General features: G+C 34.9%; 5 protein-coding genes and 1 pseudogene across 7 annotated transcripts in view; 3 read left to right on the top strand and 3 right to left on the bottom strand.

Moving 5' to 3' along the window:
• The first annotated feature begins 29,438 nt into the window (after nucleotides 1–29,438).
• Nucleotides 29,439–40,863, top strand: LOC132055366 (uncharacterized). Its single transcript, XM_059447146.1, has 12 exons — nucleotides 29,439–29,913; nucleotides 31,746–31,972; nucleotides 33,316–33,383; nucleotides 34,713–34,787; nucleotides 34,950–35,299; nucleotides 35,508–35,576; nucleotides 35,686–35,774; nucleotides 36,847–38,973; nucleotides 39,371–39,448; nucleotides 39,591–39,702; nucleotides 40,154–40,204; nucleotides 40,339–40,863. Exons 1-12 carry the CDS (start codon nucleotides 29,575–29,577, stop codon nucleotides 40,390–40,392), a joined length of 3,639 nt encoding a protein of 1,212 aa, XP_059303129.1. The 5' UTR covers nucleotides 29,439–29,574; the 3' UTR covers nucleotides 40,393–40,863.
• A 3,412-nt stretch (nucleotides 40,864–44,275) lies between these two features.
• On the top strand, nucleotides 44,276–52,265 carry LOC132055368 (small ribosomal subunit protein uS8my-like). Its single transcript, XM_059447148.1, has 3 exons — nucleotides 44,276–44,436; nucleotides 45,767–45,927; nucleotides 51,798–52,265. The coding sequence occupies exons 1-3, from the start codon at nucleotides 44,307–44,309 to the stop codon at nucleotides 51,894–51,896; spliced, it is 390 nt and encodes a 129-aa protein (XP_059303131.1). The 5' UTR covers nucleotides 44,276–44,306; the 3' UTR covers nucleotides 51,897–52,265.
• Nucleotides 52,266–55,824: 3,559 nt separating this feature from the next.
• LOC132055367 (ESCRT-related protein CHMP1A) lies at nucleotides 55,825–57,227 on the bottom strand. Its single transcript, XM_059447147.1, has 2 exons — nucleotides 56,746–57,227; nucleotides 55,825–56,382 (listed from the first exon to the last, which is right to left on the bottom strand). The coding sequence occupies exons 1-2, from the start codon at nucleotides 57,068–57,070 to the stop codon at nucleotides 56,096–56,098; spliced, it is 612 nt and encodes a 203-aa protein (XP_059303130.1). The 5' UTR covers nucleotides 57,071–57,227; the 3' UTR covers nucleotides 55,825–56,095.
• Nucleotides 57,228–58,116: 889 nt separating this feature from the next.
• LOC132058608 (septum site-determining protein minD homolog, chloroplastic-like) lies at nucleotides 58,117–59,525 on the bottom strand (annotated as a pseudogene).
• Nucleotides 59,526–63,226: 3,701 nt separating this feature from the next.
• LOC132055369 (anoctamin-like protein At1g73020) lies at nucleotides 63,227–69,186 on the top strand. 3 transcript variants are annotated; one of them, XM_059447149.1, is made up of 16 exons: nucleotides 63,237–63,744; nucleotides 64,975–65,044; nucleotides 65,201–65,316; nucleotides 65,670–65,796; nucleotides 65,869–65,969; nucleotides 66,096–66,187; nucleotides 66,279–66,383; nucleotides 66,496–66,774; nucleotides 67,513–67,645; nucleotides 67,724–67,837; nucleotides 67,914–67,984; nucleotides 68,100–68,230; nucleotides 68,384–68,466; nucleotides 68,559–68,666; nucleotides 68,754–68,912; nucleotides 69,006–69,186. In XM_059447149.1, exons 1-16 carry the CDS (start codon nucleotides 63,550–63,552, stop codon nucleotides 69,129–69,131), a joined length of 2,010 nt encoding a protein of 669 aa, XP_059303132.1. In that variant the 5' UTR covers nucleotides 63,237–63,549; the 3' UTR covers nucleotides 69,132–69,186. The 3 variants fall into 3 exon arrangements, 2 of the variants coding, with proteins under 2 accessions (XP_059303132.1, XP_059303133.1); XM_059447150.1 differs by lacking the exon at nucleotides 63,237–63,744 and adding an exon at nucleotides 64,385–64,426; XR_009414563.1 differs by lacking the exon at nucleotides 69,006–69,186 and having other exon boundaries at nucleotides 63,227–63,744; nucleotides 68,572–68,666; nucleotides 68,754–68,889.
• A 2,215-nt stretch (nucleotides 69,187–71,401) lies between these two features.
• The window catches only part of LOC132055371 (large ribosomal subunit protein eL28z-like), a 2,485-nt gene continuing 2,144 nt past the window's right edge, over nucleotides 71,402–71,742 (bottom strand). Inside the window, exon 3 of the mRNA XM_059447151.1 lies at nucleotides 71,402–71,732. Within this exon, the coding sequence (XP_059303134.1) occupies nucleotides 71,613–71,732 (120 nt within the window). The 3' untranslated portion in view covers nucleotides 71,402–71,612. The remainder of the gene's footprint in view (nucleotides 71,733–71,742) is intronic.

The following is a 71,742-nucleotide window of genomic DNA, read 5'->3' on the forward strand; positions in this document are numbered from 1 at the left end:
TTACACCTACACAGGTGCAACTTTGAAATTGATAATAACACCACCAACAACAAATTGCAAAGATTAATTAGTGCGTGCCCATTGCTCAAGGATCTAAGTTTATGGCATTGCATGGGGTTCCAAAATATCCATGTCTCGGGCCTAGTAAGTTTGGAGAAATTGGAGCTAATTTCGTGTAAAGGACCCGTAAAGGTGGAAATTCGAGCTCCAAAACTTTGAAAATTTGAATATGTTGGTGTGCCTTTGGAAAAGTGCCAAAGGACACGCGAACCAGAATCGCTGCCTTGCACAATTGATATTTTAGATGCTTATAACACTTTAGAATTTCTCCACTTGGAAGCTATCACCATGACAGACCAGCAACTTGAATATCAGTTATCTAAATTGCCAGCCCTTGAATTTTTAAAACTCAGTGGATGTTATGTTAGTACAATATATATATATATATATATATATATATATATATATATATATATATATATATATATATATATACTTTTTCTCTTTATGTAGTGTGTGTGTATCTACTTTTAGGGATCTCTTAAGATTTTTATGTGCAAATATCTGTGTATATATATGGCACCCTTAATATATACTATGTAAGTTCTTTGTTAGTGGAGCCCCCAGTTCGATTCCCTACAGAAGGTTCGGAATCTTTTTATCCCCTACACCCTCGCCTCTCTTTCCTCCTCCCTTTTCCTCTTTTTTCTTCTTTTTATTCTTGATTGTTGCTAAACAAGGTCTCTCATCCTTCTCCTTCTTCATCATCTTTTTCTTTTTCTTCAGTTTTACTTCCATTGAAGATTTTATTTAATTAACATATAATTTTTCTCTTTTTTGACGTGATATTGATCTATATTAATTACTTGATTTTATATCAAAAGGGTTTGTTTTGCTAGATGGATTGATTCGTATCTATTGAAAGTTTGAATCTTTTGTTTTTCTATAAACAAATATATATATATAACGCTTGAAGATTGAGACGGAAAAAAACTAACTCAAAATATTGAAGGTAAGTTAATGTAGACAAATAAAGAATATGTAAAAATTAAGCCAAATTCTAATTGGATGCGCTCGTTCTAGTCTTATTTGTTTATTTATGAATAAAAGAGATAATATACTAATCGAATTAACCCAAAATTAACTTAACCGGCCTACCCTTTCTTTGTGGTTAGTTTAGCCTATATATATATATATATATATATATAACCTTCAAATTTGATGGTATATATATATCTATGTAATTGCCGTCCCCCACCCCTTCAGTTTTCTCCTTTAGTTGCGCTTTAATTACTTGATTTTATATATGTAGTGTGCTTACAACTATGAAAATAAAAACAGCCTAAACAACAAAATCCGTCACTAATTCTATTTAGTGATGGATTATCATAAAATTCCGTTAGCTACGAGCAATTTAACGACAAGTCTATAGTTAATTCCAGTTTTATTTTTTAATAGTGGCTACTTATTTACCGTGGCTAACTTGGGCTTTGTACAATATGCAGGATAAGAGTATTCTTATCAATGAAGATACACGAGAATTTCTTGTTCCACCAACCCGAGATTTACTGCTATGCATTGAGAATCCTTCGATGTGTCTTGAATCATTCGTATGTAGTCAAATCACCTGGAGCCCCAAGACAATATCCATAGCGCCATGCACTGACAGCAAACTACTCCAGGTATAAACATATAGTATCATATTAAGGCAGAATACTTAAAACTCTTTTAAACTTGACGCGTTAAATATAAAACAAAATGGTATTTTAGAATATTTTTTTTCACATCATATTAATATCTCTCTACTTGGATTATAGAAAAGCCAAGTATATGGAGGTAATTAGGACCAATTATTATTTGAGGGGGGTACCGATTGTAAAATTCAAAGTACATGATGATAATTAGGACCAGGAATTATTTAAGAGAGATTTGAATAACAAGTTTAGAAGGGTTTTTAGGTATTTTGCCATAATATATTGTATGAAAAGAACAGTTAAATGCTTCGCTTATATTCATACACTAATCAAAAGAATTATTTTTTATGTTTTCTGTACAATATTTATATCTAAACTTTTTATAACAGGTCTTCCATGAGACAACAACAGCGTACACAAAGAAGCAATACAGAGGACTAAAAGAAGTCACTAATCACAAAGGCGCAGCTGAGATTGAGTATGGCGGTGGTTTGTACACTTGGCTGAAATCCAAGTCTCGAATTGAGCGGATTACCACTTTTAATTTTGAATGGGAGTAACCTCCTTTCCTGTAGATCTCTAATCTATCTTTTACATAATAATAATTGTGCTTTGAGTTTGTATATGGAATTCTGGAATGAAATACTGTTGTTTGGCCAAATCGTATCTGATATTTTCAACTTAGCGGAGATCAAGATTTGTCAATTTTTGTAGCACTACTGATTTGGATACAAACTTATACTCCAACCGCCATCCCCACCCCAAATTATTTGTCATGATTACGAAAAATAGTTTCTCAAATAATTTATTATTTTTTAAGTTCGGGACCAGATTAAATACTTTCTTTTTTCATTTTACCTTTAGTAGTAATTGTCCTTGAAAACTACAAACACCTCAATTATGAGGTGATGTTATGATTGTTCAAATACCAATAAAGGGTAAAATATTTAACAACCTCTCATAAAATAGTACTTCTTAAGGAGCGTATAAAAGATAATTGAGATAAATAATTTGAGACTCAGGGATTATTGATCAAGCATTATCATCGATATTTAGTTTAACTTGATTAAACTTATTTCCTTAATCAAATAATTTAGTCCATTAGATTATTAAGAGGACATGTTTCAAAATTATAAAGCTACACTTGAGGAAATAGCCTTCTACTGGAGGGGAGCCAAATCCTTGATTGACTAGCTACCTGAGGCGCAAGACCTTGCAGTTTTCTATTGTATTCAAGTTGAAGGTCAGCAAACTTTTTTATTAGACTTCCCATCGAAAAAGAGAGGTTGATGTCGTTAATATTCTTTTCTATATTTGTCCATCAACAAAAACAACCGAGACAACAAGCTCTGATGACCATATTTACTCAACGATAATTCTTCACTAGCTAGTGCTAGAAGTGAATTACATCATCCTCACAGCAACTACGGTCACCACAGCCTCTATGCACAAAGCAAATATCCAATGCAGGAGACAATAAATAGAATGTCGTTAACAACACACCATCTTGAGCACGTGAACTAACAACATAAAATACAACACCACAGACTATCTGGAGAGCTGTATTGCAAGTAACTATGTGAGCTATTCCACCAAGATGTAGATAAATCCGCCAATTTTGGAAGTTGACTAGTCCATGCATCAACATTACAGAACTGTAGGTATCTTTCTCTAACAACATGCAATTGCGTTTTAATAGGCATAAATCTAGCTCCTTCCAATAGGATGCTCGTAATTTATACATACCCTGTGATGGAAAGGACAATAGGGTCATAAGGTAGAAAAAAGTATCAAAAGATTTTCCTTGGCTATGTATTAAGGTTAAAGAGTGACCCAAATGTCCCAGACAAACCTCATTAATGTTGGATGGTCTAGAATACTCGGCTAGAAGTTAATAATAATAACAAACTTTTGATTTTTATATTATTGAAACTTTTATGATATTAAAGACGTAATTCGCAGTCTAACTTATTCCTACTTAAGAAGTACATTATTGGAAGTTGATACATTATTTTATAATGATATCATTTAGTGAAGGACTAATATTTTAAATGGATCAACATATTCAACTAACAAATTTTAAAAAAATGAACCAAAAAAAGAATAACTACAAAATGTAGAATAAAGGCATTCATTTAAAACACGAAATATGGCATTGGAATGAAGTTTGGAATATATACAAGATATATTGTCTAGATCAAAGCTTGGAATTAGATTTGTGTCTTACTTATAAATGGGTGCAAAAACATTTTTTTATAACATTGATTATTTCTTACTATTATAAAATATACTAGGTAATTTGCCCGTGCTTCGCGCGATCATGACTGACCTCATTAAGCTTACGAATGAATAATAAAAATAATGTAAAGACAGATTCTTGTGAAAATTAAAGATATTTAAAATAATATTTTTGAACATAAGTTAGAAGATTTGGTATTGTAATGTCTCCTGAAGCTTTAATGAATGATTACAAAAAATTTACTCGTTGATTAATTTTATCTTCTACTACATATTTAATTTTGTAAAGTAATAGTAATGTTTGTCCCTTCATGTAATTGATTTCTCAGTATTGAATAATCTGTGGTAAAATACTCCAGTATTACTTACTATATTTTTGTATGCACAAAAATGTATTGATTATTTAACTTCACAGCGAACAATATTTTCGCTATCAAAGATTAAAGATTCGTGGAAATTAAAGATTTGTCGAGCCATTTTGATATATAAATTGGCGACACATAAAGTATTTTGTTTCCTAAAGTCATCCATTATTTCGAATCATTGAATTTGTACGAACGCCCTGGTTCACTCTGACATAAGATTAATATTCTGATAGGAACTTCCCATACAAATTGAACACTCGAGAGCTCTATACACTAAAATAAATTCAGACAGAGAGAACGGGAAGAAATCAAAAAATGATACTCTGCGCAGATCCTAATAATGTCTTTCTTGTTCAACAAAATCGAACCTGTATTAATCATGCTAATAGACCATATAGCATTTTATCAAATAAAATAATAGTTGTAAATCTTCAAATTGTACCTAAAGTCGTAATGCACTCTAAAATCTAAACGCATCGCAATGGAGATTACAAATATGAATAAAGTTAATTAGAAGACTGCGAAGCATTTTATCAAATAAAATAATAGTTGTAAATTGTCAAAGTGTACCCAAAGTCATAAAACACTCTAAAGTCTAAACATATCAGAGTGGAGATATTAAGTATGAATACAGTCATAGTAACCACACCTTAAGAGAGGGCAAGTATTCTGCAAAAGTGGATATAAAGCGCATATCGATAACCTTGAAAAGCCGAATGGATCCCATTTTCCTTACCAATTTGCAAAGAACAAAGCATCCAACACTCCATGAAGCTCTTAAAGTGCTTGTGAGTTTGAAAACATATGGTAGTCGAACTATAAGTAAACGAAAGAAAGTGTAGGAAACGACATGGAAATAATTGATGCCACAGTATTAAAACAAAGTGGTTGAGAAACGGAAAACAGCATACCTGGCGGCCTGGAGGGTTTTTCTGCGCCGTGAAGAAGAATTTCAAACTCAGGAGGGATCTGGGCGGGCTGGAGGTTGTTTTTGGGCCGGCAAAGAAAGATTAAGTGATCCAGAATTTTGAATGCCGCGAAGACGAGTTTCAAATTTCTCTGCGGAATGATGGTGGCAAGAACAGGGAGAATAGGAAGAAGAATCGGCGTTCCATAAGGGAGATTTGGTAATTAAAGGGTGGGTTTTATGGCCGTGGCTTTTACGATACATTGGCGAAACGGCCTTTTAGTTTGGTGGGGTTAAGTGTTTAGACGTGGGGAAATCTGATTAATTGTCAAAAAATAGTTAAAAAAAAAAAAAAAAAAAAAGATAAATACAATTATTTATTTTTCTCTCTTTTTCAAGCCTTGAAAAAAAAATCAGTTCCTTAATTATATTATAGCTTTCACTCTGTCAGAACAATTTAAGTTGAACTTAGAATTGCGTAAAAAGGACTTGTTTTCAATAGAGCTAGCTTTCTGTGGAGAATGAAAGCTTAATTTACCCGTATTACTATGTAATCTAAAAGACGAGTAGATTCAAGATTTGGATCATTGAAAATTCACAATAAAGGGATGTTTCGGTGTGAGAGGACATGAGATTGCATCTTTAATTGACCTGGCTCGCAAAATTGAACACATTTATCCATGCAGATAAAATAGTACTCCCTCCGTTCATTTTTACTTGACACGCCTATTAGGCTATTATGGAGCCAAAAATAAAATCATAATTTTATCTCTATCACCATTTGAATATAATAAATACAATATTTTGGGAAATGAATTGATAAGTGATTATAGTAAATATGAAGGATAAAACTGAAACTAAGTGTTAAATTCTGTCTAGGTTTTCTAAACTGGACAACTAAAAGTAGACATCTATTTTTAATATAGAGAAAAAGTAAAAAATGAGAGATGGAGTATCAATTGTGTTTTCCTGTTTTGCCCTTTGTGAATTATAGGAAAATTTGACTTTTATCATTTTGTACTCCCCCCATTCCAAAATTTGACTTTCACTATGATTATATGTCTTTGATTTATAAAAACTTAAGCTGGTCATCTTTGCAAGAAAATTCATGGTTCTTTTTATCGTCTGATATGTCAAAATGATCTCATTAATATCACACCAATATGTCACAACCAGCGGCAGATTCAGAATTTGAAGGTTGCGGGTGCCACTATTTCAAGTATGAAATATATCTATCACTAGTGACAAAGATTGAATAGGAATGATGGTTTAGTCGATTAATTTTTATTTAATTTAGTTAAGTCTTTATTCACAAATACACATATAAGTTTGATTTTAGCTGTGTTTACGCTTGATTTAAATTATATTCTAGAATAAAATGGTTAAAAAATCATAAAAGAGCACCCCGAATTAGAAAATTTGCTTAAAAAGTAGCTTAATTAATAATTACTACATATTCTTTTTTTATTACATTAATTTACCTTATAATTCTTGAATTAATTTTTCAATATTAATTTTTGAGTTGTATGACAATTATTTTCAAAGAAAAAGGTTCAATTTTTTCAATATATAAGAATTCTAACGTTTATTACACTAAAGTCATTAATTTTTTTTCAAAAGTCAACAGAAGATACGGATCAAGATTCAAGTATACTCCAATACAATAAATTAATAGCGTGTCCGGGAAATTGCTGTTTTAATTAAAATCAATTCAAATTAATTATCCAAGAAACTGCTTAGGAAGTAAGGGAGCCTGAAATAAATAAAATTTAAAAAGTCAAAGAAAATAGATTATACATACAAATAAAAGAGGGAGGAAGGGGAGGTGGAGGCCTAGGGGCCTAACGGGAAATACAAGAAAGACTAAAGAGTAGCAAAAAGTAAAAAACAAAGAAAATGCTAAAGGGTAATACTCCCGTGGGATATTGAACTCGGGATCATAACGCGAAAAACACTTCAACCTCAACGTTAAACCTCGGCACCGGCACATCTTTGTACTTCGGGTGGCACAATAATTATATAACATAGTTTTCACAGAAATGTATTTACATAGTTTTTAATCGAAGCGTGCGCGTCGCGTGGCACTCCTACCTCATACGGACTACAGTAGATCCACCCCTGGACTTACAATGTACAATATGAATTTACAATCGCATCCCAAAATAAGTCAAAGTGAATCCACCCCTACTTGCAGATACTGTCACAATTGTACAAGCTATATAAAGCGCCAATGTGTAATTAATATGTGGTACTAAATATTCAAACAGCATTAGTAATGCTTTCTCCGATCACTTTTATTTATCCATTAATATTCCTCTACTTGGATTATAGAAAAGTCAAGTACATGGAGTTAAGTAGGATCAATTATTGTTTGAAGGGGTAATGCTTATAAAATTCAAGCATTGATAATTAGGACAAGATATTATTTAAGAGAGATTTAAATAAAACGCATCAAATTTAGGAGGGTCTTTAAGTATTCTGCCATAATATAATGTATGAAAAGAATAGCTAAATGTTTCCCTTATATACATACACATAACAAAAAAAAAAAAATTATGTTTTCAGCACAATATTTATATCTAAACTTTTTATAACAGGTCTTCCATGAGACAACACAGCGTACACAGAAGCAATACAAGGGACTAAAAGAAGTCAATAATCACAAAGGGGCTGCTGAGATTGAGAATGGTGGTGGTTTGCATACTTGGTTGGAATCCAAGTCTCTAATTGAGCGGATTACCACTTTTACTTTTGAAGAGTAACCTTCTTTCCCGTAGACATCTAATTTATCTTTTACATAATAATAGTGATAATTTTTTGAGTTTGTATATGGAATTATGGAACGAAACATTTATTTGGCCAAATAGCATCTGATTTTCAACTTATGCGGAGATCAAGATTTTGTATAAAGAGCTTTTCTGTTTTGGATAAAAAAAAAAACTAAAAGTAATCAAGCACTTCATCATGTTTGGTAATTCTTTTCCTTTTCCATAACATAATATTGTTAAAATAAATTTTGGTTCATATTTTAAATTTTTTGAGATAATTTCGAAAGCTCTTCCACATTTGGCTTCGTAACAACAACCTAATATTACGCTGCACCTTTCTTATTTGAGAAAAAGGCTCAAATATGTCATCGAACTATCGGAAATGGCTCATTTATGTCATTCGTCAATAAATGAAAAATGGCATGGATGAGCCATTTTGGTAACGGATATGGCATAAATGAGTCAAACTATTAAGGCGATGGCATAATGAGCCAAACTATTGACGAGTGGCATAAATGAGTCATTTCCGATAGTTCGATGGCATATTTGAGCTTTTTCGGTTCTTATTTTGACTTTTTTGAAATTATTATACTAACTTATTTATTATTAAAGCAAGAAAGTAATCTTACTAATTTGCCCTTAAAGATGCTTGGAACCGCTTGGCTTTGAGGTTATGGTTTAAGCTGTTTTTTCCTACATAGATTTAAAAAAAAATAAAAAAAAATTGCAACAGATATTGTGGGGTTCGGGTTACAACGCATACGTCGAAAAGAGCTGAATTTGCACCCAAAGGAACAACATACCAATTAACGTAGTAGGTGAGAATTATAGAGAATTCGCTTTCTACAGTAGAAACAGACAGAAAATGTACAGGGATGTCTCGATCTGTCTAAGTCCTGGCAAGCAACTTAATAACAAGTATCTCGTATAATTATCGAAATGTGCACAAATTGGTCCATCTAATTTGAATATTAAAGGATAACCTGGTATTAACGTACAATTTCTCCACCTATTCCTTCTAGCCGAGCCCTCTCGATCTGTCATTATACCTCGAGAAGTAGAAAGTATTACAATCCCCATTCCATATAAAATTCGCGGAATTCGTTTATCATTAGAACAGATTCGTAGACTAGGTCACGAAACGTGAGAAGCAGGTAATTAATCATTTGTTTCCAAAAAAAAAAAATTTGATAATTTCTTGGAATTCCTGCAAGATTCACTACAGATAAAAAATTATTGAAGAAAAAACAAAATCTTTCTTTTATCTCTTCCACACTAAAACTTAGTAATAATGATGATACAGAAGGACAAAATCTATCCTCTCACAGGGCAATGGTGTCAACACCACTTATCCTTTTGTTGTCTAATACTTCTCCCTATTTCAATTTTGACGCCTTGTAAGCCACGGACGCCTTTCTCCTTTCTGCTTAATTGTATGACTACTACCTTCTCTAAAAGTTTAAACTATTATACCTCATCTAAAAAAATTAAATTATTAGAAAAAATATTTCTATCTTTTTTATTGATTCTGTATGGACTCCACATTCCTTTTTCTTTGGCAAGCACATTAAATACTAGTAATCTATTAACAATGAGACTTAGAATCCAAAGTTTATGCCTACTCAGATACCGTATTAGAATTGTGCGAGCATAGCATATAAAAGCTCAAACTACTGGAGAAAGTAATTTTTTATTTATTTAATTGTTTTAACACTTCTAATTTACTGAATTCCTCTATGAAGAGACACCATTCAAACAAAGGTTTGCATAAATTTTGGGGAAGCAAAAAAATAGCATTCTTGTTTCACTATTCACTCGGACAACTATCTGGAAGTTCTAGAACACCATCCATACATGACCTCCAGAAAGTAAGGCTAAGACAAAAATGAATACATTGTTCAATTGATTCAGGCAGATCATCTCACCAAATTAACACTCTTGAAACACACTGGTACCATGATCTCAAGTTTTGTCAGTTTAACTTGGAAAAACATCTTATCATACCCAATGCACCCCCACTCAAACATCTTATTTAATTGTTTTAACACTTCTAATTTACTGAATTCCCACTATGAAGAGACACCATTCAAACAAAGGTTTGCATCAACTTTAGGGAAGCAAAAAAATAGCATTCTTGTTTCACTATTCAATCGAAGAACTATCCGGAAGTTCTAGAACATCATCCATCCATGCAGGAGTAAGCCTAAGACAAAAATGAATACATTGTTCAACTGATTCAAGCAGTTCATCTCACCAAATTAACACTCTTGAAACACACAGATCATGGTACTCACAAATTATTGAAATCATTTCCACAACCCAAAAAAAAAAATAGACTGTCAGCCTTCACTTCATCTCCTCCCACTCTTTGGCTCCAACCACCAGAAACCTTGCCTTCACCTCTTTAATAATGGGGATTTTCTTACCAAACTTTGCAGCTTCGCCTTTGAACACTTTTCCACCCAAGTCTGCACCAACAAACTTGTGGCAAGGTTGTGCAAAAATCACAATACATTAGAATTGGAATTGTTTATCAAATAATATCTAAGTATGGAGTAAACTATTTCAAACTTACTCTTTCAACTGTCCATCCTCCATTGAAAACGTACTCATCAGGGACAAGACCCTCAAAGTCAAAAAGCATCAACGGAGCCCAAACGTTCCTCTGGGCATGGAAATCAGTGAAGGCGGACCCAAAACCAGGAATTGGTTTGACCTTGCCAATGCGGCTACACACCTTACACTATTTTTGTTGGGGGGGAAATTGTAATTATGGGTTAAACAAGTTTAAATGAAACTATTAATTAGGAAAACTGGGAAATAAAAATGAACTACTTTAATTCTTTCACTTTAACCACAAGGTTGTACTCTTTTTTCTCAAACAAAACTATGTGACTCAGGTCCACACACTGCTCAACGGTAATTTCTCCACACTGTTCACATTTCATCTGATAATAAACAGTTAGTATTGGAGTTTGAAAATCAGAAAGAAATCATAGCCTTCATTTTTTTATGTGTCACTGATAAAAAAAATAGTAGATAAAATTTTATGTAGAAATTTGAAGGCTATGTGAACAGTAGATAATTTTACCACTGATTTTCTACAAATCATTATTTCTTGTGAAGGCTATGATTTCTTTCTGTTTTTCAAACTCACATTTCATAGCCTTCAAAATTATTTTTTATGTGTAATATTGAGAAAAATGCAATAAATGGAACTAGTGTTAAAAACTAGTCACAAATCAAAATGAAAACTCATATTATTCTAAATCCCAACGTTAAACCCATAAAAAATTAAGAAACAAAGTAGCTAATGTACTGAAAAACTCATAATACTTGAAAATGTAAAAAAAAAAAAAAAATACAAATGTTGAAGAAGAACAGAAGGAGGAAAAAAACGAGACAGATGCACTTAGAATTTTTTAACTTAGGAAGATTGAAACATGTAAAAAAAAAAATAGTACACACGATTGAAGAAGAAAGGGGAATAAAAAGAGAGAGAGAGAGAGAGAAGAACTCAGAGTTTCTTAACTTGAGAAGATAAAACAAGTATATAATGACTATCAAAGCATAACAAGGAGTATATAATAATGATTTATAGAAAATCGGTGTAATATTGAGAAAAATGCAATATATAGAACTAGTGTTAAAAACTAGTCACAAATCAAAATGAAAACTCACATTATTCTAAATCCCAACGTTAAACCCATAAAAAAATTAAGAAACAAAGTAGCTAACATACTGAAAAACTCATAATACTTTAAAATGTAAAAGAAAAAAACACAAATGTTGAAGAAGAACAGAAGGAGGATAGTGACTTGCATCAAGTGTTTCTAGGTTTACACTGGTTTCGTCGTTTTTTTTTTAGTTGGATAGTGACTTTCCTTTTTTGTTTTTGTTAATGGATACTGACTTCCATTTGGTGTGTGGGAACTTGATAACTTAGAAAAAAGGTTTCTCATGTTGGAATTGGCATACCTTTCTTCATGTTATTTCCTCTACTTTTTTATTTTGTGTTTAACTAAACTTGAAATTTACTAAACGACTTGATTGAGGAAACTCCCAATTTATTTTAATGATACAAAAACCTTGTCATGAATACATAGAATATGAAGAGTAGAATTCTAGTTAGCATTCACATTCATTCTCTTCTATTGTTATTCCCTGTTTTCTTCTTTTCAAGATAAGATGATTTCTTTCTGATGTTCGAACTCCAATTTTATCTGTTTATTTTCAGATAAGATGTGAAAAATGCTAAGAGATCATGGTAAGCAGTCTGTGTCTATGAGTGAGACGGTTGTGTTCGACAAAAAAGAATACAACCATGTGTTGAAGGTTAATGAATTAATTTATTAGTTTCATTTTGATTTCCCAGTTTTTCAAAATTAATAGTTTCATTTAAACATGTTTAGCCCATACTTACAATCTCTTTCCCCCTCCTCGAGTACAATGTAAAGTTTGCTTCAGTGTCGGCAAGGTAAAGCTAATTCCTAGATTTGAGACTGCCTTTACCTATCCCCACGCCTAGAGAAAGGCGTGGGCTCCATTGATGTTGTTCGACTGTGAAGGTCTTGTTCCGGAATAATACATCTTCAATTGTGGCTGGAAAGTTCATACTGTAACTCTTTTATCTCTTTTGAAATATTTTACTCCATATTTAGATAGTATTTAGCAAATAATTTTAATTCTAACATATTGTAATTATTGCACAACTTTGTGACAAGTATGCAGACCTGGGTGGAAAAGAGTTTAAAGACGAAGCTGGGGTGTTTGGCCACAAAATCCCTACTGTTAGTGGGGTCAAGGGAAGGTTTATGGTGATTGGGTTGAAGGAATGGGAAGAGATGAACAAGTGATGTGGGTTCAGAGAAAGACAAGTTCCTTTTTTTTTTCTTTTTTTTTTAAGAATGATGTGAATTGAGTCATTCTATGAACTCCATTTTGTATACTGTTTGCTTTGAATTTTGCTTTTGATTATCATGATTAACACTACCTCTATGCTGTTTGAATCAGTTTCTTTGATCAACCATTAAACTTTTGCTTATAAAACATTTCTTTGTTTAAACAAAGTTAAAGTTAACTTTCAAAATAGTTAATGTATAAGTTATGGTTTTAACATTCAGTCAGTCCTCAGTAAATCGTAGTTGTTCATAACTTTTTGATATGTAACAGCCTAGTAAGGGAAGACAAACACTGCTCTACTGTCTATCACTTCCAAGAGCATTGACTAAAATATATGAAGCCCGAACTTTCAAAATGTAGCACTAGTAAAATTCATTTCAGAGTGTGTTTTTAAGACTTTAAGTGATGCACAAAGTGCAATCAAATTCGAAAATAACAGATCTAGAAGTTGAGAACTTGAAGAACTGTAAGCTAAGTTCAGGGTTCAACCGAGATATTTAGCTAGAGAGAGAAATATAGAGAGAGAAAGAGTTAATCTGTATATTCATGAATGATTGACTGAAAATGTAGTTACAAGTACTTATAGATTCATGTGAATGCTTAACTCCTAATCTACAAAGCAACAGCTGTCAATAACCACTTCTCACAATTGGACAGCCTGTACTAACAACTAACGATAGGAGTTGTAACTAACTTTTGAATTCTAACTAACTTTCAAACCTCCTAACTAACTACTGGACACTGCTATGACTTTTCACTAGGACCCCCATTTAATAATCTGTAACATTGTAACAATAATACCCCCCACAAAACTACAGACTTGTCCTCAAGTCTGAAAAGAAGGAAATCTGTGGTGTAACTCAGAGACAAATTCCCAAGTAGCATCAGCTGCATCTAAGTCTGACCACTTCACTAGAACTTGAGCCACAGCCTTATTACCTCTTTTGACAAGTCTTCTATCAATGACAGCTTCAGGATTAGGACAATAAGGACTAGAAAGTTGAACCACAGGAGGATGAGTAAATGTAGAGGGAATTTCATGGCATTTCTTCAGTTGCGAGACATGAACTGTAGGATGAATGAGCACCTCAGCAGGCAACAACAACTTGTAGGCTACAGCCCCCACCTTAGCTTCAACCATATAGGGCCCAAAATACTTAGCAGCTAGCTTGTTGTAGGGTCTGACAGCAGCAGAAACCTGCCTATAAGGCTGGATTTTCAAATAAACCCAATCACCAACTTCAAAATATCTATCGGACCTGTGCTTGTCAGCCAGATCCTTCATCCTCTGTTGAGCTCTTGAAATATGAAACTTCAAGAGAAGTATAATAGCTTCCCTAGCAGTCAAGGATCTGTCCACCATCTCACAAGATGACTCCCCAGCCAAATAAGGAAGGTGAATAGGAGGCTTTTGACCATACAAAACCTCATAGGGAGTGCACCTTATAGCTGTGTGATATGTGGTATTATACCACCATTCAGCTAAAGGTAAATACTTGGACCAATCAGTAGGACAATCAGAGCAAAAACACCTCAAGTAAGTTTCAAGTGTCCTATTCAAAACCTCGGTCGACCGTCCTCCGAGGGTGATACAGAGAACATGCGGTTGGACACCTTGCAACGTGAACAATTCTTGCCAAAAAAATCGAGGAATATAGGATCCCTATCACTAGTAATAGTAGCAGGCAACCCATGCAGTTTAAAGACATGATCAAGAAAGGATTGTGCCACAGACTGAGCTGTATATGGGTGATGCAAGCATATAAAGTGACCATACTTACTCAACCTGTCAACTACAACCAGAATGACATCTTTATCTTTAGACTTAGGTAAGCCTTCAATAAAATCCATGCAGATATCAGTCCACACCCCATCAGGTATAGGTAGAGGTTGCAGCAAACCTGGATAAGCGTACCACATCATATTTGTGTCTTTGGCACACATCACATCTCTGAATGAAATCTCTGATGTCAGCAGCAAGAGACTTCCAATAAAAAAGAGATTGAACCCTTCTGATAGTAGCGTCCATTCCAGAGTGCCCACCTTGTGTAGAATTATGCCATAGCCCAATAATAGTCTGCTTTAACTGTGGATCATTGCCCACAACAAGTCTGCCCTTACACCTAAGTTGTTCATTGGACCAGGTGAAGGACTTAAAAGGTTGAGCTTGTAGCTTGATAATTAAGTCCTGCAACACTGAGTCATTTGTCCAAGTTGCTTGAATTTTCTCAAATAGGGAATCATGAGGCACTAGTAGTGAGATTGCCAATAACTCAGAATCAGGTCTTCTTGACAAGGCATCAGCAGCTTTGTTTTCTGCCCCCTTCTTATATTCAATGGAGAAATCAAATGCCATGAGTTTAGAAATACCAGCGACCTGGAAATCAGTGTGAATATGTTGTTCTAACAAGTGCTTTAGTGCCTTCTGATCAGTTTTGACAGTAAATGGTCTTCCTAGCAAGTAATGGGACCATTTGGTGATAGCAAATATGAGAGCCAACAACTCCCTATCATAGACTGACATGGCTTGATGCCTTGGTGCCAAGGATTTACTAATATAGGCAATTGGATGCCCTTGTTGCATCAACACAAAGACTAATACCCTTACCACTTGCGTCGGTTTCCACCACAAAAGGTTTAGAGTAGTCGGCATAGCTAGAACGGTGCGAAATCGGTGCTAATTTCGAACTTTTCAAATGCTAAAGTGGCTTCCTCAGACCATTTGAACCCTTCCTTCTTGAGGAGATCATGTAAGGGTCTGCATATAAAACCAAAACCTTGAATGAATCTCCTATAATAACCAGCAAGACCTATAAATCCTCTGAGTTGCTTAATATTGCTAGGAATGGGCGGTTTCAAGCTGTGACAATCTTCTTTGGATCTGTGGAAACACCTTCTTTACTAATGAAATGGCCCAGATATTCAACCTTAGGCACTCCAAAGGCACACTTGGACATCTTGGCATACAGTTGATACCTTTGCATCAAGTCAAAAACCACCTTAACATGCCCAACATGGTCACTTAGGCTCTTGCTATAGATTAGGATATCATCAAAGAAGACCAAGACTGTCTTCCTTAATAGTGGTCTAAAAACTGAATTCATCAAGCTTTGAAATGATGAGGTGCATTGGTCGTGCCAAAGGGCATGACTAGAACTCATAATGCCCCTCATGAGTTTTAAAATTTGTCTTATAGTGTCATATCATGCATTCTTAACTGGTGATAACCAGCTCTTAAATCAATTTTTGAGAACACAACTGCACCACCTAATTCATCCAGTAGATCTTCAATTATTGGTATTGGAAACTTATCTTTTATAGTAAGCTGATTTAACTCTCTGTAATCTACACATAATCTCCAGCTACCATCTTTTTTCCCCACCAACACAACAGGTGAAGCATAAGGACTTGTACTATGCTGTATAACACCTTGATCCAGCATCTCTTGAACAAGTTTTTCAATGATATCCTTCTTAATACCAGGGTATCTATAAGGCCTCTTACTGACAGGATTAGCAGATTCCATTAGAGGTATTCTATGATCAAATGAGCCTCTATGGGGTGGAAGAGTGGTAGGGGGTTCAAAGATGCTAGCATATTGCTTAATCAGGACAGCTATAGCAGGTGTTAGAGATTCACCTTGAGTAGCTTGTATATTATGACACCTGAGATCATCCTCCAATCCAGAATCAAGATAGCATAAAGACCGAGTGTCTTCTCCTTCTATGAGGTTGATTGACTTAGCTTTGGTTGATTTGACTGAAGTACTTGCCCCCCTTAGAACATGCTTCTTACCCTGGTACATAAACTCTATGGTTCTATTTCTGAAGTCAAAGAGGATCCTACCAAGGGTGTTTAACCACTGGACTCCCAAGACAATATCAACATTACCCAAGGGCAACAATAAGAAATCTGAACTGAATGTTGTACCCTGTAACAACCATTGCATATTTCTACAAACTGAAGTCAAGTTTGGACCCTCCTTCCATCTGCTACACTTACTGATTGTTCCACAATAGAACTAGCCTTGCATCCTAGCTTCTTAGCTACTTCTTTATCAATAAAATTGTGGGTACTTCCGGTGTCTATTAAAACTTGTAAAGGTTTCTTCTCATGGTAGCCAGTTACCCTTATAGTTTGATATCCCATGACACCTGTAAAGGCCTGAAGTGAAATGGTCATGAACTCATCAACTTCTTCTGTGTACTCAGTTAATGATTCTTCTATCCCACCTTCCTTAATCTGTTCCTCCTCCACCATATCCACCAGGAATATCTGCTTATTAGTATTACATTTATGCCCAGGGACATATTTTTCATCACAGAAAAACAAAGTCCCTTAGCTCTTTTCTCATCCATCTCTGCAGGGGTTAACCTTCTTCCAGGAATTTTGTTGGTTTTTGAAGAATTTGGTTCAAAGGACCTTTTGAAAGTATTTGGTGATTTTTGGAAGGTGTTTGGTCTGTAGTGACTTGGGGTAGGTAGGAGTGCAGGTTTAGTGACAGTTTTCAATCCCCATGTTTTGGCCTGAGCTTCAAACATCTCTTCTTGCAACCTTGCAATTTTGTAAGCTTGCATCAAAGTTCTAGGAGCTTGTATCTTAACAGCTTTATTCAGTTCAGGTTTAAGGCCTCCTAAGAAGCAACTTAGAGTGTTTTCATTTGACAAATTAACAACAGTTAACAATCTATCAAATTCAGCCTGATACTCTTTAACACTACCAGTTTGAGTTAAGTTCTTCAAGGACTCCATATGGTCTTCAAACTCCTCTCCAAACCTTTCATTTAAGGCCAGTACATACTCAGTCCAAGTAGGATCTACTCTAGATTTCATAAATGATCTATGCCAAGCAATAGCCTCCCCTTCTAAGTGAATAGAAGTTACCTTTACTCTTTGATCAAAGGGGACCTCATCCATAGCAAAAAACTGATCCACCTTATAAAGCCAAGTTCTCAGATCCTGACGTAAAATTTGGGAAATTCTAGTCTAGAGAATCTAGTAAAGAAGTTACCATTGTGAGTAGCATGAACTTCTTTGGTTCTTCCTTCTGGTACAACATCCACAGAGCAATTCCTATCAACAGATGAAGATTCTGCTCTTCTCACTTCTTGTTCCTTGCCCTTTCCATTCATGTGATTGATAACGACTCTCATTTCCATCATCTCCTTATCACGTTACATTGCGTTCATTCATATTGTTCATTCCTCCATTAATTTTTGTGAATCGTTCTTGGATCCGAGTCCATCTATCACCCATTTCTTCGCCGGCTTGGTCTTGATTCTTGCTTCTTGTCACATTTACATTTCGGGTCATTATTTGCAGTAGCCGAGAATCGGTTTCGATATCAATTGATGCACAAAGTGCAATCAAATTCGAAAATATTGCATCTAGAAGTTGAGAACTTGAAGAACTGTAAGCTAAGTTCAGGGTTCAACCGAGATATTTAGCTAGAGAGAGAAATATAGAGAGAGAAAGAGTTAATCTGTATATTCATGAATGATTGACTGAAAATGTAGTTACAAGTACTTATAGATTCATGTGAATGCTTAACTCCTAATCTACAAAGCAAACGGTGCCAATAACCACTTCTCACAATTGGACAAAATTTCGTACTAACAACTAACAATAGGAGTTGTAACTAACTTTTGAATTCTAACTAACTTTCAAACCTCCTAACTAACTACTGGACACTGCTATGACTTTTCACTAGGACCCCCATTTAATAATCTGTAACATTGTAACATTAAGACACAATTCGACCCTCTATTTTTGCACATATTAAATAGGTATTAATTAAATATTTTGATGCATGTGATTGTTTGTCCAAAATAATATGAACAAAAGGGGACGTCCAAAATGTGTCCAAACTACATGTAATTAGTGTGAAATAAGCAACTAAAAGGTTTTAGTTTCAAATTACTATCTCTCACTTACCACTTTGAAAATATAAGTAATTAGTATAACTTTTATTTAGTACTATTTATGTGAAGTAAGCAACTAAAATATGTGAAACTTGAACTTTTAATGTAGTCATAGAAAAATTCATTCCATAGTTCAATTTTTCAGAGGAGATTGTTTATTAGACTATAGAGATGTAATGATGTGAAATTCGGCACTATCCGACCCCCTCATACGCTATTACTTGAATTCAAGCAACATTCTCTTTCTTTTAGTTGATTTTCTAAGTCAGAGAACTCATTTTATAAATTTATATATGACTTTAATTACTTTATATGTGTCTTTTTATATTAAAAGAAAATAATAAAACTTTTTGAATTTGCTAAATACATAAGAAAAATAAAATTAAAGGGGTATAAAAGCTAAGTTTGACATAAAATAAGTTCTGATACCACTTTTAAATTACAATGTAAATTTAAAGTAAAATAATAGTAATTAAATTTAGTCGGTGCACTTCTTTTGCATTCTTTTTTTGGCTTCCTAATAGGCAGGGGCGGATCTACAGTAGCGGGGTTCCCAGGAACCCCCACCCACTACGGTAGATGCTATAATTGCATTGAAAAATATATGAAGCCTATAAGTATATTCAGATGGGAACTCATAACTAAATATATGGTTAGTTCAATGGCGGAGAGGGGCCCTTAGAAAAGCACTTCGCCCAGTATACTCGGGATCAAGGCCTGCTGGCCGCGGCTTTTTTAATTCTCTTTTTTAGTCTAAAAAGCCATAGCACATTGCAGATTACATAACGAGTACTTCACGTTTTTCACTCTTTTATTTCAATTAAAAAGAAATCAGTCAATAAAACATTACTTTTACCCAAAAAGTGAGAAATAACAAAAATTTAAGGTTAAAGAATTGCTTTGGCTCTTCTTCCGGCCCACGCCCCACCCAGGTTCTTCTCCCACATATTTTGTTTTATTTTTCTCTAATATTTTGTGTTTTTCTATTGTCTTCCACATTCTAATTTCCTCTTCTATTGCTTATTTTCTCCGTTGATAGCCCACCCCCAACCTTGATAGCTGATATCATTGTCTTATTCCTTGATTTTCATTATTCTACTTTAGAAGTTAATTTGTGGGGTTTAGTTATTTATTTTAAATTGTATTTTTTATTTAATTATGTTGAACTTACGAAATGAGAGTGGATATGATCACAAATTTTGTCAAGCCTCAAACCACGGGAAATTCTCTTTCGCTAAGCTCTCCTCCATGTCCAGTTATTCACGACGATGTCAATCGACCATTAGATAAAGATTAAAATATTGAATTTGGGTCCTCTTGAATCCGATCCTACTTAAAGGAAACAGATCTCAGAGTATCCTCCCAATCTACATGATAGAGTAAGGAGAATTGGTGATGAATTTTTGAATGATTGCTTTTTCTTCGAGAAAGTATATTAAAAATGATTTGCGTAACAGAATTGGTGATAAATTTTTAAACGATTGCTTAGCTTGTTATATAGATGATGAAGTATTTGAAAGTGTACCTAATGAGGCGATGATTGATTATTTTCAAAACATGGCAAGTCGTCGTGTACATTATATTTTAATGACAATGTTTATTTAATTGTCTTTAAGTGGTTCGTTATGTTTTAAATATATAAAGCATTTCAGTACTCATTTTTTGTCGAATATTATTGCATATTAATTTATTTTACTGGGAACCCACAAGCGTAAAATCCTGGATCCGCCTCTACTAATGGGCGTGCCGAGTTAATACTCCCTTCGTCCCATAATAACTGTCGCCTTAACTAAAAAAAGTTGTCCCATAATAAGTCACCTTAGAAAATCAAGACATAAATTCACTAATTTATTCCAATTCTATCCTTAGACAAGTTAAAGTAACATTTAAATGATGATCGAAAAAGCCATATAGTAACTTGATATTGTTGAATTCCCAATGTCAAAAAGTTTACCACTTGTGCATGCTCTAATCAAGAGGAAAAGTTTATATAAGGATAATTTGGTAAACCTTACATTACATTATTAGTTTCTTAATATGCATACTTTTTCCTAAGGTAACACTTATTATTTGACTGAGAGGGTTCGAACCCCGAACCTCGGGATATTTTCGGCCACTTTTTTAAGCGAAGTGCAAAAATTAAAGACCGGTGTCTTTGAAGGAAAATCCTCACAAAAAAATTAATTTCATAGTTTAGAAACATTATAAGTCTTTTCTGTATATTTTATAATAGTGAGAAATAATCAATAATATAAAGAAATGTTTTTACAACTATTTATAAGTAAGACACTAAATCCAATTCAAACTTTTGATCTAAACAATATTTCTTATATAAATAGGATACTTAATTTATTCCAAACTTCATTCAGCTAAAATGAGACACTTCTTCGCACTTATTTGCAAAAGTGCCTGAGCATATAGAATCAGCAAACAGCTGAATTCCTCTTAACCTCAATGAGTTCTTTGTCTGTGTGCTTTGTACAATACTTAGTAACAAAGCTAAAATAAAACTTTTTGGAAATTTTAGTTCTTTGTAGAGGGGGTCGAGGCTGTAGTTTGGAGTTAATGAAGTCTTTCCAGATCGAGCAACAATTTCTGTTGATATAAGTGAAAACTTGAGAGTGTCATACAAAATTAGAGAGTGACTAAGCCTACCAGATTCTGAGATCTTATCCTTATCTGAAAATACATTCCACACAATACACGAACCACAAAATCAACATTTACACTCGTTTGAACAAGTGGATGGAGCGGAAGAGCTTGTAGAATCTCTCTACTTCCGTTGGCTTCACTTTGCAAGACAAGTAAAGCTTCTTGAAAATGAAATGCGGATGAGCCTACAGCATCTGACAGACTACTAGTTGAAACCAACGTTGTCGTCCTTTTAGTATCTGCTGCTAATGCTGGTAGGGTTGAGTTGGCAAGTCCACAACATATGGGACAAAGGAACTCCCCCTGAAAAAAAAAATAGCAGACAAAAAAATAATTTACCAATTAACTTGCTAGTATTCTTCTTTTTCTACAAACGAAATTTTGGTCGTATCTTTAGCGGTTCGTTGTTTCTTTCTTGTCCTAGTATTCTTCTTTTTCTACAGAAAACGTGCAGTTACAGTTGGAGCAACGCAAACAGGGTGAAGGTTACTACAAGATTTGGTCACAGTTGCTTTGGATGTAAATAGACTTGTAAAGTGCCTCTCTCTCTCTCTCTTTTTTCTTTCCTTTTTCCATTCTTTTAGAGGGGCTTGTTGCCCCGTACATTCTTGTTTAAATTTTTTTGTGGAAATTTTGGTGTGCTCCGATACGTACAAAGATCGACTCTTGATTGTAAAATCGCCCTAAGGGCAAATTTTCCGTAGTCTTGTCACCGTAGTAGACTTGTCATGGTCCTTACCAAATTTTGATGCAACTCGTTGCATAGTTATGTTTTGGGTTCTAAAAGTTTTGTTCGCCATTTGTAGTTACAATGAAGGGAGAATAGCTTGGTCCCTCGGGTATTGGTGAAATCTAATTTTGGTCCTTGTAATATTTGACTTTAACACATTTAATCTTCTATTTTAAAATGTGTGCTTCTAGTCCCTTTATGTAGGAAATATGTTATATGTCATACCCTATTTTAACCTATGTCAAAATAGTTTACAACGTCCGGGTAATTCTGGGGTTAATTAAAGTCTAAGGAGTCGCCACCTAATTATTATGGTGAATTAGGACACCTAAAATTATTAAAGTAATTATCTAAAGTTGATTTTATTTTTAAAGTCTACGAAACCAAAAAGATCTAGGTAAGGGTTCAACTAACCTAGAGGGAAGGTATTAGGCATCCTCTAAGTTCCATTAAAAATGGTTAATCCGACCGAACTTACATTTAATTAGGCTAAGCGTGAATATAGTGTTATAGAAAAGAAAATAGTTGTATAAGCATTGCTAAAGTTATAAATAAAATATGATAATGTTATTTAAAATGAGACTTGTAGAAAATATGATAATTTGAATATAGGTAATAGTTTTGAGATGAAATTTTAGCAGTTTTGAACTTTGGATAAACCATATTATAACAATGTAGAAAAATCTAGGTGTATAAATAGGATTCAAAAAGAAGTGAGTTTTCTTTCTCCCTTTTTATTATTTTTTATTAAACATGCTTAGCTAAAAGTCTACGTAATTGATTCAAACTTGAAGAGTTATTTATAAAGTATACTTGAGTTTGTACTTGTGTATTAACGATGTTTCGAAATTTCTAAGGTAATAATAAGTAAGACATAATCCCTTTAATTCAAAATATGCTATTTGAAAATCAATTATTTTGAAAATGAATATTAAGATACTATAAATAATTATAATATAAAGGAAGAAGATGAAACTTATGGTATTAATTATTAGTTCTTCCTACCCATTTACTAAACTAAAACTCTTAATGTCACTAAGGTTCATCTAAATTAACAAAACAAAAGAATGTTAGTCATACAAGCAAATAAAATTCACAACAAGTAAAATAAGGAAGGGAGGAAAAGGTTAAATGGATCTGGCCCATTTATTCGGGCCCGTCCGCCGCGAACTGTTCACGTCATTGGGCTTAGGCCCAGTGAATTTTTATATTGCTGCTGCGGCTGTCACTGTTCATTGGGCTTCAGCCCAGATTTTTTGTTTCTATTTGTGCTGCGGACGGAGCTGAGGGAAGATGACCCGAGGATATTATGTTGGGCTTTTAGCCCAACATCGAATGCGGGAGATGACGAGTCGCTTGGATTCGTATGCGCGATGTCATGCACAAAAATGAAAAAGAAAAGGATTAGTATATAATTAAGTAATGAAGTCAAACATACGAAATGTAAAACATTAAAGTAGATTAGTGGATTGTGTATATGCCGTGCATACTTGAAAACATGAAATGAAGACAGGGGAAAGAAAGTTAAGCAATATTCCATGTAAGACTCATCGAAACAGTGAAGGGACCACAGTAAACAAAAATTCAATGGATGCTTCTGCTGATATACGTGCAAATCAAATGTATTTCAGGGATGGGTGACTAAGTGGTAACTAGTCTCACAAACGACCTTAAAATCAAGTAAGAAGAATAAAACAAAGTATTGCACGCTGCAGGATATGAAATGCAATATTTAAGATTCATTCCAGTTTTCTATTTTGGGAAGAGAACTATAGTTGTGGTGAAGGTGTCCCTCCTTTTTATTTCTTTTCCCAACCGACACATGATAAAAAAAACTTCTTATACAGCAACTGCAAACTCCAATGGGAACATGATGACTTATGCTTTTGACACACATATACGCAAACTAAGTCTACAGACCCACGGCCAGGTATCATTAACTTAAAAAAAAATCTAGGCGAAGCAGCAGCCAACAATTCACAGAGACAGATACAGCAGCATAAGGAATTCTACGAGCATGACCATGGTTCCTACCAACCAACATAATAGCCCAGCAGACAAGCAGTACAGATGCAGCGATCGACTCAAAACATAGTACTATGGTAGTTTAAAAGGCGATAGAAAGACACAGAGAGAGAGGGATGGCTTATTTTCAGTAGACTGAGATTTAACCGAATCATTTGGACCCAATGTCATCTGTTAACGACAGACCTATCAAAACAGGATTCAACCACCTATCCAAACTGATCGAAAGTATGAAAACAAACTGAATCAAGGGATAGAACCACATAGGAGGAATAATACATGAAAAGGAAAAAACAGGCAGCACGCATACCATACACAGATTTTGGTTGTTCAGGCAAACAAAAGGGAAAATAGTATAAGAGACATCGTAGTGAAATAGTAGAGCAACCACGAACAGCAATCTTTCCTTAGATGAGTACTAAAACAAAGAATCGACCCAGCCGAAAAAAGTAAATACTTGTTGAGAGTTTGCGATAACTGAATCAATCTAAAAGCAGTGTTCTTTGCTTCAAAAAGTAGCAATTAAACTGAGGAAAGCAACACAAAACTAAGTTCATGTAGTAAGATGGATATAGAAAGAACTTCGGAAAACATGCAGCAAACAAACGAACTAAACTTGATCAAAGTATGCAAAAGCAGACTACTGTCTATTATGAGTTCGAAATCGCTCTCGTACCCCCCCAATTCTGCCAATCTTACTTACTCGTCTAGAAAGAGGGCTTTACGTGTTACGACCTGTTTTAATCATATACGCGATATATAGAAAGTATATACATTAATGAGGTGTATATTCGATGTATATCGAATGTATATCCTCTTCTTGCCTTGACAACCCACGGTATATCCTATGTATATTTGACTTCAAATAGGTTCTAAATCCTGGAAATTCAATCCAAACATCCTAGCTACAGTACATGTCTTCAAATTCATTTTAATAAACATTAATCTATCCTAACAGCTCCCAATCATCAAATAAATAACGCGACGACGAAGAAACTATATAACGATAAAAAACAAGCAGGAAGAGCTAAAAATTTAGCTAAAGCGGAAAACCAAATGCTGAAAACGATAAATGTATCAAAGTTCACCTTTTTTGTGTGCAGTGAACTGGGTATCGATGTCTCGAATCTGTGCTCGGACACGACGAACTCGACCCGATTTAAATGACCAGAATTTCAAATGTAAGATGAGAGTAAAGTAATATGTTGACTGTCTTTTTAGAGTAAGGCTATGGCTAAAAAGAACCCCTTTTCCAAAAAAAAAACCCTCCTCTCGACTATGGCTTAAGGTCCTTTTTATAGTAGACGAAAATTAGGGTTTTACTCGTTTTTAGGCGGGATTTCAAGTGGAGTAACCGTTTGAAATTTAAAATAAAGCTGTTCGTTTCTGAATTTTTTTATGTTAAAGTAAAGGATTTCATGGAAATTGAGAGGCATGGTTTGAGTTGGAGAGAAAGTAGCTTGGTTTTTTGTTTAAAATGGAAGAAAAGGGCAGAATGTATTGCACAAAAATAGGAACGGTCCAGTCTGTAATGGCGAAAGAGAGTTGTGTTTTTAGCCAAAAATGGTGGAGAGAGGGAGGAGAGGCGAGAGAGATGAAAGAGACGAAGTAGAGAGGGTGCGGCTGGTTCAGAAAAGGATTTAGGTTTTGTTATTTTGTCCCTAAAGAGGCTGATGACAAAAAATGAAAAGAAGAATGGGCCGGATCTTTTCAAATTCGGATTGGGCTGCGTTTTGGGCCGCTAGTCGGCTGAAAATTGCTGGCCTCTCTTTTCAATTCATAACTTGGAAAGTGTATATAATGATCAAACCATTAATAATTAAGAGTAATATTATATAATTCAGCATTATTAATTACTACCAATAGAAAACCATAAATAGGCAATGTGATAATGGAGTAACACATACTATCTAGCTTACTTTTATGATTAATAGGTAATAAATAAGTAGTAATGTGAGGGTAATACTAAAGTAGTAATATTAAAGTAACGACACTCTAAATAATTGCAGTAATAGTAATAAAGTAGTAGTGAATAGAAAGTATATAGTTTATCAATAAAACTAGAAGCCCAGGAAAATAAATTAGAATAAAGGAGGGACGAAATTGGGTGTCAACATTATATTGGGACTATTTTTAGAGTTGAATTATCCATAAATATCGAGTAGCAATTTAAGTTTATAATAACACATGTATAACTAAATGGTGAAATTGTTAATAATTTCGAAATGTTTTGTATATTCATAAACAAAGGGATTCAGAAGTGCACATCTCAAGTAATTGAAGGTTAATTGTGTTTAGCAAGATATCAACAGGACTAAAATTTAAAAAATTCAATAATTGAAGGATCAAGAGTGCTATTACCCTATAATGACAAAAGTAGGCTAATATCATAAGATTGTAATTATGTACATGTTTTACTAAGCAGATTGGAAATATTACATGCTTTAAATAAACTTTTCTAAGGTATTTTCTCTTGCTTTTCATAAAGCAAGAAAAAAAAAACTACTATAAAGTATTATGTTGTGAATATGTATTGTAACTTAACAACAATATCGCGCATATATTTTGCCAGGGGAAAATGCCATCATTTGGTTGTTAGCAAGCCATTTTTACCACTAGTCAAATTTCTTTCTCTCTTTTTAAATTGATTCTTTTTTAATTTACTTATATTATTGTTGAAATCCGGATAAACTAGAATCCCGGTTCAGTAAAATAAAATAAAAATTCGCAAGGCAAAATTTCGTAGCAAATTTTAGGCATATTCGGCCAACTTTTGTAGAATTCTAGCAGAGCAAAAAGACTCTTATTTTTGAAAGGCAAACTTCTGCCTTAAGGCAGAATTTTCGCGAAGCCTTGCCTTGTATTTTATTTTTTATTTTTTATATTGAGTTGGGATTCAAACCGTAAAATATTTAAGAAGGACAAAAATTAAAGACCAGCACCGGACAATCCGTGCAAAAAAAAAAAAATGAACAAAGAAGCAAGCAGCTATCCAGTGGGTTGTATCGTTTGCCCATGTTCAATTACGGCCCAATCCAAAATCTCATGTCTAAAAGGTTATTGGGCTTACTTATGTTTCGGGTCTTAAATGCCTATGCGAGGGTTTTAGGATTTAAAAGGAAAGAAAAAGGGACTTTACGGTACGGTCGCGGGAGAAGAAAGAGTATAGTACAAATGGGGAGGAGAATATTGAACGACGCATTAAGGACGATCGTAAATGCGGAAAAGAGAGGATTTGCTTCTGCTGAGCTTAAACCTGTCTCTAATGTTATTGCTAATTTCCTCCAAATCATGAAATATCGAGGTCAATTATTTTTTTGTCTGCTTTTTTTTCAGGGGGAGTTCCTTCGTCCCATATGTTGTGGACTTGCCAACTCAACCCTACCAAAGATTAGCGACGGATACTAAAAGGACGACAACGTTGGTTTCAACTATTAGTCCATCATATCTTTGAGGCTCATCCGCATTTCATTTTCAAGAAGCTTTACTTGTCCTGCAAAGTGAAGCCATTGGAAGTAGAGAGATTTTACAAGCTCTTCCGCTCCATCCACTTGTTCAAACGAGTGTAAATGTTGATTTTGTGGTTCGTGTATTGTGTGGAATGTATTTTCAGAAAAGGATAAGATCTCAGAATCTGGTAGGCTTTGTCACTCTCTAATTTTGTATGACACTCTCAAGTTTTCACTTGTATCAACAAAAATTGTTGCTCGATCTGGAAAGACTTCATTAACTCCAAACTACAGTCACGACCCCCTCTACAAAGAACTAAAATTTCCAAACAGTTTTACTTTAGCTTTGTTACTAAGTATTGTACAAAGCACACAGACAAAGAACTCATTGAGGTTAAGAGGAATTCAGCTGTTTGCTGATTCTATATGCTCAGGCGCTTTTGCAAATAAGTGCGAAGAAGTGTCTCATTTTAGCTGAATGAAGTTTGGAATAAATTAAGTATCCTATTTATATAAGAAATATTGTTTAGATCAAAAGTTTGAATTGGATTTAGTGTCTTACTTATAAATAGTTGTAAAAACATTTCTTTATATTATTGATTATTTCTCACTATTATAAAATATACAGAAAAGACTTATAATATCTCTAAACTATGAAATTAATTTTTTTGTGAGGATTTTCCTTCAAAGACACCGGTCTTTAATTTTTGCACTTCCCTTAAAAAAGTGACCGAAAATATCCCGAGGTTCGGGGTTCGAACCCGGCTTAGTCAAAAATTAAAAAAAATCGCAAGGCAGAGTTTGCTTACAAACTCTACTTATGCCTAAAGGCAAAACTCTGCCTTGAGAATCCAAACTCTGCTTTGCGATTTTTTTTTTTTAAATTTGACTGAGCGAGGTCCAAACCCGAAACCGTAAGTGTTTAGTCGAAGGGCAAAAATTAAAGATTTTCAATTTGATTGGAAAAAATTAAAGACCACCCCAAAATATGCCTGCGAATTGCCTTATGAAATTTGATATACTATTGTCCTCGGTCCACCTACCGGGCTATAAAAGCCTCCGACATCAACCTTTGGCTCAATAGTTGATACTTATTACTTAATAATACTCTTATCAAACAAATAGATTAAAATTATATAATTATACTTAGTCAAGGCCCAGATTTTATCAGAGTATACCTTTCAAATAGGCTTTGCATCTCTTGACTTTCCTTCCATAGTCTTTTATTCTCCCCATCTCAAAATAAGTCTTTGTTTTAGCAAAAAATATGTCCATTAAGAAATTAATAAACCAAAAGTGTAGTTTACTAAACTTTACTCTATCGGATGTTTTTTTGAGAATTGATCAATATTAAAGAGGGCATTAAAATATAGTTGGAAATAGTATTTGTTAATTTTTATTTTAAATTTCTAGGATGACACTTATTTTGGGGCAAATTTCATTTTGCTAAAGTGACACTTATTCGATCAATGATAAGAAATTAAATGATCAATTTTTTTCGGGAGAATTGAATTTTTGAGCTTTTATAAATTTTATAATTTTTTTTATAAGAGATCTTTATTTTTTATATAGAAGGAATCTAAAAAAATGCATGAGATATTTAAAAAATTTATTTTTTATTATTCAAATCGTAAGAGAACAAAATTTTTTTCCTGATACGGTTCGCAATTTGCGGGAGTTATCGATTTTATCTGAACTAAATGTAAATTGGAGTAACAAAGCCGTGGGCCCACATTAAAATCAAAACCGAAAAACCCAAAATTAGTGAATTTCGTCGCAACAGCTCTCCCTTTTCGCTGTGTTATTATTCTCTGTATCTCAACTCAACAAGGTCCCGATTCCCTCTTTTCCTCGATCAATATTCAATTCCACTCCCCACTTACAAACAACAACTCCATTCCGACCCGACTCGAACCGAAACATAATGTACGGTGGTAGTTCCGGTAAGCTCAGCCGTGGCGCCGGTCGTGGCGGCAGCGGCGGCGTTGGGAAGCGCAACATCCAACCACCACCGCATCTCCACCGTTCATCCCCCGCGTCTGGTGGCCGCCTGCCAGCTGGCAGTAACCGCAATACTGCAGCGGGTCGCACATCCTCTAATGGAGCTGAGGAGAGTTTTAGCCTTGTTACTGGAAATCCTTTGAATTTTGCAATGATAATTAGGTTGGCACCTGACCTAGTTGAGGAGATCAAGAGAGTTGAAGGTGAAGGCGGTGCTGCTAGGATTAAATTTGATGCCAATGCTAATAATTCCCTTGAAAATGTGAGTCTTTTTTTGGTTTGCTTGCTTTTATTTGGCATTTTTTACTTGAATTGGACTTCCACCTTATGTATGTTATAGCATAGAGAGATTTTAGATTTAGAGGACTGTAACAACAATGCAAACAAATGAATAACTTGTTTTACAGATCTGTGTGCAGCATGTTTATTGTTGTTAGATAGGAAGGTATGGAAGTTAATGATTAGGGCAGAAGGTTAGTAGGTAGCTGCGTGTTGTCGCACTCTGTGTAAGAGGGGTGGGGGGTGTAGCCTCCTCCTCTCATGTTTTCATTTTGGTAGTAGTATTCAGTTACTTCCATCAAAAAAAAAAAAAAATAGTATTCAGTTACCGCGTAAGTCTCTTATTCTTCCATGTATATTTCTATTTGTTGCTGCATTTGTTTTGTATCTTGCTATTTGCTGGACCTTTTTTTACAATCCATACTTTCCTTTTGAGGGTCTATCAAAAACAACTCTCTATCCCTACAAAGGTAGGGTTAAGGTTTGCGTACATCTTACCCTCTTGAGACCTCACTTGTGGGATTACACTGGGTATGTTGTTGTTGTTAGATGGCTTTCCCTATAAGTTGCATTCTTTGAACATATTGTGCCTAACTGGATACTTCTAGTGCAAGGGAGAATATGGGAGACTGCTAAAAGCATTTGTTAATTTTCTGATTAAACTTTACCATGGGGTATTATGTGCAAGTTAAAAATTGCCTTATGTCACCCTGACATGAACATGGAACACAAACACTATACCGCTCGTGTGCAGCAACAAGGCTTTTATCATTTTAATCCTCTGTGACTGGTGCAAGTTGATTTATACGTCTATCGGCAAGGATTGGACTTGTAGGTTACCTACTTATGAGAACAATAAGACTTTGTAGCAGGGTCGGAGCTAGTCAGAGGGAGGCAATACCCCCTCCGTTGAAAAATAATACTGTGTAAATAGGATAAAAATATTACTTTTTGGTATATATAAACCGCTGAAATCCCTTTGACTAAAGGGAAAATTCTAATGTAGTGGTAAAAGGTGTTCAAAAGTTGCTTTAAGTTATAAGTTTAAATCCCAACTATGACATTCTGTTATTTTTTAACTTATATAAATTCCTGGCTGTGTCACTACAGTTGTAGGTTACCTTTTGTTTGAAAGCTATGCACTTACAGAATGTAACAGACTAACAGTCCTCACCTTGCTTGCATATTTTCTTTATCAGATTTCCTCTTTAACAGAATAAGAAAACAAAGGAACAAAATACCCAAATTTTGGGCAATATGATTTAACAGAGAAATGTGCTTCTTAAGGGGTCCAATTCAAAATGTTTTCTCTATTATGCTTCCAGTGTTTGTGATCTATCCTTCTAAATTGTCATAAGAAAAGAAAGAAACAAAATACCCAATTTTTGGGCAATATGATTTAACAGAGAAATGAGCTTCTTAAGGGGTTCATTTCATAATTTATTCTCCATTATGCTTCTAGTGTTTTGTGATATATCCTTCTAAATTGCCATTTTGTATTTGTTCCTTAAAAATGAATAGGACTGGGAGTTACATTTTAGTGATTGCTTTCCTAAATATTATACTACACTGCCATAATTCTATACCCTGACTTGCATCTGAAATGCGCTAAGCTTCACTTCTGTTTGTTCCTTCTCTAACATAACTTTAGTATCGAAGTTCTCTGTCATCTTTGGTTATTGTTCCTTATTTAATCATGTATGAGTGCCTCGTTAAGAACTTCTAACATCCATCGACTCGGTCTTAAACTCATGCTGGACAGTACTGTTATTATGGTTAAGTATAATGGGATGTGATTTGACCAACTTGTATCAGGTCATTAACGTTGGTAGTAAAGACTTCAGATTCACATGGTCACGTGAACCGGGAGATCTATGTGATATATATGAAGAACGTCGAAGTGGTGAAGATGGAAATGGTTTGCTTGTTGAGTCAGGTGGTGCTTGGCGAAAGTTGAATGTACAGCGTGTTCTGGATGAATCATTTAAAAACCATGTTAAAATGCGGTCAGAAGAAGCTGAGAAGAAGCATAAATCACGCAAGTATGTCCATTGCCCAGCTTTTTTTTTTTTTTTTTTTGGATAAGGACTTATTTTCTAACTGTAAAATGAAAATGGTTAGATTATTATATATAGATCTATGAAATTTCTCTATATTATAGTGCTCAATTTGTTGATGTCCAAATATATAAAGGTGAGTGCTTTTTACTTGTTTGGGAGGGGGAAGAGGAAGAGAAAGAGAAGGGCTTAATGAGCATTGAGTTTTGCACTTTTAGGATGAAAGGTAGGATGTCTACTTATCCTAGTGCAATCAAGTTAATATCTAATTATTTGGCTTTCCGGACCTGTTTTCTTTTATGCTTTAATGTCTATGCACGTTGATGTGTTTGATCTCTTGGGGTGAGCATCTAGGCCAAGTCATTTAAAGATCATTTGACAACTTTCTTAGGGATAATTGATTCATCCACTCATTCTACATGCTCTTTATTTGATTCTGCCTAGTTATGCTGAAGTTGTGTGATGCTGTGTTGAACTAGTGGGTACCGCTATCATCATCGATGTTTATTTGACTTAAGATTCGGCAACTCATTTCCTTACTCAATTGTGAGTTGGGATGTATTAATTAAGTAGAATATTAAGTTATAGGCTTTAGATCCAAATTATTGGCTTACAAAATACATACTTTTTCTTCAAAGTTTTATTCATTTTGCCGGTTAAATTTTTATTTTTTGACGAGAGGAAGATCGTATCTCAAATTTTGTTAAATAGCTTGCTAATGTAGTTAACTGAAAGATATGATTGATAAACCAATAGATGACCACTACACTAGGAGTAGCAACATTCCTATCACTAACTCGCACTTAGATTTTTCTTTTGTTGAAAGAAATCAGCTTGGATTGAGATTGTAAACCCACATTCAGATTTCCGAGCAGTGTCATCAAAGGCAAAAAATTGAAAGAAAAAATGCCGACGTTTGCTGGAGCTTTAAGACAGAACTGAAGAATATAGACATATAAATTCAAGAATGATAAACGACAGAAAAAACAATTGTATGGATAAAGGAAATAATTATTGTTTAATGTTGCTCACTTTAAGAGGAAGCCTATGGTTGATGAGACGTACGTTTAGCACCTTGGTACCTGGTCTAAAGAGTGGCCTAAGCGAAGCGAAGTGCTTAGCCTGTTTTGCACCTAGCTTGAGAGCTTATGTTTGCCTCAAGCGAGCTTTTGACAGTATTGTTTTTGATTGTGAAATGGTGAGGAGAAGTGTTTAAGGCTTTTCTGATCCTTTGGAAAAGTTTGTTTCTAGTTAAATAAAAAAGATTGTATTGTTGTTTCCATCTTGACTTGTACGTTTATAATGATTTTTTTGCATCTCTAAAACAGAGCCATTGTTTTGGACCATGGCAATCCATCTACGAAGAGTCAGATGAAGGCAATGGCTGCAGCTGAAGGTATGCCCTTAAGTTTTACGTAGGATTCAATCATTTTCTTGTCCATTTATGGCATAAAATTTTTACCTTCTCAAAAGAAAAAAGGCCTGGTAGATTGCTCTTAGTTGATAATTCATTCTGCAAATTGGATGACTATAAACCTGGGGTAGAAATCCTTCTGGTATATATTTGAGGCATAAAACTATAATGCGAAAGTCTCCAAATATTTGATCGGTGTGCATTATCAACTTGAAGTTATAGGAGATGCATGCTTCTGGTAGCCCATATTGACTTTTTATTTACGAGCCGAAGGAGAAAAATTGCGGAAAACAGAAGATAGTTTTAATGTAATCTACTATGAAGGTCCTGATAATCATAATGTATATTTTGACTTACGTGGAATGAAAGAAGTAGGATATTGTTCCATACTTGTGACTTGTGAGTAGATATTAGTATTATAAGGATATCTTTTTTGTTTCATTATTTTTTTGGTGTAGGGAATGAATACCTGTGGGACCCGTGGTTAGATGATTGGGATAACTTGTTTGAGAACTGTTGTTGAGTTTTTTGTATACATATCAATGAATGAATTGTGAGAAAGAGAAAATTAAGATCCTAATAGTGGCACATTGGCCGTCATTCTTGGTGTTGTAGAAGTGCTCATGCTATCCTGTGCTACTCGTAATTTGGAGCTATAACATAAACTTCTGTTTGATGTATGCATTTGGTTTGCATGGATTCAGATATCATTGTTGTGTGGTAACGAAATAGGTAAGCTGCAAAGCTACGGACTTTGGAAAACTTGTATTGTTATCCAATATCAACTTTGTAAACATGATTTTTCTCGTTTCATTTTGTATCTCATCTTGATTATGTAGGTATCTCCTCATTTATGGGCTGGTAAAGAGGTCGAGATAGCGATATTACTAAATCCAATTCTCCTATTTTGTGGCTGCAAATCTACTGGCAATTAGTGATGCTTTTAGAAAAAGAACCTCATTGCATCCATAAGGTGAACAGAACCAATTGTAGTACGTTATGAAACAGAACCTCATTGCATCCATAAGGTGAACAGAACCAATTGTAGTACGTTATGAAACAGCAGCTTAAACACAATAGTGAAACAGTGGCTTATAAGAAGAATCAATGTTAGTACCGTCTGAAACAGCAGCTTAAACGCTATAGTTAAGCAAATGACGTGTACACTTGATCTTCTGGGGAGTCTCTTTAGTTTATTGAACAGATACTGTGGAGAACATTAGTTCTCTAGATGGATGATCTATAATGGCTATGTTTGTTTAGTTTCTGATATTGCAGTTAAACGTAAATCTAACTCTTTGTTTCTTTCAGCTAATCCATGGAGGCCGGGTTTCAAGCAAAAGAAAGAGCCTCCTTTCAAAAAAAGAAAGTCAGAACCACCCCCAGGTAATTTCAGAGCTGAAGTGTAGAGGTTTCTTATGTTTTCTGCTTGTCATCCAGTCAGTATTATCTGATGTCCAGGTGTTGAAAGAGGGACTTCTTTAATATAATTCATTATTTTGGTGGTGTTATGTTTCCCGTCTTTTCATTGAACTTCATGAACTGCAGGGGGATCTTATGGACCTGCTTATAAACCTGGCTCGTCTGCAACAATTCATTCAAAGGGAAAGCCTTCTGCTTCACCTTTGTCTTTTTCACCTAAACCATCTGGTGCTCCAGCATCTCCATTTGGCAATGCCAATCTCTCGAAGGGCCAAATTACTGTGGACGATGTGATACCCACTCAAACAATGACTAAAGCTACTAGCTCTGAAAAAGAAATTCCTAGCAAGGGGACCACAAGTTCTTCACAGGATAAAGTCAGGCGTAAAAGTCATTCAGGCGCTATGTCTACCGATCTGCGTAGCATGTTGATTTCTCTACTTACGGAGAACCAGTCCAAGGGGATTAGTCTTAAGGTAAGTGTGTGAACTAAATTGAACCTTAATTAATTTAGCTAGCAATGTGGTGTAGGAGGTGGAGTGTAAGTCCAGATCAAAGATGTCCTTCTCCCTTTGGTTTATTGCTTTTTTATTGACATGGGGCATACTTGGTAAATCCTTAAGTATATCTCTATACTGCATCAGCTTTTTCTTCTTCCCCTTAAAATACCTACTTGGTTCTTAGGCACTGGAGAAAGCTGTTGGAGAGACGTTCCCGAACTCAGCCAAGCAAATTGAGCCCATTATAAAAAAGGTAAATGGTACATGCTGTTGCGACAATTCTTCTTAAAAAAGAAAAGAGAAGTGAAGAATATCCTTACCACAATAGTTATAATGTTTTACACATTAATTTCTGGTGGCAGATTGCTACATACCAAGCTCCAGGAAGATACTTCTTGAAACCGGAAGTGGATATAGAAAGCTTCCCGAAACCGCCCCCTGAAAGTGGAAGGTACAACAAGTTTCTTCAGTCTGTCTGTTATTTGTTTGTCTCTTCTATTTGAATCCAAATAGTATCTGTCAGAGATAAAGCTGATCTGCATTTAGCACGAATAATCAAATTGAAGTCTCCTTAAGTTTACCTGTAGGAGCAAGGGAACTTTCAACCAGAGAAAAAACATAGATGACAACAACAACATACCCAGTTGGAAAAAAAAAAAAAAACCAACAAAAACATAGATGACTTTTGTAAAAATGATACTATTAAAAAAAAAGACCTTGACTTTTTCCCTCCATTTGACCTAAAAGAATCAAGGAGCATATACATGTTTTTGACGTTACAAAGGATAAAATGTACTTCTGAATTCACCCTTCTTTCGATAACAGCAACAGCACCCCTGTGAAATCCCGTAATGTGGGGTCTGGGGAGGGGTAAAGTGTACGCAGACCGTACCCATACCTAGGGAGCTAGGGAGGCTGTTTCCGAAAGACCCTCGGCTCAAGAGAAAGCATGGCAAAATGGTATGATGCTAACATACAGAGATTTTATCTATATGTATTTTCTTGGCCTTTCCTCCTTGGTGGGGGTGGGGTGGGCGGGTCGGGGGTGGGGATGCAAGGTGGGGGAAGTATTTCTGATTGAGAGATTATTTTCATTTTCTGTTCATGTTTCATTTGATGATCCCAGGTATTGTGGTCATGAATTATTTTACCCTGAGAGCACAGCACCCTCCTTCCACTGCAAAAATAACAAAAATATGCATGACATGCAAGCAGAGAACAGTTGGATGTATTTTCATATGGTTTTGTTCTGTGACCCAATTGCTTTTGCTTTAGTCAGTTGATTGAGTTCTGTAATATGTTTCCCGTATCACTTCGTGATTATTATAGGTGTTGCAGACATCAATTTAACTTGTAATTCTAATGTATCTCTTCTATGTTGGTGCTGCTGAGAGCCAGACCACTGCATCTATTATGTCCCTGATATGAGAATCATTTTCTGAAAAGATTTGCGCTTTGATTGAAATGCTCGATTCTGTGTTAACTGAAAATTTCCTTGTCCTGATGTTTTTCGCTCCTAACAGTTCTCCTGAAGATCATTGTCAACCATCATCTGCCCCTGATAAATTTGACCAACTACCAGCACCGCAGCTAGTCTTACCTCAAAAAACTGATAGCAGTGAGTTGGAAGAGGGGGCAGTGAGCGATTCTAAACCTCAAGAAGCATCCGATGCCATTGAAAAAATTGGTATCCTCCATGTTTCTCCTGATCGAAGTGAAGGGCAGCCTAATAGCTCTAGCTCCAGTGGTAGTGATAGTGATAGTGAGAGCAGCGATAGTGGAAGCGATAGTGGAAGTCAGAGTAGAAGCCGAAGTAAAAGCGTGGCCAGTGGGAGTAGCAGTGACAGTGAAAGTGATGCTTCTTCTAATAGTAAGGAGGCATCTGATGAGGATGTCGATATCATGAGTGATGATGACAGAGAGGCAAATCATAAACTGCAAGCTTCTGAACAGATTCAATGTGGAACTTTGGACTTTGAGCCAGGTCAATTTGCGGTGGGTGAGACGGAAGATCTTAATGTCGCCGATATTGTGGAAATTGAGAATGACTTGCCTGACGGTGGCCAAGTAGCTGAAATGGCTGTTATTCCTGACTCAGGTCCTATAAGAGATGATGAAAAACTTGTACAGGAGATCAGACCTTTGTCATCTGATAGGCATGAGCATAAACAAAGCCACGTCCAAATGGGCAAGCTTCCTCATGAGGCAGAAAATGTTAGTTATCAAAACCATTCTAGTGAAATTGAAAGAGTTGACAAGGATAGCTTCAAGCATGAGCTGTCTAATAGCGTCCAAAAATCTCAAAAAAGTAAATCTAAAAGAGGGCGTGATGAAAAACGTTTAAGTGACAAGAATAAGAGAGTAAAAACTCAGAACACTATTCAGCAACAAAGTTCTGGGGGTAGGAACTCTGCTTTTGTAGAGAGTTCACACTTATCTCCTGATAAGCCTTCAGAAGGGCCTTCTAAGGACCTTCATATGCAGCAAATGGAAGAAAGAACTTCCAGAGATGCTGCTGGGAATTTTGGTTCACAAAAAAGTTACAATCAGGCCATTTCTAGAAAGTCTACTTCTGAATTTTTGCAGCCAGACTGGAGATCTGTTGATTCCACTGCAAGGGGCAAAAATCCCACTGGTACTGAGAGGCCAATTAAACAAGGTGAAAGCTCAGGGCATACCACTAAATACACTGAAAGAAGCCTTCAAATGAATGAAGGGTTTCCCTCACAGAGAGACAAGGTTAGTAGAGATTCACAAGATGAATATGGCATTGTTAGTGATAAAAGGGAAAGAAAAATTTCGAAAGATGGTGTTGGGGACCAGCAAAAAACATTAGTTGATTCAAACCTCAATAAGTATGATAGCCCGCTACCAGGAAATTTTCCAAAGAGTAACATGGGTAGTACAGGGAAATCTTCTTTCATGAATGGACGTGGGCATATGCTTCCAAGAGAGCTTTCAGACTTGGAGTTGGGAGAACTTCGGGAGCCCGCGCCACAGGAAATAGCTGGTTTGAAAAAACAGTTTGAGAGGAAAAGTTCATTTAAAGGAGATAATAGACCGTCAAGTTCAGATTATTGGAATTTTGAGTCAAGTAAAGGAAGACCTGCGGATAAGCATGTAGCAGACCTTAGAAGATCATCTCCTCTCCAGTCGAGCTCTGTGCCTTCTGGTGCTCCAGATGGCTTAACTAAGAGGAGGACCCCTGAACTGCATGCTGAAGATTTTTCAAGACCTCAACAAAAGGTTGCACAACCTCAGCCTCAACAGCCGCGTCCTAGAATTAATCAGAACGATATTGGGTCCCAACATAATCAACCGGTGGAAGTGCATAGTATCAGGCAAATTGAAGAAGGGAGCGTAGGGACTGGTCAGGAGGTCCATGCAGACAATCGCAGAAAATCGTCTGCTGGTGCACGACGACAACATGACCTAAAACATAGTGTACTTCCTCCATCGGTCAAGCAGATCAAAGGGCAAAAATCCAGTTTGGCTGCTGAGATAAATGATAGGCATAAGGATGCTTCTTTGCTGGGGATCTATGAAGGTCAGCAAAGGATGAGAGAGTCTTCTCCTGATGAGATGAGTTCGTACTCCAATTATGAAAAGGAGGAACCGGAACTGAAGGGACCAATAGAGAATTTTGCCCAGTAAGTTTTCCAAAATTTACTTTTCTCGTGGACAAAACATTTGGGGCTTGTTGAAACATAGAGGCATACTCCTTGCATTTAAATTAATACATAAAATAGAGTACACAAATGTAGTGTTCAAGTGGCAAATGCATCGGATACTTCAAGTTGTGTTCATTGTTGAAAAGTTTTTTTTTTTTTTTCCTTTTTTTAAAACACACACATGTAGGGTTCAAATAGTAAAGGCATTGGATACTTCAGGTCGTCTTCATTGTTGAGACCTTTGTTCTTTAGAGTAGATCAAGTTGTGTCGAAGTAATTAAGCCTTTGTATACTTCCCTATCATCTTTTTTTTTTTTTTTTTTTGCTGTAAACCTTTATTCTCGATGTTACTCATGCCAGTTTCTCCTTGTTTTAGGTATGAAGAGTATGTGCAGGAATATCGGGAAAAATATGATAGTTATTGCTCGATAAACAAAATATTGGAGTCCTACAGGTTTGTTGCAAGAATTGAAATATGCTGATTTCTCAAAATTTCATGGAGTTTATTTCTGCTTTACTTGTTTAATCAAAACTTTATGCAAAGAGTTTATTTTCAGTTGTAGTTGATCTGATAAAGATTGGGTTCGTTTATTTAGGAATGAGTTCGTGAAGCTCGGCAAGGATCTTGAGGTTTCTAAAGAAAGAGACACACAAAGATTCTATGACATGTTGGGACTGTTGAAAGATTCTTATCGCAAATATGGACCAGTAAGTTTCCTCTCAATATGTTTTTGTAATCGCGGATAAGCAGTTGGAGACTACATTCCCACAATTTTTATGTGGATGTCTATTATGTTTCTTAATGTGATACCAGCTCTAGAGCACTAGTTCAAAAAATCTCTCCTGCATTTTTCTCAATGCTTTTGGATGCCAGTGTTAAGTGCCTTTCTACTTGCTATTTCTGGATAACAGATAGCCATGGTAGAAATAGTTTCTATGCGCTCTGGAGACACATTTTTTCCGTAGTCCCGTTTACTCTTTAATGGTTGAACTAGTTTCGATGCACTCCGGAGACACATTTTTTTCTGTAGTCTCTTGCACTTGGATAACCCTTCACTTTTTAATTTGACTCCTTGAACTGGGTTGTCTGATGAATCTGAGTGCCTTATATTTTCTTTGGGATCTCTAACTCATCGGATTTACAATTTAAACACTGCAGAGACATAAAAGATTGAAGAAAATATTTATTGTGCTTCATGAGGAATTGAAGGTACGTATCGGACCATCACTTCTGAACCTTATTGCTTAATTTCCCTATGATCTTTAGCGGTTCGTTGTTTCTTTCTTGTCCTAGTATTCTTCTTTTTCTACACAAATTTCTGAATGCTTCAACTTGTTGTGCAGCATTTGAAGCAGACGATCAAAGACTTTGCTGTTTCATATGCCAGAGATCGGTAACCAGAAAGATTGACTTCTAAGTTCAAACTCATTGTTCATCTGTTGGGAACCAGAGTGCTCAGGGATTGTCTTTTCTATAATATGTGAAATAGTTGGCTGGAGACGCCAGCTGAAAGTGCTCACCCATTTGTGGATGAAGTCAATGACGGTGAGCGCATGAATTGACAGAAAACGTGCAGTTACAGTTGGAGCAACGCAAACAGGGTGAAGGTTACTACAAGATTTGGTCACAGTTTGCTGGATGTAAATAGACTTGTAAAGTGCCTCTCTCTCTCTCTTTTTTCTTTCCTTTTTTCCATTCTTTTAGAGGGGCTTGTTGCCCTGTACATTCTTGTTTAAATTTTTTTGTGGAAATTTTGGTGTGCCTGATACGTACAGCACTGACTCTTGATTGTAAAATCGCCCTAAGGGCAAATTTTCCGTAGTCTTGTCACTGTAGTAGACTTGTCATGGTCCTTACCAAATTTTGATGCAACTGTTGCATAGTTATGTTTTGGGTTCTAAAAGTTTTGTTCGCCATTTGTAGTTACAATGAAGGGAGAATAGCTTGGTCCCTCGGGTATTGGTGAAATCTAATTTTGGTCCTTGTAATATTTGACTTAACACATTTAATCTTCTATTTTAAAATGTGTGCTTCTAGTCCCTTTATGTAGGAAATATGTTATATTGGGACTATTTTTAGAGTTGAATTATCCATAAATATCGAGTAGCAATTTAAGTTTATAATAACACATGTATAACTAAATGGTGAAATTGTTAATAATTTCGAAATGTTTTGTATATTCATAAACAAAGGGATTCAGAAGTGCACATCTCAAGTAATTGAAGGTTAATTGTGTTTAGCAAGATATCAACAGGACTAAAATTTAAAAAATTCAATAATTGAAGGATCAAGAGTGCTATTACCCTATAATGACAAACGTAGGCTAATATCATAAGATTGTAATTATGTACATGTTTTACTAAGCAGATTGGAAATATTACATGCTTTAAATAAACTTTTCTAAGGTATTTTCTCTTGCTTTTCATAAAGCAAGAAAAAAAAGAACTACTATAAAGTATTATGTTGTGAATATGTATTGTAACTTAACAACAATGTCGCGCATATATTTTACCGGGGGAAAATGCCATCATTTGGTTGTTAGCAAGCCATTTGTACCACCAGTCAAATTTCTTTCTCTCTTTTTAAATTGATTCTTTTTTAATTTACTTATATTATTGTTGAAATCCGGATAAACTAGAATCCCGGTTTAGTAAAATAAAATAAAAATTCGCAAGGCAAAATTTCGTAGCAAATTTTAGGCACATTCGACCAACTTTTGTAGAATTCAGGTAAGAAAAAAAGACTCTTATTTTTGAAAGGCAAACTTCTGCCTTAAGGCAGAATTTTCGCGAAGCCTTGCCTTATATTTTATTTTTTGTTTTTTATACTGAGTTGGGATTCAAACCCAGAAAATATTTAAGAAGGACAAAAATTAAAGACCAGCACCGGACAATCCGTGCAAAAAAAAAAAAATGAATAAAGAAGCAAGCAGCTATCCAGTAGCTATCCAGTGAAGCAAGCACCTCCATTTCCATTTATTATATACTGCAAAACAAATATAAAAAGTAGATTTTACTGTCTATTTTATTTTCCTTATCCAGTTGATGTAAAAGTTGAATTTGTAATAGCCACAAAAATGTTAGCGTCTTTTGGCTGGTACATATTTACCCGCACATGTTATTTATATAAAATTATATAAATTTACTATAGTTAAGTGATTTAATGAGGTGAAATTGTATGTTAATTAACCATAACTAAGTGTTAAAAGTCTATATATAAACACATATCATGTATTTATTGACTTGGTGTATACACTATATATGAATATGAAGTTTTTACCATTCTAGCACGGTGCGTACAAGTTATTATGCGCTTTTTGTTACACATTCGGCGAAGAATATAAATTTACTTTTTTTTTTCTTTTCTGAATTACGGATTAATGAAGAGATATCATATACTCAAGTGATGAGTAATTTGAAGCTCTTATATAAAAAATTTCCCAAGGATTACGAGATCTATAAAGTTTATGGGTTTAACGCTGTTGATGTTGAATTTACTTTAGTACAATAACATAAAGTTGATGACCACTTATAAAATTATCAATGTATTGTTAAATTCTCTTTTAGCCTCCGTTTGGCCATAAGAATTATTTACTTTATTCCGGATTTTTTTTAACTTTTTTTCGGAATCAGCGTTTGAGAATTCCGAATATAACTTGAAGTTGTATTCCGAAATATCAAAAACTCAAAAAGTTTATTTTTCAAAAAAAATTCACTTTTTATAACTACATTTCACCAAAAACTACAGTTTCAAAAATTATGGCCAAACACAACTCCAACTTCAAAATTCCAAAAAAAAGTGATTTTTTTTTGGTATTTATGAACAAACGGGGCCTTAGTTTTATTTCGTCAGTCAAAGTCATTTATTCCTTTAGTGGTATTATTACTTTAGAATCATGTTGGTTTATTTTAAAAGTGGAAAATAATTCAATTTAATCGAAAGCACGAGTTGAAAGGGAAAAAGAAATCAATTCAATGTCGAACTGTGAGATTCAGCCAATCAACCAAATTTTTATACTTAACATTTACTCTAGCTGGCGAAAATGACATTTAGCAACTATTTCTGGTAACTTGGTTTATTCTTTATTATTTTCGGTTTAAATAAAGCACGCGGAGAACATTGAGTCATCAGTGTGATAACATGGAATCTTATTCCAACCCCACCCACAATTTTTCACTTTTGAAGAATAAAAAATACTACTGTACTACTGTAGTACATAATTTTATTTTTGAGACCAAGAGTAAACCATATTGGCGCACTACATGCACATTTGTTTTATTGCCTTTCAAGCTGAAGTACTATTTTCCTGCAATTCAAAGCTGCATCTGTTTTTTTTTCTTTTATAAATAATTGTACATTAAAAATCATACTAATTCGAGTCACAAATAGTATGATCTATTAAAGAGAAAATTCTTCCTACTAAAATTATTTTTATTTTGAAGTTACGAATTCAAAACCACTAGCTAAGCTAAGGGTGAAGAAGGATATAAGCTAATGAACATGATTCATCCATTAAATTTACTTTTCTGTTTCTTTAGAACTCAATAATACACCTATATCTTAGCTCGACTTCTATTTTTTGATAAAGTAAGTTTAGATAGAACAAAATAAACAAAAAATAATTAAGCTCAAGTCATATCATACGAAATAAAAATAAAAGCAAAAAAAAAAAATTAAATATATAGAATTAATAACATTAGTAGTAGTTGTAGTAATAATAAATAATAAATATAAGTGTTAAAAAAACACCGGTGCACATAATCAAGGTGCCATCTGTTCCAAAAACAAGCGAAAATATCTTTTCATTCCTTTTCTAATTAGAAAAGAAGTTTTCAATTTTTTTGATGAAACACTACTAAAGAAAAGTTTTTCAGTTTCAAAAGTAATTATTTTCAAAAATAATTAAAACCACGATCTTATATAAACAACAATTACTTTTCATAAAAAATAAAACAAAAGAACAAAAAAAAAAAATCCATTGCAATTTAATTAGACCGACGCTACCTACGTATGGTAGATTTCATTGTCATTTATTGCATCAAAGTTATCAAATTATTTTTTATAATGTAAAAAATACTCGATTTTACTCACTGAAAATTACTAAACTATTTTTATAACAAAAGTTTATTCAATTTCGCATAAGAATCATTATGAGGAAAAAATATTTTATATGGCCATGTTCAATTACGGCCCAATCCAAAATCTCATGTCTAAAAGGTTATTGGGCTTACTTATGTTTCGGGTCTTAAATGCCTATGCGAGGGTTTTAGGATTTGAAAGGAAAGAAAACGGACTTTACCGTATAGTACAAATGGGGAGGAGAATATTGAACGACGCATTAAGGACGATCGTAAATGCAGAAAAGAGAGGATTTGCTTCTGCTGAGCTTAAACCTGTCTCTAATGTTATTGCTAATTTCCTCCAAATCATGAAATATCGAGGTTATTATTAACTAACATCTCTGCAACTTATTCTGGATAGTTCTGGTTCAATTTTAGTTTTTTCAGCTCTAAAACCTTCAAAACTGTTGGTGTAGATATTATATGTTTTGTATAAAACATTAAATTGAAATGTCTCTGTTGAAATCTATAGGCAAAAGGCAAATCTGGAATCTGTATGTTTAGACTTATTTGTTTTTTTTTGCAAATTTCCTCTAAATTATGAATTAACGAGGTAATTATTAACGCTTCTCCTAGATTTTGAACTCTAAGATCTTCAATAAGTTTTGGTGTAGATTTTTTTTTTTTTTGGTGGAAAGCATTAAATTGAAATGTCTCTGGTGAAATCTATAAGCAAAAGGCAAATCTGGAATTTGTATGTTTAGACTTATTTGTTTTTGAATGTTTACACCCTGTTTGGGTGGTTGTTACGTATCATTTCATAACGTGTTGTATTGTACTGTATTTTTTTGATGAATACAACTTTTGTGTAGAATCTATGGTTTTCTGTCGTTGCATTATGCCACACATCCACAATTTTGAAGGATAAACCTACAAGAAAAGTGGGGTATGGGTAGAGCTATTATAAAAAGGTAGGGTAAAGGATACAAGAGGATTATTAGATCATGAAATGCCGAGGTCATTATTAGCGCTTCTCCTAGTTTTTGAGCTCTCAATTTTTCATTAAGTATTAGTGTACATTTATTTTGGTATTAAACATCATCAAATGTCTCTGGTGAAATTGTATGCTTAGACTAATTTGTTGAGATGCATACTGTAAACAAGAAGTTGGATCTATATTTTAAGGGAAAATTACGCCGCCTATCCCATACTTTGAGTTTGTTGCCCAATTTGGCTTATATTTGTGTATAAACACCTTTCATAGTTCTATACACTTTTATACAAGGTTGATACATCGTGAATAATGCATTCCCCCCAGGTATAATGTTGTATAATATTTTATATTGGGCTACGTTGCGTAATAATTTATGTTGGGCTGCATATTTTTGAAAATTTCTCTTGTTTTTTTGGTATAAAACATAAAACTGAAATGTCTCTGGTGAAATCTATAGCCAAATGGAAAATCTGGAATTTGTATGCTTATACTAATTTGCTTTTGAATGTATACTGTAAATAAGAAGTTGAATTTATAGTTAATGTGTTATTGATCATTCTTCTTCCACATTATACGAGCTACCATTGTGTTGCCCTGCAAATCTCCTTTTTTAAGATCCTTCCTCCAATATGAGAGAAATCATGTTTATCAATCAAATCAAGGCGTTTAAAATTTTAGAATTTACTGGGCTGCTTACAATGTAACTACACTTTTCAGGTTATATTAAAGACTTTCAAGTACACGATCCTCATAGAGTTGGTAAGATATCTGTTCAACTGCTTGGAAGGGTCAATGATTGCCGAGCTCTCACCTATAGACAGGATATCAAGGCTGCAGCCATTGAGCATTACAAAACACGCACGCTACCAACACGTCAGGTTTGTCCTCCCCCTAAGTAAGACTTTATTTGCCTCCATGTTACCTAGCTCTCATCAGTTATAAGAAAGCCATCAAACATGACCTGCATCAGTGTTCGTTGAGTTTTGAATTTTGAGTTTCGCTATTTTAGTCATTGCCTCATATAATGTATTCCTGTTTCATGTCTTCTCTGTTTGAAATTTGTTCACCAAATGGTAATCTGTTCATCTCTGCTTTTAGTTTTTTCCTCTGTCTGAATGTGTTAGGTCTTGGACGCTTCCCCTCTCTTTGAGTATTTTAGCAATGTCCTACATTTGTTTTTTGGTTTCATTTGACTTGCATGTCTTTCTTTCTAATCACTTTATCAGAAAATTATTTTGCTGTATAATTTCTTATGTTTCAAATTCATCCTGTTTGGGATTTTTTCTTCTTAAATACTTGAAAACTAATTGATCATTGGAAAATTTTAAAGTTAGGGGATAATTGTTGAAAAAGCAGAGGCAGAAGCATCACAAATTTCTAAGTTGCAGTGTAATAGTAAGCCACTTGGCACTTTGAGGATGAAAAGATACGTGATAATCTGCACGTTGTTCTTCTTTTATGTATTTCGGATACATTAAGTCATCTTCACCACAATTTAATAAGGATTAATTACCGAAAAGTTCATTCTCGTTAATATCAATCTAATTTATGAAATCCTCAAACAGTCGAAATTTGAAGATCGTGAAACCAAACTGTGGATAAGTTGTCTTGTCCACAGTTGTCCGACGTTTAAACGCCATCTCCAATTCATGTGTATTTGTTTTAAATGCATATTGTTAGGACCTCAACCACGAAGTTATTCATAATATACAATCCCATTTCTTTTTATTTCACTTTTGAATTTATGAACAACAGAGTGTTCAATTGTTGCATGAATTCGATCTCCCTACAAATAAATAAGTGATAAAAAATGAGTCAGTAAAAGTCATGTTATAGAAAACAGAACACAACTAATTTGTTCAAAAATCGAAACATTTTGGGTGAGATTAAATTGTTAAAAACAGTTTTTTGAAGAAAATATTATAACTATCAAGTGATACAACAGACTGGCTGAAATCCATAATTTGTGATGGTCCGAACAATATGCATTTAAGATAAATACACATGAATTGGCGTTGGCGTTTACACATCGGACAACTGTGGACAAGACAACTTATTCACAGTTTCATTTCACTATCTTCAGATTTCGACCGTTTGAGGATTTGATAAATTAGATTGACTTTAATGAGAATGAACTTTTCGGTAATTAATCCTTATTATTTGTGATGAAGATGATTTAATGCATACGAAGCACATAAAAGAAGAATAGCGTGCAAATCAGTGTTGTCACAGGCGCACTTAAGCCCTGAAGCGAGGCTCAAAACATGTTAAGCGCTTCGCCTCGCTTTATGTGTGCTTCAATGTATTATCAAGGCTCCAAGACACACTTTTCCTTGCCAATGAGCCTCTCTTGAAGAGATGACACTAGATAATGATATTTCACTTTATCATTACGTTTTTACAATTTGTTAGCCCATATATTTGTTATTCATGCTTACTATTATTAGTCTTGGGCTAAACATATATGTATTTTTATTTTTGCACCATTGCGCCTTTTTTCATTGAAGCCCGCGCTTTATTTGCGCTTAAAGCCCCAACTGACCTTAGAGCTTTTTTGTGCTTTTCGCTTTTGATAACACTGGTGCAAATTATCATGTACCTTTTGAAGTAATTCAATCGATATAGGGGACAATTGGTTTTTCACGATCAGTAACCTGCCACATTCGAACAACTTGAACCTTCAACTTCCAGTTCATTTTAGTACTGGAAACTTCACGTATGTAATTAAGTCTTGCCATATTTTGCATCGTGTGTTTGTACAAAAGTATCTGTGAGTCATATTGTAATGAGAAGAGATAGTTTGCGGCAATCCTTTTTCCCAAAGGCCAAGATTGAAAATATATTGTTTAGGCGTGGAAATTGTTGTTTTAAAGTGAGAAGTAACCGTGAGAACCATGTGTGAATCATGTAGAGGGACATGAACAACAGTTGAGAAGTTGTATCCGATTTTTTAGTAGCTAATTTTTGGTTTTGGATAAAGTTGTATCCGTTTTGAATTAAAAAATTTAATTATTATTTGAAAATCTGTTAGTTCTTTATCCTTTTTTTTTTTTGGAGCACTCTCCTAAAAGTGGCTCGCTCACATTGCCGGTCCCAAGCCCGGATAAAGGAGGAGGGTTGCCGAGGGTCAATCGGAAACAGCCTCCCTACCCAGGTAGGGGTAAGGCTGCGTACATCTTACCCTCCCCAGACCCCACTATTGTGGGTTTACACTGGGTTTGATATGATATGATGACTCTCCTAAAAGTGGCTTATTATTATGCTGCCTCTGCTTATATATATAGATTAATTGTAGTTACTTAATTAATGTTAATTGTTGTAATAACTTTTAATTAGTTGTTTTTTTTTGTTAATTAGTTAAGGGTTGAATATCACTAATCACAAAAACCATATCAAATTTCGATGTTAAAATTTATAAAATATAGACAACATAAATTTTAAACTTACTAGAATAGTATAAAATTTCTTTAAAAGACTTGAAGTAACGATGATATGAACTTCAAACTTACAAAAAAAGGGTATGGATCATCTACCATGCTTACAAAATAGACTTGATAAAGAATTTTTTTTTAGGGTCATGTAAATTCAATATATAAATATGAAAACTCTTGAAAAAAACGAATAACAAACGATGAACTTTAAACCTACCATACTAACAAAGAAAACTTGAAAAACAAATTAGGGTTTAGCGCCTTGTAAAGATATAATTTGAAAGATCCTTGAAAAAAATACCATACTAACAAAAAGGCAAAAAAAAAAAAAAGGCCTGTTAAAAAGAACTAGAGTTTAGGTCTTGTAGTTGAGAATTATAAAACACGAACATTACCACCACGTCAGGTTTGTGTCCTCCCCTAAGTAGGACTTTCGATGCTACGGGACTCTCATCAGTTATAAAAAGGCCATCAAACATAAGCTGCATCATTGTTCATTGAATTATGCCAGTCTAGGCTTTGCTTCATATAATGTACTCAGTAAATCCTATTTAATATCTTCTCTCTGTTTGACTGGTATTGTTCACTAAGTGCTAATCTGCTCAGCTCTGCTTTTAGTTTTTGCTCTGTTTGACTATGTTTAAGGTCTTGGACCATAGTCCCTTTCTCTACAGTGTTGTCAAAGGCGTGCTTAAGCCTTTAAGCGAGTCGCAAAACATGTTGAGCACTTTGCTTTGCGAGGCACTTCAGCGTCGTCATCAAAGCTCTAAGGCATTCTTTTTCTTGCCAACGAGTGTAATTCTGAGGAGGCGATACTAAATAATTGATATTTCATTTTATCGTATTTATTTTTCAATTTCTTTGTCCATATATTTTTCAATCTTTGAATTATTAGTCTTGGACGACACAAGTATTTGTGTTTTCTTCTCTATTTGCGCCTTTCTTAATAAAAGCCCACACTTTTTTTGTGCTTTGCGATTAGAGGCCCAACAAACCTTAGCTTTTTTTGAGCATTTCGCCTTTAATAACACTGTTTCTCTAAGAGGGTGTTTGGATTGGCTTTTTACAAAAAGCTTATAAGCTAAAAGCCATTAGTTGGGCATACTCAACTTTTGGTGCTTAGTTTATTTTTCTACTTTTTTTTTGCCTAAAAGTAAGTGCTTAAAAATACTTCTTATCTTTTCCAAACACCACAAAAAGTGGATCAGAATAGTACCTTTTCCTAGCAGAGTGGTAATTTTTTTCTAGGTGAAACTGAGAATGCTTCTTGCTATTACTAGAGGTGTTTTAAGGTAGTGAACATTGAGAATGGGGGATACACAATCCACAAAACATAAAATTGGTGTGGGACTTCACGAAGAGCTCCTTGAGGGGGGCATCATTTCTGTTTCATCTTATCTTCCTCTCCATACCTTATGAATTCCCCAATCTTAAACACTTCTTCTGGAGTACACCTCTCATGATGGCTGTCCGGGCCTGGACAAGAGGATATTCATCTTGAAAAGTTACCAGTTCCCGAAAAAAAAAAAAAAAAGGATATTCATCTTGAGTTGCAATAGTAGCGTCCCTAACTAGCAAGTACTGCGCTGACAGCTTCCTGTGTTTTTTTAAAGTATTTTAGGTATAAAATTCATGTATATGTGGATATCTATCATGGACGATAATTTCTTATCTTGATCATAGTTTCAAGTGCAAATAGAGAGAAGGCTGCCTCCCTTAGATATTCCATTTTAATTTGTACCAACCATCTTTAGGTGCTTACACCATACTCGGGTCTTGCTCGCTGATTCTGACTTATTACATGAAATGTTTGCTTAGTGTAAATGGAAACGTAATGCTTCCATATGTGCATGAAAGCTGCCCCGATGGGAGGGGCTGGGTATTAGTTGTCATATACTCATACTAATATGGCTAATTCTCATTACCTGAAGGAAGCTTGGTACTTTGTTGTTACATATTCATCGCTTATGTGTGGTTTGCGGGCTATTGCACAGGAGCGGGGCTTACCTTGTGCGCACCCAAAGGGTAGCGGCTGCGGGTTTCCTTGTCATAAAAAAAAAATACATATTTAACAAATTCTCATTACCGGAAGGGAACACGGACTTTGCAGTTTCACGTGGTAGTGGAATACACATATAATATCATGTGAATGAAACAGCTGTCCATAAATGTGAACTTGTAAGATATGGAGAATAGTCTTGCCCGTCTACCTTCCGAGATCTGTCAAGTGTCAATGATGTACTACAAATAATTGTGGTCGAACTAAGGTTGTGTTGCACAACCTGTTTTATCATGAAGCTCTTTTACATACGTTATATCGAGGCGGGACTAGGCCAATTTATCCTCTCTGCTGCACTTACTGACCAACAGATCAACAACTTCCTCTTCCTGTGGCATTTATTTTTCACTTCTTCTTTCCCAGTTTCTGAATATACTGTCATCTGTACTTTCCAAACCCAGCTCCTACTGGATATCTATCCATTTACCACACTCACTCATTATATCTCTGCCTGCTGCTCTTCTTTTGAGTTCCTGCTTTACCAAGACGTGTGGAAAGAATTTCCAAAATTGCCTTTTGTCTCCACTTTCAGACCAACCTCTTTACTATCTTTTCCTTTCAAAATAATCATTTTCAGCCATCTTTCTGTTTTCAGACACCAACCTTTATATCATTTTATGTCCAAAAAGAACCATTTGGAGCTATCTTTCTATCTTGGGACAATGAAGCAGAAGGAAGTATCTTTGAACAGAAAAAGCTATCGTGTAGATGTGTTACCTGGGCTTACACCTCCATTGTCCAAGAGTACTATACCCACAAGGAGTTCTCAAGTTACAATAGTTATCTATTAAAGTGAATACATATCTTTAAGTTGCATGCTGTGGTAGAGTGTGGAGCCAAATTTAAGTTGCACTGGCAGAGATTATGTTTTTAGTTCTCTGCTTTTCTTGCAGGGTATAGGCATAGGCTACATTTTCATTTCTTACCTCTTTATCTTCCTTCCATTCTTCTTCTTGCCCGTCAACATAGTTTTTTTCGAAGTTCCATTTAGATTTATTTTTTCTTCTAAAAAAACATGATTTTACTTTAAGATAATGAAAGCATACGCTTTGAGAAGTCACCCATTGCTGCCGCATTAGATGCTTTATTGTACTTTGAACTCAAGACACATATACCTGTTAGCACCTCTTACACATATATACCTGATATGCTTTAACATCCTACTATCCAAGTCAGGTTCTTGTCACCTCCTTTTCTTACTTATGACCAAGAACTTGTTACTAACTTTATTTCTATTGATCTATTCCTCTTCTTGCAGTGGGGATATGTTGTAATTACAACACCAAATGGAGTTTTGGATCACGAAGAAGCTCAGCGGCAAAATGTGGGTGGACAAGTTATTGGCTACTTCTATTGAACAAGTTCAGACATGGTTGAAAGGTGGCAAAAGTATTGTTCTGCTTATCATCTGTTCTGTACATTGTGGCTTTGCTAGCAAGGAAGATTTAAACATGCAAGCAGCCTTGCCTTCCCAAAGAACCCTAAATGGAAGTGGATTGTCCTTTCTATGGCCAATAGGGAATAAAACATGAGATTCCTCTTGAATTTCTCTATTTGCTTGTCTTAGATATACTTCGAGCTTTCGATGATATTTGGGTTGAGACTTTTGAGCGAAAAGGTTTCTGTGCTCAAACTCTATGAGATCATAACAGCCTTCATGGGAAAAACATCAGAAATGTTCAACGCGTGCCATCTTAATTTAAATATGGAGCATGATTTTCCTGTCGCTTGGTGATCGAACTGTTTCTCATGGTGTAGTGTTGGATTTTAATAATGTATATATGATGAGCGTTGGAGGGAAAATGTTTGTGATCTAATGTCCGTGGCTGGAGGCCTCAGGCCTAAGACCCAGAAAGATGTAAACGAATTTTCAATCTTGGCCTAATATATGACAAGAATGTCAAGAAGGGCAGTGATATCAGCTTTTTCCATATTAGCCAAGATCAATTTGACATCCACTAATGCTAACTGTAAACTAATCTGAATAACAAACTCATAGTCGATGCAACTTAACCCTAAATAATTTCCCGAAATTTTAGAAGGTATCAGTATCAATGACAGAACTCAAATTTTTCCAAGACTACTTTAAACGGTATAAAGTTTAAACACCATGGACCATGACGAGACATAATGAAAGGTACGCCTCACTTTCTTTTTAGTTGCAACATGAATTCACTCCATGGGCAGGATAAACAAGGTAAGGTAAGGCTACACTTCACACAAGAAGTATGGCTCCACTCTTCTAGCCAAGGAGTTAGACCAACCCAGATAGACCACATTATGGCCGATGGGATTAGGAAAGAAGCAACTGATTGATTAAGCGCACTAACCAGAAAGCCGTTGTGCGTTAGCGCATCCGTTTTCTTGCTAGGGCAAGCACAAGGTATAGCTTAACGGAATGAAACAGAATTAGTGTATTAAGCAAGTACGGAAAAGCTGAAAAAGGGAATTCAGGCGATGTTCTCAAGTCTAGTTAACGAAGCCGAGAGGGAAAAGATGTAAGGAAGGGCTTACAACATAAACTGAAGAAATACTCAAAACTAATTTTCAATATCTCTGCATTTTGAACAAGAATGTAAATACTTCAGCAATAAGTTTCTTTTCTAACCGAGAAATCCCCGAGGGCTAGTGGCACAGGGTTGTACACTCGGTGGGTAACAAGTGCATAAACTGCACATGAACATCGACAAATAAGGCTTTACATCTAAAGCTTCTGTGCAGTGTTTCACTTCTCCATTTCAAATCCACGCAGAATAGCACGAGAAAAACTTTCTACCTTGAACACAGAGTTATTACTCACATTAACTGAGCAGGGGAAAGCATGAGCTTGGAAGGTGCTTTCCGCAGAGACAGCCCCATCCACCAGTTATAAGTTATAAGCTACTCTTTACATGATATCAGACTACATTAATGCTCTCTCTATCTCCCATATGGAAACCAACTAGTAAATTAACTAACTACACTGCAAAGTACATTTACACAGTCCTCCAATTTAACAATGACCAAACACAGTCAGGCCACAGAATGTAAGTCAGGAGGGATGAAGTTATTATCCAGTTAACCAGAATTCTTTTCCACTATGGACTTTCAAAATAAGAATTCATGTATGCAGTATGCCACCCACTACTTTTTCTTATACAATCAACCTAATTAGGTAGAACAGTCAGCTCACCTGAACAATGAGAATACATCAAATTGTTGTGTAATCTACCAGGATATTTTGCCACTTGTAGACTTGCAAAGAAAAGCTCCTTAGGCACCCTTACCCCCATCCCCAGGTGCAACATGTTAAATTTACCATCAGTAGCATTTTGCAAAAACTACTACCTCCAATTTACCATTACAAATGCTTCCTCCTATGCTATGCATCAAGGAAAACATAGCTGACCGTTCACATTTAGAAATTTTCGGCTTTAACACTTCATGCTGCAAAGATGAAGTCAAATCCATCTTAACTTCTGACTTCAGTTTATAACATCTAATATCCATAATGCTTATGCTTTGTCAATACCTTTATCATCATGCCGACGTGAATGACAGATGATTGAAATCATCTGACAGAAAATTTTAACTATCACACAAAAAGAAGTGCCAAAAAAACAATTCTACAAATATCAAACCTATTCAAAAATTAGCTTTGCACGACAAACTCAGGCTTGTAACAACTATCCACAAATTAGCTTAGCACAATGTTGCTTTCTGTTTTGTTGTGCAACATGAAGTCATTCCAATTTAGAACTCCAAGGATAAAACAATAGAAGGCTCCACCCAGTACATATGGCTCTAGTCTGCCTTTTGTTTTATTTTCTATTTCTGCTAATCAAGTATAGTTCATATGGCTCTCGTTCCTAATTATTTAAAGATGTCTAGAGTGGCATACAACATTGATTGGAATTCACATCAACAGCCTCTATTACTCAGATTACTATTTAAATTGGTTGAATCATAAACAAACATGCAAATACTAGAGTAATTAGCTATTGCAACTTACCATAAAAAATATACACAAAAACATCTCTTCTATTAAGTTATTATAAAGTTATAACCCAATAGTTTTCCCACTTTTGGACTTCTCAATGAAGAAAATCCATTTATGCAACATGTGATCCTCTTCTCTCTCGCGCGGACTAAAATTGATAAGGTGGATGACTATTAAACTGCAAAGGTCCAACTATCTAATGTGTGTTATAGTAAGAATGATATGATACAGTCAGCTAACTAGAACTATACGAGCATACCAAATTGGCGCGGTTGTATTTAAGTAGGAATCTTAGCTGCGTACAAAATTGTGAAGACTAATAGCTTGTTTGGCCAAACTTCTAAAAATAGCTTATTTTAAAAAGTACTTTTTTCAAAAGTACTTTTCAAAAAAGTACTTTTGGCTAAAAGCAGTTTGTGTTTGGCCAATTAATTTAAAAAAATACTTTTGAGCAGCAATTAATGTTTGACCAAGCTTTTAAAAAGTATTTCTATGTGTATTTTTCTCAAAAGTACTTTTCAAAAAAGTGCTTTTGGGCAAAAGTTATTTTTTTTTAGCTTCTAACAAACTGCTTCTGCTACTCCCAAAAAGCACTTATTTTCTCCCAAAAACTTGGCCAAACACCTCATTTTTTTTAAAAAAAAATAAGCACTCATTGAAAAAATAAGTACTTTTGTTTTGGGAGGGGAGGAATAAGCTTGGCCAAACAGGCTATAAAGCACCAAGACAACTTTGCAACTCCCAGATGCAACATTTTAAAACTATTGTCAATGCAAATTGCAAAAACTATGTCATTGACATGTGAGTCATGCAGTACTCAAAAATGTTTTTCATAGCTGTGCAAACTAAATTTATGCAACGAAAACACAGGTGACCACTAACACTTCCGCAGATAAGCATTTAACTTCAATATTCAGTTATAACACTCAGTTTCATTATTATCCATCAATCGTCTATTCCTTATCATCATAAAGACATGCGTGGCAGAAAGTTGAAGTCCATAAACAGGACATTTTGGTATCCAAAACCCGTAACTGTTCACAAGGGAGAAGTGCCAAAAGGATGTTATAATCAATTAAAACTCTTCGAAAATTAGCTTGACACAACAATGGTCAAGCTTGTATAGAACGAAGCAGCCATTCTTATTCTCTTACTCTCCCCTCCCAATATAAGAATCCCCATCTTTATTTTCTTTTAACCGAGCATGATCTATTCTAATTTCAATCCTCTGTTTCATACCGATTAACTATCCCAACCGGACAGCTTTGTCTTCACAAGCACCAACCATGCAATCCAACACCATGAGTTCAAAGGTAATGAGCAGATATATTAAAAAGTCAGTTTAGATACGATACGACCAGACAACGTATACAATACCAACATGCACATTAAGGTATCAACACAAAAATTCTGCAAACCATCAAGCAAAACAAAATAACTCCACCAACAAAAGCGAGTTAAAATATACATTAAAGACGTTCCATTTCAAAAGGAAATAGAGAGAACTCCACATACTGTGTCACAATATACCAATTGCGCAGCCTCATTATTAACATGAAAAATCTTTATTTTCTCAATTACCCACGCGCCTTCAGCTCAGCAAGGCGCCTGGTTAGATCATCCTCGTCAACTTTCTCAGCATCCTTAGTAGGAATAGCATGGCCAGCTGCTTGTGGAAGCCCAACAGATACCTCAAGGCCGTAATCATCTGCCACCTGGTGCATTAGACTGTTAACCTGGTCCTCCGGAGTCGACAACGACGTACTTCCAGCCATTGAACTCTCCATAAACTCAGCTTGAACTTCCATATTAACGAACTGGCGCTCAAATGAATCCATCGTCTCAGACATCTTTTGAAGATTACCTGTATTTAGAGATTGGCAAAATTAGCTCATAAAATCATAACTCGCCCAACCCGCTCAAGTTTGGGCCCGCCCATTTCATATTTAGCCCAAAATTAATCCATGAGAATTCTTGTCATGTTTATCTTCAAAGCTATATTGAATTAGATTAATTTAATATTTCCAAATTAAAATCTAGACTAGATATTCGAAAACTATACCGAAAAAAACTAAAAGTTACAATTCTTCCCATATTAAAAATGAACGTTACGACAAAAAAATTATAAAAGAACTACTAAAGCAATTAAAACTTAGTAAAAATTGAGCGGGTTGAGTTTTAACCCACTTTTTAGCCCATTTCAACCCAAATAACTTTTCCGCCATACCTGTATTGAGAGAGGACTCAAGTGATTTGACGATATTGCCCATAGATTTACTAATCGTGCTCATTTTCGCCTGAGTATCAAGTCTAGCCACAACAGCATCGAGACGTGAAGATAAACGGAGATAATTCATCTGTTCACTCCGTTTACGGATTGCGTTTTCAGCGTATATTCTAGCACCATCCATGTTACCTTTTTCTATTGCTTTTTTCACCTTAAGTTTCTCCGATTTTTCATCTTTTTCACATTTTCGGGCTTGACGTTGAAGACTCTTTGATGTGAATTTGAGTTCCATGATCTGATTCATCAATTTCTCTGTGTTTCCCATGTTGATAAATTGTTTCGAATTGTGGATGTGATTTGGGGATTTTTGCCTTTGATTGATCAACTTGGATCGAATTTTTGTATTTTATTAGGGTTTGTAGACTCAGATATTTTCCTGGAAATTACTTGGATACTCGCTTCCGAGTAATGGCATCTACGGTCAGAAATAATTGTAGCGTCTTTTATTTCGATATAAGTCGTCAGATCAACGAAACACGCATGTGGTGGGCCCATGAGATCAGTCGACCGTTGTAAAAAGTCTTTACATCTTTACCTAAATTGACGTTGGTATCTCCTTTTTAGAGGTTTGGGCTAGAGTTGTCTCTTATCTACGAGAGATGTTTATTTTGGTCCCTAAAATAAAACGCTTAGCATATTTAATCTCTTAATTATATTAAAATGGAGTATTTTTTATTTTTTTAATAGGACCCGTTTAAAAAGTAACGGTGCTAAACTCTTCTGACACTCACGTGACTCGTAAGAGGTTAAATTCATCGGACAAAATGCAAAGTAAAGTAATGGCATTTCTCTCTAAAAAAAAAAAGGGGGAAACTTACATAAACATCTACATTTTATAAGCTCTTAACAATATATAGCTACAAGTTTGTAATTTACAAACCGTATATACCTTTTAAGTGGTTTCGGCTATATTTCTTTTTTTAAATATAGCGAAATACATGTATCATAAAAGAGTGGAGTAAATCCTTTAAATACACGAATAAGTTGTGTATTTCATTGTATTTATATACTGATAATCCTTTTGTTTTCGTTGTATTTCAGTGTTTACACTTAGAAAATGACAAAATGAAGAAAATACATTGCAATTAAAGAGGAAGAATACAATTAAAACTGGTCGGATCTTCGGTAAAATACAAAATACCACTGTATTTACACTAAAAGAATGAAGAATACATTCAAATCCTTTTAAAAATACACTGTATTTACTCAGATTTGAGATAGATTTTGGTCAAATACAAAAAATACAATAAAAGAATAACGAATACACTCAGATCTGATATACAAGAAGGAGAAGAAGCCATAGATTCCGGTCTAATCTCCTGTCAAATACAAAAAAATACAGTAAGAAAATGATGAATACACTCAAATATATCTGAGATACAAGAAGGAGAAGAAGCCATGAATTCCAATCTCCACCTTCATCAATGCCAGCTGGGCAATCATTTAGAATAAAATCAAGTCCACTTTCATCACGAGCTTTTAAAGCATCCACAAGTCAAACCAATGCTTTCCTACCAAACCCAATTGGCAATTAGGTCTAGGCTTGAAAATACATAACAACTCAAAATTAGACCACTTTTTATCATGTACAAGTGCCTCATCAAGTCTACAATCACCATTAAGAACCTCCACAACAGAGTAATTAACCCAATTTTGTAGCCCTAAAAGTAGGTCAAGGTTACATAGGCCCACATCGCAACCCATAGCGACTATAGAGAATCCTAAACGGGCTAAGGAGAGACTGATATTTGCAGTGGTAGTGATTTTACTAACTCCGCCTTTGTCGGAGATAATAACGACAACTTTTGGGGTATTTCCAGCGAGTTGAGGCTTGCAGTTGTATTGAAGGATTGAATGGATGGAAGGATAGAAGTTTCTAGAAGGTTGGAAGGTGGGGTTGGTTTTTAAGGTTTTGGGGGATAAGGAATTGGAAGGGGTAAAGGACGAGGGTGTAGGGTTAAAGAAATAGTAGGGAGCCGTCGTGAGATTTGGGAGTAGAATTTGAGCGTGTGGATACAATAGCTATAAGCAGTAAATTGAAAGTTCACTGTAGCTACTAAAAGTAATTAAATTAAATAGTAGTTGTTAATCATAAATACCTCTTACATTTAGTTATGGAATGTAAAAATTCCAAAATAAAAATAAAAAAGATATTAGCAAAACAACTCATAATATTTGAATTATATGGTTGGTAACCAACTCTTAAACGGTAATCTAGCAGCACACATAGAACCATTCCACTTATTTTGAAAGCATGTGAATATAACCTTTTTTTTTTAAATGTAAAAAAAAAAAAAAAAAAAAAAAAAAAAAAAAAAACTTTTAACAACTGTTATAAATTATCTTAATTGGTGGAGCGACTCCAAATTTTTTCGGAAGCATGTGAATGCAAATTTCAATATATTAGATAAAGTTTCTGCCTGTTTTAAACAATGAGTTTCTTCTTCTTCCAGCCAATTGAAGCTTTTTCTACAGAGAGGCTAGGGCTTTTTTCGGTGAAGTGTTTTTGCATATGAAGTTGGGTGAAAGGCGAATGAGTTTAGTACTTTTGTCTGATGGGTTTAGCCTCTTGCAAGTCACGTGAGTGTCACATGGGTCTAGCACCGTTACTTTTTAAATGGGTTCTGTTAGGGAGACCAACAATGCTCCACTTTAGCATAGTTAAGGGATTAAATATGTTAAGCATTATATTTAAGGGACCAAAATGAACTTACTCCCATAGATAAGAGATTAAATATGCTCAGGGTTATATTTAAGGGACCAAAATGAACCTACTCCGATACATAAGGGATAAGTTTCCTCCTTTTTATTTTATTATTTAGTTTATAAGGGGCGTTGGTATTTTTTCGAGCGTTTATTTACGTCCTCCATCCTATTTCCTTTGTAAACAAAATTTTATTTATTTTAATTAAAATTCAAATGTAGTTTTAGAAAAGGAAGTTTTTCCGGAGGGGCTACGAATGCGATGAATTGTTTCCTCATCTTTTGCAACATATATTTCTCGATGAATTGTTTCCTCATGCTGTAATAAATATTTCTCGATGAATTGTTTTCTCATGCTGCAACATATATTTTCTATCTTTTTGTCCGATTATTTTTTCTAAGAGCAGGGATTGAGAATGCGATCAATTGTTTCTTCATGCTGCAACAAATATTTCTACTCTTTTGTCCGATTAGAAAGTTAAAGAATTTTTTTTCCCATTGTCTCCAAACCTACAACATTTTTCTCATGGAAAACCTATAAATGTGTGACGAACAACCTTAACTCATAAGTCTTTAGGCAGATAAAATAACTATAAAATTTTACTTATTTATCGAGTAGATGATTCTGGATCAGCTCTTGAAAGTTATTTTACTATATTTCAAACAGTAGACTCTTCAACGTGTAATTTAAATGTGATCTTGATGCTAAATTATGAAAAATCGACGATTCTATTGATGACTAATTCAAAAGAAGTTCGCTTTGCCTTTGATTAGCCAAATAGCATGTGTAGGGTGCCCTCCTCTTCATTTGTTTCCAGTAACGATCATAAAGCATTAAATCCAAATACATATTTAAATATGAAGATATTGCAGTATAAGTTTAAAATTTTTGAATTTAAACACATATATGAATATTAAGATGTTCTTTTAAAATCTGAATGCTAAATAATTAAGACTGCTTATTTTCTTAACATGTGGATGTATAAAGTTTGTCATGATTAAATATTAATGAATATAAAGTTTAATTTAAGTATTAATTAATATAATATTATACTAATAAAATTTTATAAGACAAAATATGATGGTGGTGGATGTGGGTGTTGAGTGATGGCGGTAGTTAGTGGTAGTTGTAAGTAGTAATACTGGAATTCTCATAATTATTTGGAAGGTACTTAACTAATAACAACGATAGCTGACAATATTATTAATAATCGTGATTGATGCCTGTGACAAATGATAATTGTGGTGAATGATAGTTGACGATATATGGCTGGTGGCTGGCGGTAGTTATGATTGTGACAGTTGGTGAGATTATGAATATAAATAGTGATTAGTGGCCATCAAATCCTGAATCCGACTGCAAATTCGCTCTTAATCCTTTCGTTTGGTACGAAGGATAAGGATAAATAATCTCAGAATTATATTTGAGATGAGTTTATCTCACATTTGGTTGGGATAAAATCGTGGTACTAACCCCGAAATTAGTTATTTCAGGGTAGTGTTGTTTTAAATTGGAATAACTAATATTTAACTAATCCGAGAATAATTGTTGTAACATGTTTCCAACCAAACGACCCATATCTTCATGACAGTTTTAGAAGGTATAATTAGGAGTTTGATCAACCATTATTCTACGGATTATACGCGACAAAAACTTTACTATCAATGTCCACGAAATCAATTCTCTCTTTTTTAGTAGGGAAAACTACGTATATATATGTTAAGGAGAAATATTTACAAAACGTAACGATAGCTTTTCCTTATTTACAAAACATAACGATATATTCCAACGGATTTTCATATATTTTTCGTTTTTTTACCCGTAAAAAAATATATATTTTTTATAAAAAAAAAAATTATTTTTTTAAAAATAATTTTTATATATATTTTTTAAATATTAATTTTTTTTTGTCTTCTTAAAAAATTACCTCATATTTTTTATGAAAGTTGTATGAAATGTATGTGTGAGCAAAATTTTTAATATAATTTTGATTTTCAACCATTATTCTATTGGATTTATATACAAACAATGTGAATGAAACTTTACTATCATAATGTTTCTCAAGATATACATTTCATACGAACTCTTCTATAGATAAGGATAAGTTATAATGTTGTTGCTGATCATCTAACATAACCATGAACTCCATTTTGCATTACAAATTTCGAAAAGATATACACATTTGAACCGTTCATTCACTTTTTTCTGGATATACACATTTCATACAACTTTCATACATAGTTTTTGAGCAAAAAAAAAATATTAATTTTTAAAAAAATAAAAATAAATTTAAAAAAATAAAAAAATATTTTTTAAAAATGTTTTTTAAAAAATAAAAAAATAATTTTTTTTTTTTTAAATTCAAGATTTGTAATGTTATGTTTTGTATATAAACTATCGTCACGCCAGTAAATATCTCTCTTGATATATATAGTAAGAATAATTTAAGGCCCAGCGCCGCAGCAGGACCTTTAATTTGTCACCCTCTAAATCAATGTCCCAAAGAGGCATATATTCTTTCTGCCAACAACAAAAATACCGGTGGTAACATCTTTTTTCTCTGCATCACTGATATCATTTATTCCCGAGCAACTTGTTCTGGAGTACACTGGAGATAGGATAAGCATGGAGCTCACGACTTGTATTATAACACTGTCATTATTATACTTCGAACTTCACCAATTTTGTTACCAGTTGAAAAAGAGAGGAATTTAGAATATCATCCTTTCATTCAAACCAAAATGATAGTCGAGTTGCACATCCAATATCGTCCACATCTATTTTTGTTAATAGATTTTTGAATGAATTATTTGATTTAATAAAGTTTTATATGTCGAAAAACCGGTTCATTTACGAAATGGTAAAATTCTATTCCATTCAATTCATATAATGTGTTATTTTAGAGGTTTTTACACTTGTTTTTTGGTTTCCCACCCGGCGCTCGGTATCCGCATTGGAGCCTGATCATATTCGGATTCGCGCCTCGTAGGGCCCCATTCGGGAGAAGCGCTCCCTACCAAGGATTTCTTCATACCTAGAACTCGCAACCGAGACCTTTGGTTAAGGGAGGAGCAGTCCCATCCGCTTCGCCACATTATTTAACACGAATTTGTACTAAGCTTAATATCATACGTGTATTGTCTAAACTGCTTCTTTTCTCTCGCTAAATATCTAACTAAATACTTCATTAATCACCAAAACAAATAATACTTCACCAATTAGAACGACAAAAGCATATCTAAAAAAACACTCATAAATAATAATATCTTCGACCAAATATACAATCTGTCTAAATAACTACGTATTTGAGACCTAGAGTAGTATTTTTCTGGTCTAGACTAGACAAGGGAGTTATATTATTTGTATTATTTTGGATTAACTCTCTGCGTGGCAACGTAAACGTCATTTATCTTTTTTGAGAGTCGATTAGACAAAATTTCGAAGTTATGGCCTATTGATCATATTTTGAAATTTATAGAAAATTATATGAATAATACTATAAATTACTGTTCTGTTCATGTTTATATTATGAAACTATATATTTTTAAAAGTTGATCAAAGTTTACATAATTTAAATCTGAAAATTAAAAAAAGAAGGAATAAATATACGTTATTTAGCTCCAACGGGTTAAAACAAATTAAAGCAATTGCTCATCTGCGTGGCCTGAATACAAAAAGACGAAATAGACGAAATCGATGAAGCATTGAACATTGTGCCTGAAAATCGACTTGTTTTCTTGCTGAAACGGACCTACAAAAACGGTTACACAAAACAATAAGCGCCACAATCATCCACGTGTTGTGTGCCACTTACTCTTTCAGCTTATGTGTCACCACCTTTCGCCCATTGCTTTCCTTTGCACACCACCCTCGTGTATTTCTCCGCCATTCTCTCTCTTCTACAACAATAACGCTTATCTAAACTATCTTCATCACAATTTTATCGCCCTAGCTAATCCAGTAATTTAATTTGATGTGATTCGAATAATTGCATGTTTTATTAGCTTCAACGAGGATATTCACATTCTCCCTCGTTGGAGATGAATGGGAATGGTGGAGAGGAAGAAACGGCCTTTGAAATAGGCGTGGTGATTCCGAAGAGTTGTTCAGGAAATTTTAAGGATGGAGATAATTATAATAAGAGTGTTGATTGCATTGAGGTTCTTGTTGACGAGTTTCAAAAAGCGGGATTAATTGTTGATAGAGTTGTTGGCCTTCAAAATGAATTCATCAGGGTCCGTTCCGTTTTTACTACCATCTTGTTCTAAATTCAGCTGTATTACTATGGTTTACAACGGATGCCTACCTGTTGTTTCTTGTGCTTGGTTATTGCATTATTTTGCTCTGAATGCTATGTTGCACGTTTTCTGTATAATTTGCTATGCCTTGTTTACTTCTGTATTGTCTTTTTCAAATTGCCTTGTTAGTTGTTATGTGTTACTTGAGCCGAGGGTCTTTTGGAAACAACCTCTCTATCTCTACTAGGTAGAGGTAAGGTCTGGTACACTCTACCCTCCCCAGACCCCACTCGTGGGAATACACTAGGTATGTTATTATTGACGTTATGGATGCGCTTTGTAGGAGATTTCTATTAGTAAAATGTTTACGGAGGTCAATTAATAGTGAATTGACATTGAAATTACTTACTAAAGCTAAACTAGGAAGTGTTTTGTTCTTGTTTAAATTTACTGATAGAGACAATCCTAATTTATTAATATACATTTGTGTTATTTTCTTAATTCTGGATAACCAGCGTGTAAACCCAAAAAGAATCTTTCTGCATTTCCTTTTTCGCTCTAGGCAGTCGCTCTCTTACTTACTAAATCACGGATTATTTGACATTTCTATTGCATGTAACAATATACACTTAGATGAGATATCCCCCTATGGATGGAGGATTCATGGGCGAGAACTGACGTAGGTTGAAGCTGTCCTGCAAATATACTCCAATTTTAGTAGGAATTTTGTTTCTTCTAAGTCACAACAGAAACAACCAACAAGCTCGTAACAACAGCGTAGTATTAAGCTTGGCCCACGTAGATTAGGGTGGTAGACTTTGGTCTTTCTTTGTGGGATATAAAGGAACCCAAAAGTTTAGAACTGAATTTTGGATCCTTGAGACAGAGAAAAAGCACTCTTATTTGTTACAAACTAATAGCTAGTATAGGATTAAGAGTTTGGACATCAGCGATAACATATTAGGTTCTTTCACTTAAAAGTGAAAAATAGCAAAATAGGTAATGCATTGAAGAGTCACACATGGAAACAGATAAGCTGCCAATGTTTATGTATCCTTTTTGTTATGTTTTTAATCTTCTTTAAATAGAAAATATCATTATTGGTGTGATTATATATTTGGTTCATGTAACAAAATAGGTCTGGTCACTGAAAACATATCTCCTTCTTGCTGGTTTATTCTGAATTCTGCATATGAAATTACATGATCTTAAGCTCTTTATTTCCAGTTGGGAGCGCCACTAAAAACTCTTATCCAGGCTGCAGCAGAGTTGCAGTTGAAGAAACGGACTCATATCGGTGATAATCATTAAATTCTCATCAGTTTCCTCATTAAATTTTCTCTAGTTTCTCTTCTTCTTTTTTTTGTATGATCTGATGCAATTACTGGCTGATTCACCTATCCAAAAAATTGCAGGCTTTTGCTTATTTCTGAGCACACAATTTTGGTTTCAGGAGTGGATTTGCAATTTCACTGGGATGAGGTTGAAGCTTATGAAAGGCAGCCAGATGGCTCCTTATTTAGTTGGTTTGAACGCTACTGTTGCTACCGTCACATAATATATGGGATTGTGAGTTAACTGGAATCCTAGCCTGCTCTAGATCTTGATTCTTGTCGTTACTTGTCCTAATGGATGCATAAGTTTATTCACGCCTTCATTTGATTGTCTATATCAGATTAGGCAAGTCTGAAGCCATCTTTTCCAGTTCTCTTTACTTGTCCCATCTTTGGAACTATTAATTTCCTTTCCCAGTTAACTTTATCACAAATAAATCTTGTGTCTTAATTTATTCTAAAAAAGGAGTCTTCTGTGTCTTAGTTGCAATCTAAACTGGAATATAAACATTCTCTTGTTATGTAATATCTCTCAACGTATTCCTCCCCATACTCTCAGTTCATATTTGCTGATTTCTAAAATTGCAGGTGAACACAAGCACCTCAACAGTTATATTAAAGTCTGATGGAAATGAGGTGCACTGGGAGCCAGGAAAGTCTCTTTTGCCAATATTGGAGTCGGCGGACATTGTTAAAGAAGTGTTCCCTGTGCATGGTATGTTTTCTCTGATATTCAAGTTAACAGTGGTCTAGAAATATCCAAAGAATATTAAAATATACTTTTCAGATGAAAAAAAGAGGAAGCAGCTTCTAAGAAGTTGGGCATTGAACTGGTGGGACTTCACTGTGCAGCCTATAGATGATATTTGTAACTACTATGGAACGAAGGTGAAGTTTTTGGAGGGGTCTTTTGCCATCTGTAATCATGTTATATTCCACTGCTATTTGTCTCCATGTTCTCTACACTGCACATTTTCTACATGCTTAACACTCAACACATATCGTCAACAATAGATAGCTTCCTATTTCGCATTTCTTGGGATGTACACAAGATGGATGCTCTTCCCAGCTGCATTTGGACTTACAGTGCAGTTAGTGGATTTTGGGTAGGTCAATCCCACTTTCTCTGCACTTTAACTGTCAAAGTTCGTTTTAGTTTTGACACTGATTCTGAACAAACTCTTATATATTCTTCAGGTCATTGCAGTTGTTTGTCCTATCTGCTTTCTTCATAAGCATAATTTCTTGGGCTGTGTTATTTTTCCAATTCTGGAAACGTAAAAACTCCGCTCTTCTTGTCAGGTGACACATTCTACGTGATTTTTTTCATTCGTTTCTGTCAATCTTTTCTATCTGCTATTGAAGTTAATCGGATTGACGTCTTTTCACTCGTATTTCACTGCCTGGAGTGCAGGTGGCAGATGAATTATCCGGCTGGTTCGGACAATGGATCTAGATTCTCGGAAGGTGAATGGTATCAGTTTCATTCCCCTGTGGAGCTCATGAAGAAACAGGGAGCTGACAAACCTGAAAAACCAAGAGGAAAAGAAGCATTTCAAAGAGAGGAATGGCTTGGTCATTTCATGAGATTCAGAAATGATGCCATGATTATACTGAGCATCATATGTCTCCAGTTGCCTTTTGAATTGGCTTTTGCTCATGTCTACGAGGTTTTGAGGTCTGACATATCAAAGTAAGCAACTTTATATTCTTCTGACCATGACATTAGGTTCTTTGTCCATAACTGCATGTTTTATCTATGTTACCAACTTATATTTTTTTACTGATAAAATAAGAAAAGAAAAACATACCAGCTTATGTCGGAAGTCCCAATATCATCCTGGTGTCTGAGATATCTTCAATTTGATGGCTACGAGTCCCCGTCAAGATCCTCTCCTTGGTGTTATGTAAATAAGCCTGGATGCATTACTTTTAAGTATCACAGTTCAGCAGTGTAGGATAACTTAGAAGTTCACGTCATGATAATTGATGTATTACTTAGTTCTTGATACTATTGAAGAGATACCAAATTGCTAAAATTTCTTTTGATTGTTACTCCTTTACTTCATCTATTTGATGTCCTACTTTACTTCATGTTCTATTAGGGCCAAGAACTCTACCAGCTTAGGAATGTTCGAAGTACTTTTTCTTTGACATTGAAATTCTTCTGTCCTGCTAACATGCAGTTTATTTCATAATACAACCTGCCAATATTTTGTTTAACTTTTATATTATGTTCACCTGCCGGGGTTCAAAGATCCTCGTATTCAGATTGCATTCTCAAAATATTGGTCTTTTCGTCTTCCAATATCTTGCCTATCCAGTGCAAAGTCTTCGCAGACTTCACAGTTTATATTAACATAGCCTTTTCTGCTCTTAATTCACTTTAGCCTGCCACATAGAAAAATAATGTGCTTTCTGCTTCTTTCAGGTTTTGTCTGACGGCTGTATACCTCTTTATTATTCAGTACTTCAACAAAATTGGTGGAAAGATATCTGTGAAGCTTGTAAAATATGAGAACAACAAAAACATAGAACGGAGAGCTGACAGTTGGGTTTACAAGGTGATTATGAGAAGCTTTCTTTCTTTCTCATTTGTCCAAACTTTTGGCCCCTAATTGTAAATTTTCTGTCTTCTGCAGGTCTTTGGCCTTTACTTCATGCAATCCTACATTGGAATCTTCTATCATGCTTTATTGCACCGCAATATTATGACACTACGCCAAGTTCTCATTCAACGTCTAATTATATCAGAGGTAGCTGGGATGGTTTCTGATTTCTTTCACATATGCATCTGAATCTTTATTAATATATGTTGTTACTGTTTGCCAGGTGCTGGAGAATATGTTGGAGAACTCTCTGCCTTACTTAAAATACAGCTTTAAGAAATATAGAGCTGTGGGGTAAGGCACTCTTCATTTCGGCAGGCTGCACGGGATTTAATTGGAGAGATAATTACTGTGGTTTATTATTAGTTTTCTACTTTCTGGTCAATCTGATATAACCCTTTATGTGAAGAAACAAGAGAAAACGCGAGAAAGGAACGTCCTCGGAGAAGACCCAATATATGTCTAGAGTAGAAAAGGAGTACCTTAAACCTGATTATTCTGCTAGTATTGGAGAGGAGCTTGAAGACGGACTTTTCGATGGTAATCCATGCTTCCTATTCTTGTTAAAGATCCTACATGAATTTCAATTATATTGAACACCTTTAATAACATGTCGCTGTTTGAATTATTGCAACTGCAACTGTTCTAACATACCCATAGGCCATAGCTCATTAAAGCTCTTAATAATTGCAGATTTTCTGGAATTGGCATTGCAATTTGGTATGATCATGATGTTTGCTTGTGCATTTCCACTTGGTTTTGCCTTTGCTACTTTGGTACATAATGCACCTGGCCTCCCTCTTTTGATGTAGTTCACCAGTTTATTTTAGGAGTAATAAGGAGCCGTATTTCAATTCTGCTTTTGCAGAACAACATCACAGAGATACGAACAGATGCACTGAAATTGCTTGCCATGTTAAGAAGGCCCATTCCACGTCCCGATGCAACAATTGGAGCTTGGCTAAACATATTTCAGGTATGTGCTTCCCTTTTCTTTTGCCGGACCCAACTAAATCGACTCTTGCGTGCTAACAACTTGTTCTTGCAATGTCTTGGAATTCAGTTTCTGATTGTCATGTCAATATGTACGAACTGCATTCTCCTCGTATGCCTGTATGATCATGAGGGGAAATGGAAAATATCACCTGGACTTGCTGCAATTCTCATTATGGAACATGTACTTTTGCTCATAAAATATGTATTCTCACGCATTGTTCCAGAGGTATGATTTCTAGTAGCTATACCAATCTCAAAAAATACATGTACCATTGTGACTAACAAGTGTTGCACATTTCTTGCATCTGGAATTGAATAGGAGCCGGCCTGGATAAGAGCTAATAGGATGAAGAATGCAACTCATGTACATGATATGTGCTCTAGACAGCTTTTAAGGAGCATATCGGGTGAAAAGATGCATGCTGAATCAAAGAAAGATGAGTAGTGATATGTTTAAGGATTTACGAGTGGCATGTTCATACCCACACCACGGTGTCCCCTTCATCGCTTTGAAAGCGATATTTGAAGGTAGATAATGGAGCATATATAAAGATTGTTGAGCTGTGCGTAACTGTGCAACGAGTTAATTTCTTCTTAGTGGACTCTTAAAGGCCAGTGTGCTTGTTTGGCAAGCCAGTGTAAAGTGCGCTTTTCTCCTTTGGATGTAAAAAGTTTTGTTATTGATTGAGCAAACTAGATACCATTTCCTAGCATTCGGTAATAATGTTCATAATTATCACTTCCACCCGAAAATGAAGAAAGCTCTGTGTGTGTTGAGTGTGAGAAAGAGAGGCATATTTCCTTTAGGGTTGAACATGAGCTGTTAGACATAATCTTGACCTATAATTTGTTCAATTTGGTCGATTTGATACTTAAAGTTAATTCCTTTATCTTTATGTTTCCACTGATACCTAATCGATAACGAACCTGAATGGATACATGGGTAACTCACGTTCAATGATGCGAAGACCAAATCAGTTTTGAACAGATGTATTTATTATTATTAATCATTGACATGTTACGGTCTCCAGTAAATGAAGAGAAAAGAAGACGACAACCAAACACAATCCCAGCTGCATATTGTGGAAGATAATCCCTACGACATTTAAACTGTTCCAGTTTCGCATGAAAAGAAAGCCATTTGATTATCTCGAAAAAGGAAAAAGGAATATATTCACGGAAAGATGCTATAGAATTGAGTCCATGTTTGTATTGAGCAAAATATGTACAGCGAAATGGATGATCCCAACTATCAAACTCAAAGAAGAAATGAGTCCATGTTTGTATTGAGAATCCATGACGTTTAGCAGACCGTGCTTTGTTTATCTGCAGTACTGCTCTCGTATTTTCATATGACAGCTGTTTCCTCTGTCTATTACTGTGCTGTTCTGTGCATACCCTTGTAATTGTATGAACTTTTATTTTGCAAGTCCTCTCAAACAGTACTCTGCCGATTTTCTAAAAGAGATGTTGATCTTGTTGATATCTCTCCCTGTTGAATCAACGACGAGAGCTCCCAAAACGGTCACTGACTTGACGGGCATAAGAGACGACACCTTTAGCCCATTTCTTGATTTCTTCCTTGAACTTTTTGGAATCAAGATGTTTCAACGACTTCACTCCAGGATCAACTGAGATTTCCATGAAGGAGAAGCAGCTGTTGAAGCGTCCACGCTTTACTGTAGATTCATCGCTCTTGGTAATTTGCCTCTCTTTGCTGCACGAAGCAGCTGCTTCTAATTTGGAAATGGTATCCTTTTCCATCTACAGATGGTTTGTTAGGTTTGTAATTGATGATCAGCTAATTTAAAGCCAGCTTTATACCAAGGGAAATGAAAAGAGGTTTCCAAGCGTATGTAGCAAGGAATAGTTTTCTACAATAGACTTTTCAAAATATTCTGCAGGTGATAATTGCTACTACTAGTCAAATATCCCAGTTCCGTAAAAGCGTGTTTAACTAGTGTTAATTATTCTCAGATAGAAGGTCGAATACACCAATGTTTTGATGTGGTTATTAGATTCCTGTTTTTAGCCGTAGACGTTTCAACTGCAAAATTTGAGCTTCTTTTTTTAATTATTTTTCAATGAGGAATAGTTGTTACCAGCCTTGAATTGACGGAACTAATTAAACTCTATAACTAATGCCAAGTTCTCTGCACGTTTGGATTATTTGGTAGGAAACTTTCTGCCAATAGCCTACCAATCATATGAGGAGAAATAGTCACATAAAACCGAAGCCCAGTAAATCTGACCTGTTTGGAAGAGTAATTTGGCGCTTGAGCCAATGAGGATGCAAGAGAATCTGTATGTCAATGGATTCGATAATTTCTGATGTCCTAATATTGCAGTTAGCTTGCAAGAAAGAACAAATTTTGGAGCCAAAAGTTTTTTTTATTAAATAGGGCCAGCACTAATCTCTTTGAATACTATAACCTCCTTTTGGCAGCAACGAAAACCAATAGAGAGATTAACAAACAAATCTCAAACGAATTATTACTATCCAAAGTACTTCTCTGGTAACTTCTTTTGCCAAAAACTAATTTTAAATTTGAAAGCCAGGTCAAATTGGTTTAAACAAAGCCAAGCCTCTCCCCATACAAGATCACAACAATTAAGTAGATTCATAAATAGGGCATCGAACTATCAGAACAAATCAAGCCCAGAGACACCCATGTAAGCACCTGTAATTTTGCAATTTTTAAGCACGGAAAGAAATAAAACAACGGAATAACTAAATATAACCATGCAGATGGATGTCACCAAAAATTTATGTAGATAATCTTTCAAAAATCTGATAAAGGATGACATTGCCCTTGCCAATGGCTACTTCAGAAAGAAACAAAGATAAATGAAACGCAAAATTTTAGTACTAAAAACAGCCCATGCATTACAAGTCATACACTGTAGCATTTCCTAACATAAACTCTTAAGCCTGTCTGTTCCTCTTCTTGGCACCTGACTTGGTAACCTTGAGACTCCTGTTCACAGCACTCAACCTTGCAAGGGCTGCCTTCTTCAGATCTGGCCTGTAATAGTTGTCTGCAACCTGTAGAGAG

The sequence above is a fragment of the Lycium ferocissimum genome, chromosome 5 (genome assembly GCF_029784015.1).
Source record: "Lycium ferocissimum isolate CSIRO_LF1 chromosome 5, AGI_CSIRO_Lferr_CH_V1, whole genome shotgun sequence".
Lineage (NCBI taxonomy): Eukaryota > Viridiplantae > Streptophyta > Magnoliopsida > Solanales > Solanaceae > Lycium > Lycium ferocissimum.

What these genes read in the sequence shown, in the direction of transcription:
- LOC132055366 (XM_059447146.1), top strand. Translation starts at nt 29,575, where the DNA reads ATGTACGGTGGTAGTTCCGGTAAGCTCAGCCGTGGCGCCGGTCGTGGC. An exon ending in TTGAGCCCATTATAAAAAAG is followed by an intron (nt 35,577 to 35,685) that starts GTAAATGGTACA and finishes TTCTGGTGGCAG; the next exon opens with ATTGCTACATACCAAGCTCC. An exon ending in TGCTTCATGAGGAATTGAAG is followed by an intron (nt 40,205 to 40,338) that starts GTACGTATCGGA and finishes CTTGTTGTGCAG; the next exon opens with CATTTGAAGCAGACGATCAA.
- LOC132055368 (XM_059447148.1), top strand. Translation starts at nt 44,307, where the DNA reads ATGGGGAGGAGAATATTGAACGACGCATTAAGGACGATCGTAAATGCA. An exon ending in CCAAATCATGAAATATCGAG is followed by an intron (nt 44,437 to 45,766) that starts GTTATTATTAAC and finishes TACACTTTTCAG; the next exon opens with GTTATATTAAAGACTTTCAA. An exon ending in GCACGCTACCAACACGTCAG is followed by an intron (nt 45,928 to 51,797) that starts GTTTGTCCTCCC and finishes CTCTTCTTGCAG; the next exon opens with TGGGGATATGTTGTAATTAC.
- LOC132055367 (XM_059447147.1), bottom strand. Translation starts at nt 57,070, where the DNA reads ATGGGAAACACAGAGAAATTGATGAATCAGATCATGGAACTCAAATTC. An exon ending in TGAGTCCTCTCTCAATACAG is followed by an intron (nt 56,383 to 56,745) that starts GTATGGCGGAAA and finishes CTCTAAATACAG; the next exon opens with GTAATCTTCAAAAGATGTCT.
- LOC132055369 (XM_059447149.1), top strand. Translation starts at nt 63,550, where the DNA reads ATGAATGGGAATGGTGGAGAGGAAGAAACGGCCTTTGAAATAGGCGTG. An exon ending in CTGACAGTTGGGTTTACAAG is followed by an intron (nt 67,646 to 67,723) that starts GTGATTATGAGA and finishes TGTCTTCTGCAG; the next exon opens with GTCTTTGGCCTTTACTTCAT. An exon ending in TGAAGACGGACTTTTCGATG is followed by an intron (nt 68,231 to 68,383) that starts GTAATCCATGCT and finishes TAATAATTGCAG; the next exon opens with ATTTTCTGGAATTGGCATTG.